This window comes from Ranitomeya variabilis, chromosome 1 (assembly GCF_051348905.1).
Source record: "Ranitomeya variabilis isolate aRanVar5 chromosome 1, aRanVar5.hap1, whole genome shotgun sequence".
NCBI classification, from domain to species: domain Eukaryota; kingdom Metazoa; phylum Chordata; class Amphibia; order Anura; family Dendrobatidae; genus Ranitomeya; species Ranitomeya variabilis.
The window spans coordinates 523,156,128-523,210,356 of record NC_135232.1 but is presented as its reverse complement, the minus strand read 5'-3'; the positions used below and the strand labels follow the sequence as shown (position 1 = coordinate 523,210,356).

General features: G+C 44.3%; 1 protein-coding gene across 2 annotated transcripts; it reads right to left on the bottom strand.

Annotated features, from left to right (window-relative positions):
- Positions 1-12,598: 12,598 nt before the first annotated feature.
- LOC143798172 (uncharacterized) lies at positions 12,599-31,923 on the bottom strand. 2 transcript variants are annotated; one of them, XM_077281105.1, is made up of 6 exons: positions 31,632-31,923; positions 29,434-29,700; positions 26,401-26,691; positions 22,261-22,521; positions 17,140-17,406; positions 12,599-15,056 (listed from the first exon to the last, which is right to left on the bottom strand). In XM_077281105.1, exons 1-6 carry the CDS (start codon positions 31,684-31,686, stop codon positions 14,845-14,847), a joined length of 1,353 nt encoding a protein of 450 aa, XP_077137220.1. In that variant the 5' UTR covers positions 31,687-31,923; the 3' UTR covers positions 12,599-14,844. The 2 variants fall into 2 exon arrangements, with proteins under 2 accessions (XP_077137220.1, XP_077137224.1); XM_077281109.1 differs by lacking the exon at positions 22,261-22,521.
- Positions 31,924-54,229: the final 22,306 nt, after the last annotated feature.

The following is a 54,229-nucleotide window of genomic DNA, read 5'->3' as shown; positions in this document are numbered from 1 at the left end:
GTTTATAATGCAGAGTAGTGAAAATAAAAAATATTTTTTTTCCCACAAAAAATATTTTTTTAGCCCCCAAATTTTTATTTTCACAAGGGTAACAAGAGAAATTGGACCCCAAAAGTTGTTGTCCAATTTGTCCTGAGTATGCTGGTACCCCATATGTGGGGGTAAACCACTGTTTGGGCGCACGGCAGAGCTCGGAAGGGAAGGAGCGCCATTTTGGAATGCAGACTTTGATAGAATTGTCTGCGGGCGTTATGTTGCGTTTGCAGACCCCTAATGTACCTAAACAGTAGAAACCCCCACAAGTGACCAAATTTTGGAAACTAGACCCCCCAAGGAACTTATCTAGATATGTGGTGAGAACTTTGAATGCCCAAGTGCTTCACAGAAGTTTATAATGCAGAGTAGTGAAAATAAAAAATATTTTTTTTCCAACAAAAAAGATTTTTAGCCCCCAAGTTTTTATTTTCACAAGGGTAACAGGAGAAATTGGACCCCAAAAGTTGTTGTCCAATTTATCCCGAGTACGCTGATGCCCCATATGTGGGGGTAAACCACTGTTTGGGCACACGGCAGAGCTCAGAAGGGAGGGAGTACCATTTGTGTTATGGTTCTCAATGGCAAGAGAACATAGCCCAGCAAACATAGGTACTAGCTCTTGGAAGGATGGAAACTAAACTGACCATGAACTAAACCTGCCGCACAACTAACAGTAGCCGGGTAGCGTAGCCTGCGTTTTATCCCTAGACGCCCAGCGCCGGCCGGAGGACTAACTAATCCTGGCAGAGGAAAATATAGTCCTGGCTCACCTCTAGAGAAATTTCCCCGATAGGCAGACAGAGGCCCCCACATATATTGGCGGTGATTTTAGAAGAAATGACAAACGTAGTATGAAAATAGGTTTAGCAAAATTGAGGTCCGCTTACTAGATAGCAGGAAGACAGAAAGGGCACTTTCATGGTCAGCTGAAAACCCTATCAAAATACCATCCTGATATTACTTTAAGACTCTAGTATTAACTCATAACATCAGAGTGGCAATTTCAGATCACAAGAGCTTTCCAGACACAGAAACGAAACTACAGCTGTGAACTGGAACAAAATGCAAAAACAAACGAGGACTAAAGTCCAACTTAGCTGGGAGTTGTCTAGCAGCAGGAACATGCACAGAAAGGCTTCTGATTACAATGTTGACCGGCATGGAAGTGACAGAGGAGCAAGGTTAAATAGCGACTCCCACATCCTGATGGAAACAGGTGAACAGAGGGGATGATGCACACCAGTTCAATTCCACCAGTGGCCACCGGGGGAGCCCAAAATCCAATTTCACAACAGTACCCCCCCCTCAAGGAGGGGGCACCGAACCCTCACCAGAACCACCAGGGCGATCAGGATGAGACCTATGAAAGGCACGGACCAGATCGGAGGCATGAACATCAGAGGCAGTCACCCAAGAATTATCCTCCTGACCGTATCCCTTCCATTTGACCAGATACTGGAGTTTCCGTCTGGAAACACGGGAGTCCAAGATTTTTTCCACAACGTACTCCAACTCGCCCTCAACCAACACCGGAGCAGGAGGCTCAACGGAAGGCACAACCGGTACCTCATACCTGCGCAACAATGACCGATGAAAAACATTATGAATAGAAAAAGATGCAGGGAGGTCCAAACGGAAGGACACAGGGTTAAGAATCTCCAATATCTTGTACGGGCCGATGAACCGAGGCTTAAACTTAGGAGAAGAAACCCTCATAGGGACAAAACGAGAAGACAACCACACCAAGTCCCCAACACAAAGCCGAGGACCAACCCGACGCCGGCGGTTGGCAAAAAGCTGAGTCTTCTCCTGGGACAACTTCAAATTGTCCACTACCTGCCCCCAAATCTGATGCAACCTCTCCACCACAGCATCCACTCCAGGACAATCCGAAGATTCCACCTGACCAGAAGAAAATTGAGGATGAAACCCCGAATTACAGAAAAAAGGAGACACCAAGGTGGCAGAGCTGGCCCGATTATTGAGGGCAAACTCCGCTAAAGGCAAAAAAGCAACCCAATCATCCTGATCTGCAGACACAAAACACCTCAAATATGTCTCCAAGGTCTGATTCGTCTCCGCTCGGTCTGGCCATTAGTCTGAGGATGGAAAGCAGACGAGAAAGACAAATCTATGCCCATCCTAGCACAGAATGCTCGCCAAAATCTAGACACGAACTGGGTTCCTCTGTCAGAAACGATATTCTCCGGAATACCATGCAAACGGACCACATTTTGAAAAAACAGAGGAACCAACTCGGAAGAAGAAGGCAACTTAGGCAGGGGAACCAAATGGACCATCTTAGAGAAACGGTCACACACCACCCAGATGACAGACATCTTCTGAGAAACAGGAAGATCCGAAATAAAATCCATCGAGATGTGCGTCCAGGGCCTCTTCGGGATAGGCAAGGGCAACAACAATCCACTAGCCCGAGAACAACAAGGCTTGGCCCGAGCACAAACGTCACAAGACTGCACAAAGCCACAAAATTAAACCGAGAGAAAAACAACGACCAGCGCGCCTGTCTAGGATTCAGGCGTCTGGCGGACTGAAGATAAATTAGATTTTTGTGGTCAGTCAATACCAACACCTGATGTCTAGCCCCCTCAAGCCAATGACGCCACTCCTCAAAAGCCCACTTCATGGCCAAAAGCTCCCGATTCCCAACATCATAATTCCGCTCGGCGGGCGAAAATTTATGCGAGAAAAAGGCACAAGGTCTCATCACGGAACAATCGGAACTTCTCTGCGACAAAACTGCCCCAGCTCCGATTTCAGAAGCGTCGACCTCAACCTGAAAAGGAAGAGCAACATCAGGCTGACGCAACACAGGGGCGGAAGAAAAGCGGCGCTTAAGCTCCCGAAAGGCCTCCACAGCAGCAGGGGACCAATCAGCAACATCAGCACCCTTCTTAGTCAAATCAGTCAATGGTTTAACAACATCAGAAAAACCAGCAATAAATCGACGATAAAAGTTAGCAAAGCCCAAAAATTTCTGAAGACTCTTAAGAGAAGAGGGTTGCGTCCAATCACAAATAGCCTGAACCTTGACAGGATCCATCTCGATGGAAGAGGGGGAAAAAATATATCCCAAAAAAGAAATCTTTTGAACCCCAAAAACGCACTTAGAACCCTTCACACACAAGGAATTAGACCGCAAAACCTGAAAAACCCTCCTGACCTGCTGGACATGAGAGTCCCAGTCATCCGAAAAAATCAAAATATCATCCAGATACACAATCATAAATTTATCCAAATAATCACGGAAAATGTCATGCATAAAGGACTGAAAGACTGAAGGGGCATTTGAAAGACCAAAAGGCATCACCAAATACTCAAAGTGGCCCTCGGGCGTATTAAATGCGGTCTTCCACTCATCCCCCTGCTTAATTCGCACCAAATTATACGCCCCACGGAGATCTATCTTAGTGAACCACTTGGCCCCCTTTATGCGAGCAAACAAATCAGTCAGCAGTGGCAACGGATATTGATATTTAACCGTGATTTTATTCAAAAGCCGATAATCAATACACGGTCTCAAAGAGCCATCTTTCTTAGCCACAAAGAAAAAACCGGCTCCTAAGGGAGATGACGAAGGACGAATATGTCCCTTTTCCAAGGACTCCTTTATATATTCTCGCATAGCAGCATGTTCAGGCACAGACAGATTAAATAAACGACCCTTAGGGTATTTACTACCCGGAATCAAATCTATGGCACAATCGCACTCCCGGTGCGGAGGTAATGAACCAAGCTTAGGTTCTTCAAAAACGTCACGAAATTCAGTCAAGAATTCAGGAATCTCAGAGGGAATAGATGATGAAATGGAAACCACAGGTACGTCCCCATGCGTCCCCTTACATCCCCAGCTTAACACAGACATAGCTTTCCAGTCAAGGACTGGGTTATGAGATTGCAGCCATGGCAATCCAAGCACCAACACATCATGTAGGTTATACAGCACAAGAAAGCGAATAATCTCCTGATGATCCGGATTAATCCGCATAGTTACTTGTGTCCAGTATTGTGGTTTATTACTAGCCAATGGGGTGGAGTCAATCCCCTTCAGGGGTATAGGAGTTTCAAGAGGCTCCAAATCATACCCACAGCGTTTGGCAAAGGACCAATCCATAAGACTCAAAGCGGCGCCAGAGTCGACATAGGCATCCGCGGTAATAGATGATAAAGAGCAAATCAGGGTCACAGATAGAATAAACTTAGATTGTAAAGTGCCAATTGAAACAGACTTATCAAGCTTCTTAGTACGCTAAGAGCATGCTGATATAACATGAGTTGAATCACCGCAATAGAAGCACAACCCATTTTTTCGTCTTAAATTCTGCCGTTCACTTCTGGACAGAATTCTATCACATTGCATATTCTCTGGCGTCTTCTCAGTAGACACCGCCAAATGGTGCACAGGTTTGCGCTCCCGCAGACGCCTATCGATCTGGATAGCCATTGTCATGGACTCATTCAGACCCGCAGGCACAGGGAACCCCACCATAACATCCTTAATGGCATCAGAGAGACCCTCTCTGAAATTCGCCGCCAGGGCGCACTCATTCCACTAAGTAAGCACAGCCCATTTACGGAATTTCTGGCAGTATATTTCAGCTTCGTCTTGCCCCTGAGATAGGGACATCAAGGCCTTTTCCGCCTGAAGCTCTAACTGAGGTTCCTCATAAAGCAACCCCAAGGCCAGAAAAAACGCATCCACATTGAGCAACGCAGGATCCCCTGGAGCCAATGCAAAAGCCCAATCCTGAGGGTCGCCCCGGAGCAAGGAAATCACAATCCTGACCTGCTGAGCAGGATCTCCAGCAGAGCGAGATTTCAGGGACAAAAACAACTTGCAATTATTTTTAAAATTTTGAAAGCAAGATCTATTCCCCGAGAAAAATTCAGGCAAAGGAATTCTAGGTTCAGATATAGGAACATGAACAACAAAATCTTGTAAATTTTGAACTTTCGTGGTGAGATTATTCAAACCTGCAGCTAAACTCTGAATATCCATTTTAAACAGGTGAACACAGAGCCATTCCAGGATTAGAAGGAGAGAGAGAGAGAGAAAGGCTGCAATATAGGCAGACTTGCAAGAGATTCAATTACAAGCACACTCAGAACTGAAGGGAAGGGGAAAGGAAAAAAAAAAAAAAAAAAAAAATCTTCAGCAGACTTCTCTTTTCTCTCCTTTCTCTGTCAATTAATTTAACCCTTTTTCGGCCGGTCAAACTGTTATGGTTCTCAATGGCAAGAGAACATAGCCCAGCAAACATAGGTACTAGCTCTTGGAAGGATGGAAACTAAACTGACCATGAACTAAACCTGCCGCACAACTAACAGTAGCCGGGTAGCGTAGCCTGCGTTTTATCCCTAGACGCCCAGCGCCGGCCGGAGGACTAACTAATCCTGGCAGAGGAAAATATAGTCCTGGCTCACCTCTAGAGAAATTTCCCCGATAGGCAGACAGAGGCCCCCACATATATTGGCGGTGATTTTAGAAGAAATGACAAACGTAGTATGAAAATAGGTTTAGCAAAATTGAGGTCCGCTTACTAGATAGCAGGAAGACAGAAAGGGCACTTTCATGGTCAGCTGAAAACCCTATCAAAATACCATCCTGAAATTACTTTAAGACTCTAGTATTAACTCATAACATCAGAGTGGCAATTTCAGATCACAAGAGCTTTCCAGACACAGAAACGAAACTACAGCTGTGAACTGGAACAAAATGCAAAAACAAACGAGGACTAAAGTCCAACTTAGCTGGGAGTTGTCTAGCAGCAGGAACATGCACAGAAAGGCTTCTGATTACAATGTTGACCGGCATGGAAGTGACAGAGGAGCAAGGTTAAATAGCGACTCCCACATCCTGATGGAAACAGGTGAACAGAGGGGATGATGCACACCAGTTCAATTCCACCAGTGGCCACCGGGGGAGCCCAAAATCCAATTTCACAACACATTTGACTTTTTTAGCGCAAAATTGGCTGTCGTGTTTGGAGACCCCCTGATGTACCTAAACAGTGGAAACCCCCCAATTCTAACTCCAACCCTAACCCCAACACAGCCCTAACCCTAATCTCAACCCGATCCATAATCCTAATCACAACCCTAACGATAATCACAACCCTAACCCCAAAACAGCCCTAATCTCAACCCTAACCATAACCCTAATCAAAACCCTAAATCCAACACACCCCTAACCCTAATCCCAACCCTAACCCTAATCCCAACCCTAATCCCAAACGTAACACTAATCCCAACCCTAATACAAAACCTAATCCCAACTCTAACCCTAACTTTAGCCCCAACCCTAACTTTAGCCCCAACCCTAACCATAACTTTAGCCCCCGTCGTCACAAAAAAAGTTCAATGTAACCTGTTTTTTGTACGTCGCGTCCGCCATTTCCGCGGATGCGTGGCCGTAACTCTGCCCCCTCCTCCCCAGGACATAGACTGGGCAGCGGATGCGTTGAAAAACTGCATCCGCTGCCCACGTTGTGCACAATTTTCACAATGTGCATCGGTACATCGGGCCGACGCATTGCGACCGCCCCGTACCGACGCAAGTGTGAAAGAAGCCTAAGGCTACTTTCACACTAGCGTCGTACTCAGCCCATCGCAGTGTGTCGGGCCGACGTACCGACGCTAGCGTTGTAAGCGCCGCACAACGGGTGCAACGGATGCTGTTTTTTCAACGCATCCGCTGCCCCATTGTGAGGTGCGGGGAGGCGGGGGCGGAGTTCCGGCCACGCATGCGCGGTCGGAAATGGCGGACACGTCGCACAAAAAAGTTACATGTAGTTTTTTTTGTGTCGACGGTCCGCCGAAGCACGACGCATCCGTCGCACGACGGATGCGACATGTGGCAATCCGTCGCAATGCGTCGCTAATGCAAGCCAATGGAGAAAAAACGCATCCTGCAAGCACTTTTGCAGGATGCGTTTTTTCTCCAACGACGCATTGCGACGGAAGCCAAAAAACGCTAGTGTGAAAGTAGCCTAACCCTAACCCTAGCCCTAACCCTAACCCTAAATTTAGCCCCAACCCTAACCCTAACTCTAACCCTAACCCTAACTCTAACCCTAACCCTAACCCTAACTCTAACCCTAACCCTAATTTTAGCCCCAACTTGTCTTCTCCTGCCGGCCGGCAGATGGCAGCAGATGGCGGGCGCACTGCGCATGCGCCCGCCATGATGAAAAAGCCGGCTGGCAGGAGAAGACAGAAGAGGACCCAGGGACCCCGGGTGAGTATGATAGGGTCCCCGAATCCCCCTATTTCTCTGTCCTCTGATGTGCGATCACATCAGAGGACAGAGAAATAACTGATCGCTTTTTTTTTTTTTTTTTTTTTTGCGGTCGCCGGTAAACTGTTAATTACCGGCGATCGCAAAGCAGGGGTCGGTGCAAACCGACCCCGATCATGTTCTTTGGGGTCTCGGCTACCCCCGGCAGCCGAGACCCCAAAGAACATCCGGGTGCCGGGCGGCGGGCGCACTGCGCGTGCGCCCGCCATTTTTTCCCGGAAAAAAGATGGCGGCGCCCATGGGAAGACACGAGGAGCACCGGGGGAGGTAGGTAAGTATTGGGGGGCTATTGGGGGCCATCGGGGACCACATTTCTCTGTCCTCCGATGTGTGATCACATCGGAGGACAGAGAAATTAAGCGGCAAATCGCGTTTTTTTTTTCTTTGTTGCGACCGCCGGTAAACGGTTAATTACCGGCGATCGCAACTCGGGGGTCGGTAAAAACCCCCCGAATCATGTTCTCTGGGGTCTCGGCTACCCTCGGCAACCGAGACCCCAGAGAAAATCCGACTCTGGGGGGCGCTATTCACTTTTTCCACAGCGCCGTTAATTAACGGCGCTGTGGATTAAGTACCCTTAGCGGCCGCCGTTAAAAGGCGTATCGGCGGTCGTTAAGGGGTTAAATGAGAAGGTGTGTCCAAACGTTTGGTGTGTACTGTATGTCACTAATTTTGCACCGCACACAATCTACATTTATTCCCAAATTATTAAACTATTAGTTACACAATTATATAATTAATAATCACACATACAATCGTACACTTATATTGGGATGTTTCATAAGACTTCCATATTTCCATTATATATATTTGTCATCACCTCCTTAATTTCACACAATTTTATATTAATTATTTATAAAAATTGATATTAATTGTAACATTTTATAAAAATTATGTATACTATCAATTTCGTCTTGTGAGATCATGCAATCATAATTATATAATTACAGTTCTATATAACTTCCAGCTTAATTCCCAACTAAATATTATTATTCCCTTTGCTTTATATATATTTATCCCTTTCTTTGCCACCATTTAGATGCAGGAACACAATCCCTAACATCGTACACCTGGCTAGTGCGCATGCCTAAGATCAGGGCATCTGGACCTTCCCAATGCGCCCACTGAGTCCGCACGTGATCACCGTTGCTAAGCGACGGTGGATCGCCTGCATTCCACGGGCGCAGGAGGAAGTGTCCTCAGCAATGTTGCAACGCCCGCGCATGCGCTGACTATTAGCAGACGTCTTCCTATAATGGATCCATCCCATTGGCCAGGCGTTACTTTATATAGTGACACAAGCGCAACCTAAGCCACGCCTCCTGATGAAGATCGGCGAAACACGCGTTGAGGCGGCTGGCTGGGGTCCAGGTCTCTCACCACATGTAAGGTATATATCTTACATACAGGTCCTTCTCAAAAAATTAGCATATAGTGTTAAATTTCATTATTTACCATAATGTAATGATTACAATTAAACTTTCATATATTATAGATTCATTATCCACCAACTGAAATTTGTCAGGTCTTTTATTGTTTTAATACTGATGATTTTGGCATACAACTCCTGAAAACCCAAAAAACCTGTCTCAATAAATTAGCATATCAAGAAAAGGTTCTCTAAACGACCTATTACCCTAATCTTCTGAATCAACTAATTAACTCTAAACACATGCAAAAGATACCTGAGGCTTTTAAAAACTCCCTGCCTGGTTCATTACTCAAAACCCCCATCATGGGTAAGACTAGCGACCTGACAGATGTCAAGAAGGCCATCATTGACACCCTCAAGCAAGAGGGTAAGACCCAGAAAGAAATTTCTCAACAAATAGGCTGTTCCCAGAGTGCTGTATCAAGGCACCTCAATGGTAAGTCTGTTGGAAGGAAACAATGTGGCAGAAAACGCTGTACAACGAGAAGAGGTGACCGGACCCTGAGGAAGATTGTGGACTGAGTCTGGTGTGGAAACATCCAGAGCCACTGTGCACAGGCGTGTGCAGGAAATGGGCTACAGGTGCCGCATTCCCCAGGTAAAGCCACTTTTGAACCATAAACAGCGGCAGAAGCGCCTGACCTGGGCTACAGAGAAGCAGCACTGGACTGTTGCTAAGTGGTCCCAAGTACTTTTTTCTGATGAAAGCAAATTTTGCATGTCATTCGGAAATCAAGGTGCCAGAGTCTGGAGGAAGACTGGGGAGAAGGAAATGCCAAAATGCCTGAAGTCCAGTGTCAAGTACCCACAGTCAGTGATGGTGTGGGGTGCCATGTCAGCTGCTGGTGTTGGTCCACTGTGTTTCATCAAGGGCAGGGTCAATGCAGCTAGCTATCAGGAGATTTTGGAGCACTTCATGCTTCCATCGGCTGAAATGCTTTATGGAGATGAAGATTTCATTTTTCAGCACGACCTGGCACCTGCTCACAGTGCCAAAACCACTGGTAAATGGTTTACTGACCATGGTATTACTGTGCTCAATTGGCCTGCCAACTCTCCTGACCTGAACCCCATAGAGAATCTGTGGGATATTGTGAAGAGAAAGTTGAGAGACGCAAGACCCAACACTCTGGATGAGCTTAAGGCCGCTATTGAAGCATCCTGGGCCTCCATAACATCTCAGCAGTGTCACAGGCTGATTGCCTCCATGCCACGCCGCATTGAAGCAGTCATTTCTGCCAAAGGATTCCCGACCAAGTATTGAGTGCATAACTGAACATTATTATTTGATGGTTTTTTTGTTTGTTATTAAAAAACACTTTTATTTGATTGGACGGGTGAAATATGCTAATTTATTGAGACAGGTTTTTTGGGTTTTCAGGAGTTGTATGCCAAAATCATCAGTATTAAAACAATAAAAGACCTGACAAATTTCAGTTGGTGGATAATGAATCTATAATATATGAAAGTTTAATTGTAATCATTACATCATGGTAAATAATGAAATTTAACACTATATGCTAATTTTTTGAGAAGGACCTGTATATAACTCTGCATCAGATATGCACTTTAGCTAAACAATGTAGCTTTGCACTCTCCACTTTCCTCTGCCCTGTATTTGGTTTTTCCCTGCATTTTGATTTTGTGGACATCCTATGCAGTAACTATTTTTCATATTGGCTATATGAGGTTACCTGTTGGCTGTTAACAGCTGTGTTGTATAATACCTCCATGCAGATGCACTTTATATACTTGTATTGAATACATTACGCAATAAGTCTTAATATGTTATAGACTACTTATAGATTGACTAATTGTTGGACTATTGCAGTACTTTGATATGGCTTCTAATAGTGAGCCTATACTCTAATTATTGGTCTGTCAATACACAGAAGTATTCTAAAGTGTGGATAAATTACCGTGATTCACGTGGTGAATGTGTACCTTTCCTATCCTGCTATACTCTGCTATTGATAATTGTATTTTAATTGTTTAATAAAATTGCTACTTTCTATACGTTACTCTGGATTGTGTCTATTTACACCTAGAGGTCTTTCTTCTTTGTGTAATATATATATATATATATATATATATATATATATATATATATATATATATATATACACACACACACAGTACAGACCAAAAGTTTGGACACATCTTCTCATTTAAAGATTTTTCTGTATTTTCAGGACTATGAAAATTGTACATTCACACTGAAGGCATCAAAACTATGAATAACACATGTGAAATTATATACCTAACAAAAAAGTGTGAAACAACTGAAAATATGGGTTATATTCTAGGTTCTTCAAAGTAGCCACCGTTTGCTTTGATGACTGCTTTGCACACTCTTGGCATTCTCTTGATGAGCTTCAAGAGGTAGTCATCGGGAATGGTTTTCACTTGACAGGTGTGCCCTGTCAGATTTAATAAGTGGGATTTATTGTCTTATAAATGGGGTTGGGACCATCAGTTGTGTTGTGCAGAAGTCTGGTGGTTACACAGCTGATTCAGTCCTACTGAATAGACAGTAAGAATTTGTATTATGGCAAGAAAAAAGCAGCTAAGTAAAGAAAAACGAGTGGCCATCATTACTTTAAGAAATGAAGGTCAGTCAGTCCGAAAAATTGGGAAAACGTTGAAAGTGTCCCCAAGTGCAGTGGCAAAAACCATCAAGCACTTCAAAGAAATTGGCTCACATTAGAACCGCCGAAGGAAAGGAAGACCAAGAGTCACCTCTGCTTCTGAGGATAAGTTTATCCGAGTCACCAGCCTCAGAAATCGCAGGTTAACAGCAGCTCAGATTAGAGACCAGGTCAATGCCACACAGAGTTCTAGCAGCAGACACATCTCTACAACAACTGTTAAGAGGAGACTTTGTGCAGCAGGCCTTCATGGTAAAACAGCTGCTAGGAAACCACTGCTAAGGATAGGCAACAAGCAGAAGAGACTTGTTTGGGCTATAGAACACAAGGAATGGACCTAAGACCAGTGGAAATCTGTGCTTTGGTCTGATGAGTCCAAATTTGAGATCTTTGGTTCCAACCACCGTGTCTTTGTGCGACGAAGAAAAGGTGAACAGATGGGCTCTACATGCCTGGTTCCCACCGTGAAGCATGGAGGAGGAGGTGTGATGGTGTGGAGGTGCTTTGCTGGTGACACTGTTGGGGATTTATTCAAAATTGAAGGCATACTGAACCAGCATGGCTACCACAGCATCTTGCAGCGGCATGCTATTCCATCCAGTTTGCGTTTAATTGGACCATCATTTATTTTTCAACAGGACAATGACCCCAAACACACCTCCAGGCTGTGTAAGGGCTATTTGACCAAGAAGGAGAGCGATGGGGTGCTACTCCAGATGACCTGGCCTCCAGAGTCACCAGACCTGAACCCAATCGAGATTGTTTCGGGTGAGCTGGACCGCAGAGTGAAGGCAAAAGGGCCAACAAGTGCTAAGCATCTCTGGGAACTCCTTCAAGATTGTTGGAAGACCATTCCCGGTGAATACCTCTTGAAGCTCATCAAGTGAATGCCAAGAGTGTGCAAAGAAGTCATCAAAGCAAAAGGTGGCTACTTTGAAGAACCTAGAATATAAGACATATTTTCAGTTGTTTCACACTTTTTTGTTAAGTATATAATTCCACACGTGTTAATTCATAGTTTTGATGCCTTCAGTGTGAATGTACAATTTTCATAGTCATGAAAATACAGAAAAATCTTTAAATGAGAAGGTGTGTCCAAACTTTTGGTCTGTACTGTATATATATATCTGAATAAATAATGCTTGATAAGTTATGGCGCTGATCAGAAGAACTGTGATACCCAATGAACACAGTAAAAGCAAAACGAACCCCCCCAAAAAATGGTGGAATTGCAATTTTTTTTACAATTACACCCCACTAGAATTTTTGCCCCATTTTTCTGTACATAATACAGTAAAATGAATGGTGACAATCAAAATTCCATAATAATAAAAAAGGTATTGCTCTTGGAAAAAGGGAAGGAAACAATGAAAGCGTAAGAATCGTCCCTCATATTTTGTGCATTCCGTGAAAAACACATCTAAACACAGGAAGAATATGCAGACTCAATATATGTGGTGTATATACTGTGGGAGTAGTCCGCCTTGTGTGCCTCTCCAATTCTCCCCATTTCTATGTGATTGTTGGCTATTTTGAACTACGCCGCGTCCTGACGTCCTCTTCCAGCGTCCATTTCATGTGGAATGGGAAATCTGTGCTAATTTACATGAACTTTCTGTCTAGAAATATATATTCTTTATTCTTTTATTACAAACATTTTCACTAAGCTGCCTGTACCTTATCTGAATGGGAGCCTGTCAGCATGACTGTATGATATCGGCACACTTGCATCAAGTCATCTGGTTACTGTAGAGCAGCTATTAGTAAACTAGGAACCTGTAAATGATTAATTGCAATGTATCCGTAAAAAAACATGGATGCGATATAAATGTTCCATGTGGGATCCAATTTTTTGCGCACCCAAAGAGTTGAATGGGCGAGTGTAACCCGACACACGGAGGAAACTAGCGCAATTCACATTTTTTCACACGCAGATTCACCCAGTGAGAAAGAACTTGAAGTGCCCCTTAAATAACATTGCTCCTAGTGCGATTTTTTCATGGACAGCACTAGGATGTGTGAATGTACTCCTAAAAACAGTATTTACCTGCAGCCATGGTGGGAGTTTGTAGGTAAATACTGTTTTACATATGTGCAAGTGGCTATGGGTAGGTTCACATGAGCTGAATTTTTGGTCAGTGCTGACTGTGAAAGAAAGAACAGACCAATGTTACTCAACTGGGCTGTTCAGATGAGCCTTTTTTATTTTTCATTGACTTGCATGTGAAAAAAAAAAAATCGAAAAATACACTAATTTCTTCTGTATATCGGGTCAGACGTGCCCATTCAAGTCTATGAGTGTGCAGAAAAAAATGGATCCCATATGGGACAGCACCCTTTTTTATGGATGCATTGCAATTCTTTAACATAGGTAACTAACTGCTGTAGCTGGTCTTGCTAATTAATAGCCGCTGCTATAAAAAGAAAAAATGGATTGCTTACAGACTTTATACTGATGACAAGTGAGAATAAAGTCGTCCCAGTTTTCTGGATGACAATTTTTTTATGCTTGTGTGAACCTGGCCTAACTTTAAGGCTACTTTCACACTAGCGTCGGGCCGAGGTTACCGACACTAGCGTTCTCTGCACCGCACAACGGGGGCAGCGGATGCATTTTTCCAGCGCATCCGCTGCCCCATTGTGAGGTGCGGGGAGGTGGGGGCGGAGTTCCGGCCGCGCATGCGCGGTCGGAAAAAGCGGACCGTCGGGAGCAAAAAACGTTACATGTAACGTTTTTTGCTCCAGACGGTCCGCCACAACACGGCGCAACCGTCGCACGACGGTTGCGACGTGTGTCAATGCGTCGCAAATGCGTCGCTAATGTTAATCAATGCAGAAAAAATGCATCCTGCAAGCACTTTTGCAGGATGCGTTTTTTAGGCAAAACGACGCATTGCGACATATTGCAGTTAACGCTAGTGTGAAAGTAGCCTCAGAGTGGCTTCAGGGAGAAAATGAAGTTTTATCCTCCCTGCAGCCGTGTGCTTCCAGTCATCGGGGTGGTGCAGTGGGCCGTTCCAGTCATCATTCAGTACACATTGAGTGCCCTGTGATCACTCCCCGGCAAATTGATTGACAGCCTGGTCTGCAGTGTGTGTGCAGAACAGACTGGCAGCCAAGGTGCAGGGGGAAAGATTTTCTGTAATCACTTGTGTAATAAGTGGTCACTTCTATAGCCCCCTGCAGCCTTCTGATGACTGGAAGTAAGCAGCTGCAGGGAGAATATATCTTAATTTTCTCCCTCTTCCAGTTAAACAACCTTACATGTTTAAAATTGTATTTACCTGCAGATTACCACTATGGCTGCAGGTAAATACCATCTTTTCACTGGATCACAGGATCCCTTTAATCACTTATTGGATCAGTCATTCTCCTTAGGTTATTGCTCTCCATAAGTTTGCCACATCAAATTAGTACATGGAAAACTCATTCTTGGTTGAAGAAGAAAATACTGCCTGCAAGCCTCCTTGGGATTTTGAGTCTTTCTTGATTGTTGGAATTTCAGTATGATTGGGTTGAAAGAATCCTTTCTTGCTGAGATGTCTATAGATTTGCAGAAAAAGTAGAAAGCTCCCAACCAGACCGGCAGCTGGGACAATTGACCACATAAGGTAAAATCCATCTGAAAAATAAATGAAAGCGCCTTTAGTTACCTTTGCATTTGATCTCATTACTTAAAGGGTTATTCCCAACTGTAACATTCTTGAACTGTCCTTAGGATCTAGTATATAATTGTCTAAGGGTCACTTCCGTCTGTCTGTCCTTCTGTCTGTCTGTCACGGATATTCATTGGTCGCGGCCTTTGTCTGTCATGGAATCCAAGTCGCTGATTGGTCGTGGCAAAACAGCCACGATCAATCAGCGACGGCCACAGTCCGGCAGAAAAATGGCTGCTTCTTCCTCCCCGCAGTCAGGGCCCGCTCCGTACTCCCCTACAGTCTGCCCTCACACAGGGTTAATGGCAGCGGTAACGGACCGCGTTATGCCGCGGGTAACGCACTCCGTTACCGCTGCTATTAACCCTGTGTGACCAACTTTTTACTATTCATGCTGCCTATGCGGCATGAATAGTAAAAGGATCTAATGTTACAAATAATAAAAAACATAAAAAATCGTTATATACTCACCGTCCGTCGGCCCCTGGATCGACAACAGGCCTTTCCCGCTCGCGACGCTCCGGTAACCGGTCCATGCTGTGATCTCGCGAGATGACGTAGCGGTCTCACGAGACCACTACGTCATCATCTCGCAAGACCGCGATGCACTCTTGGGACCGGAGCGCACGAGCAGCGTCGGTAACCGCTTCGCTTGGATCCGAAAGGTGAGTATATAACTATTTTTTTATTTTATTTATTTTTATTTTTTTAACAGGGATATGATGCCCACATTGCTATATACTACGTGGGCTGGGCAATATACTACATGGGCTGGGCAATACACTACATTAGCTGGGCAATATACTACATGGGCTGGGCAATATACTACATGGGCTGGGCAATATACTACATGAGCTGGGCAATATACTACATGAGCTGGGCAATATACTACATGAGCTGGGCAATATACTACATGAGCTGGGCAATATACTACGTGGGCTGGGCAATATACTACGTGGACTGTGCTATATACTACGTGGCTGGGCCATATACTACGTGACTATACAATGTGGGCTGCGCAATATACAACGTGGGCTGCGCAATATACAACGTGGGCTGCGCAATATACAACGTGGGCTGCGCTATATACAACGTGGGCTGCGCAATATACTACGTAGGCTGCGCAATGTACTACGTGGGCTGCGCAATGTACTACGTGGGCTGCGCAATATACGTGGGCTGCGTAATGTACTACGTAGGCTGCGCAATATACTACGTGGGCTGCACAAAATACGTGGGCTGCGTAATGTAATACGTGGGCTGCGCAATGTACTACGTGGGCTGCGCAATATACGTGGGCTGTGCAATGTACTACGTAGGCTGCGCAATATACGTGGGCTGTGCTATATACAAGGTGGGCTGCGCAATATACTACGTAGGCTGCGCAATATACTATGTGGGCTGCACAATATACTACGTGGGCTGCGCAATATACTATGTGTGCTGCGCAATTTACTACGTGGGCTGCGCAATATACTACGTGGACTGCGCAATTTACTACATGGACTGCGCAATATACTACATGGGCTGCGCAATATACTATGAGGGCTGGGCAATATACTACGTGGACTGCGCAATATACTACGTGGGCTGCGCAATATACTACGTGGGCTGCGCAATGTACTACGTGGGCTGCGCAATATACTACGTGGGCTGCGCAATATACTACGTGGACTGCGCAATATACTACGTGGGCTGCGCAATGTACTATGTGGGCTGCGCAATTTACTACGTGGGCTGCGCAATGTACTACTGCTGGAACCCCCTCGTATCGCTAAAATGGGAGGTGTTCCACCTGCTGCATTAACGATATCTCAGAGCCCCAGTCTCAGAATCCATACCAGCAGTTGGACCCTCACTGAATATTCTCTGAATAGATGGTCATTTATAGTGTTGGGAATAACTTTTTAATATGTCACATTCAAATTACACACCAGAAGTCATTGCCATGGTCAGTCTGGGATACAATGGACATCCCAGACCTAAAGTGCTTGTCGTGGACTTCAGTATTAAGGTGTAATATATACTGTATTTTGTCTGTGTACATACCAATGTTATTAGGTTTGGTAGGACTGCTGGTCGTAGTAAGCTGTGTGCTGTGTGCGGAGACTGTATGGGTTGTCGCATTCTTTCTTTGTTCTCCTGTGATGGTCGATTGGTGACTTTTTCTTGTAGCGTGCATTTCCTTCCCCGAGGTGGTTTCAGGATTTTGAGAAGTGGTAATTGTGGTGGTCACGTAAGGTTCTTCTGATGTCTGTGTTTGGGTAGATGTGGTTTGAGAGGTGGAAAAAACTGGCGCTGAAGTGGTGGTTTTGTCTGTAAATGAAAACATTCTGTAAGGAAGGTAATCCGGCAGTGATTTCCCAATAAAAAGTAATCATAATTGACAAAAACAGTTTGATATCAAACCGCATTACAAAAAAATATATTAACCCGAGTCATTAAAGAGGTTGTCCAATCCAAATCGATAGGTGAGCACTCACTCTGTGTGACTCATGAATCCCCCCCAGTGCATGGACTGTGCGCTGTGGGGATTCGCCGGTTCCTGACCCGGGATCGGAGGGTATGTGCGCGTTATGGGCACAGCCTCGCTCCATAAACTTGTATTGACATCTAGTGACGCGGGCAGCCAGTGGACGTGGCTGACTAGAAGGTACATTCTCCCTTCATACAAGTATATGGAGAGCGAGGCCACGCTCACTGGCCGGGAGTATGTATAAGGCTGCCGTCACACTAGCAGGATTTGGTCAGTATTTTACCTCAGTATGTGTAAGCCAAAACCAGGAGTGGGTGATAAATCCAGAAGTGGTGCATATGTTTCTATTATACTTTTCCTCTAATTGTTCCACTCCTGGTTTTGGCTTACAAATACTGATGTAAAATACGGACCAAATACTGCTAGTGTGACGGCAGCCTAACACATACATATCCTACAGTCACTGGTTTGAAAGGGGCGAATTCCCACAGTGCTCAATGTGTGCACTTGGGGGATTTATAAGTCTGCAGTTGGACTGAACAACCCTTTAACCTTTTTATGCCCTGGAAAATAAAAGATGAGCAGTCTTTCATAATAATTATAATAATAATAATAATACAACAATGCACTGAAACTGCACAGAAATTACTAACATTTTTATCCTCTTAATATACTCCAATCATCATATTATACATCACTGTGTAGTTACAATTGCTCATTTTGCCTTTCTACACAGGTAATTATTCTCTTTTCTCTGCTTTATGAGGAAACAGGAAGTCTCTTGTCCCTGCAGAATTCATTCCCCTCTTCAACTCCCGACCCAGCTGCTCTGCTGCTCCCCCCAATATAGACTTTTGCAGTGACTCATGAGTCATACAGGCATAATTGACCTCCAGTTTCTACATAAAGTTTAGACGAATTCAGCTAGTTTTTAATCATGTGATGTCATAGACCTAATGGAAAATAGAACAATTAGCTGGGTAGAAAGGCAAAATGAGCAATTGAAATTACACAGTGCTAAATAATATGATGATTGCAATATATTAAGAGTATAAAAATGTTGACGGGGTAGTGCTTCTATAACCTCTTTCTGCCATCGGACGGAATAGTACGTTCGATGGCAAATCCCCTACTTTGATGCGGGCTCTAGCGGTGAGCCCTGTTATGATCTGGTGGCCTAGGAGCAGCATAAGACGTACTCTGGAGAAGGTGGTATCTGTACTGACCTCGGACCCTGAACTTAACACCGCAACTAGAAGTAGCCGTGGGATGTACCTACTGATCCTAGACACCTCGACACAGCCGGAGGACTAATTAACCCTATAGATAGAAAAGGGAAAACTATCTCGCCTCAGAGAAAATTCCCAAAGGATAGGCAGCCCCCCACAAATATTGACTATGAGAGGAGAGGAAAAAACATACACAGGCTGAAAACAGGATTTAGCAAAGGAGGCCAATCTAGCTAAATAGGAAAGATAGGACAGAGAACTATGCGGTCAGTATTAAAATACTAGGAAATATCCACCACAGAAAATACTAAAACTCCACATCTAACTAAATACATGGAGGGTATATCTGCCTCTCCAGAGATTCCAGCTTGACTGCATAAATCCTTACACAGATTAAGCTGGACAAGAAAAAACATGAAATGCACTGAACAATGAGACCCACAAAATGTGGGCTGCAAAACAAGCAGGACTTATCTTGGTGAAAAGACCTGGAAGCAGGAGAAACCATGAAGGGATGTGAATCCTCCAGAAACAATGGACAACTGGCACTGACTAAAGGGTGAGGCCAGACTAAATAGCCCAGTCCAGAGTGGACACACCTGATAACTGCTGTGAAGGACAGACAGCAGCGCTACCACTTATAACCACCAGAGGGAGCCCAAGAACAGAATTCACAACAGAGCCCGCATCAAAGCCGGGACATGTCAGCTGTTTTTTTCCCATGACAGGTTCCCTTTAAAGCTACTTTTTTTGCGGGGGGTGGTGCTCTCCTGATGACTGACAGCTTGGACCAGCAGCATGGTTGAAACACTAGTTCAAACTGTCTGCTCTCCAATGCTGGTAGGATGGGATGAACACAGTGGCACTGATGCTGGCCAGCAAAGAGAGCTTGTGATCGCTGTGCTCCTTGCCTAGGAAATACACCACCTCAGACTGCAGAGGTGGCCGGCAACCTAGGTCACAAGCAGTAAACTGCAGTATAAATGTTAAATTGCACTGTTCTTGAGAACATTGAGGATTGTTAGTAACAAGCACATCGCAGTCTCTTACTTTTACAAGCATTTTAACAATTTACAAAAATGAGACAACTATTTAATTCTGAAGACCATACCAAAATCCCAAGCGAGCTCCAGTGCTGTCAGGTGTCTGATATTTGGGGGTATGGCCGTCAGAGAATGCATGGACACAATTCTGATGAAGTATATTCTTAGTATGTATGCTCCAGTGGCGTAACTACAAAGTTATGGGCCCCGGTGCGAACTTCCAAATGGGCCCCACCCACCCCCGCCCCCCACGTCATCGCGCACCCGCAGTGTACTGTCAGAGGCAGAGCGGGGAATGATGGGAGAGGGGGCGTCAGCAGACGCTCTCTCCTCCATCATTGCATTGAACTATACCGGTGTCATAGACGCCGGTATAGTTAAATGCGGCGGCGGCACTGGCGGGGGGCGGGGGGGAACAGTGCAGCGGCCCACTACTGCCACCGGCTCTTCTGGCATTTGCCAGAAGTGCCCGATGGCCAGTCCGGCCCTGCACTGACCTGCCAACCCGGGGCCCCTGACCTGCGGGGCCCGGTCGCAATGGCGACCGCTGCGACCGCGGTAGTTACGCCCCTGGTATGCTCCCTCATAGTATAGTTCAGTTCAAAATACTGGTATTGCTAGGACCAAGCTAAGGATGGTTGTGTAGTACCCTTGGTGTTGGAGAAAGCAAGTGCCATCATGGCTCAGGACCAAGACATGCAATCACTGTCAGTTCTGGCGTTCTTATTGCCTTTAGCTGGCCAGACTGAGTTTCGCTTGTTCACTCCCAACGCCCCGGCAGACTGTACAGTGTGAGAAGGAAATAGGCCGACAGCGCATCAGAGTGATTAAGCATGCCTCTGCCTTAGTGGCTTCCTAACTGGTGTGGGAATCACATGTTCTGCAAAGGGAAGGGCTGTAAGAATCTTTTTTTGTTTTGACCATCCGCCATCTTGTTGTGGTTTTCTGGCTGCTGGTCTTTTTCCCCTGGGTGCCTTAGGTCAGGTGATTGTATCACCCTTTATTACCCAGCACCTGCTCCCATTCCTTGCTGGAAACAGTGTTAGGCTGCCGTCACACTAGCAGTATTTGGTCAGTATTTTACCTCAGTATGTGTAAGCCAAAACCAGGAGTGGAACAATTAGAGGAAAAGTATAATAGAAACATATGCACCACTTCTGTATTTATCACCCACTCCTGGTTTTGGCTTACAAATACTGATGTAAAATACTGACCAAATGCTGCTAGTGTGACGGCAGCCTTAATCCGCTAGAGTTCTGGCTAGGTGCTTTGATAGCTTTCTGTGTTTGATATTGTGCAGTTCTGGGATCTCTGGTTCTGCTATCTTTTGTTTCTGTTTTCAGTTTGTTCCTGCAGCCTTCTCTGTGTTTCCTATTAGGAGGTGACCTGTTTTTTATACCCAGTACTTAGTTCTTTTAAGGACCCCCCTCCCCTTATCTATAGGTCTTCGCTGAGTTTAGACCAAGATCGTCGGTGGGTCTATTCGCAAGGAATGGGTCGCCCACTCCATCGTAGGGTTTCAGCCTAGTCTTAGTGCAGGGTCAGCTTTCCCCCATCTCTCCTAGTTCTGTGCTGCAGTTTCGTAACAAGGGCGTTGTTGGGGAGCGCAAGGGTGCGCCATATACTGTAAACAGTGATGTGCTAAGAGATTTTGGGGGAGCGTATTCAGCTAAAAGGGTGTGGCTGTAAAGTTGAGGGTTTGTCATTGTTTCCTATGTGCACGAGTATGCTAGCTATCCTCTAATGGTAGATTGCGTGAAATAAAAAAAAAATCTACAACCCTACAAATTATCATCAAAGTCCCAGAAATTCTCATTATTCTAATCAAGTTCATATTCACAGTTTCTCGCACTGTAAATTACGCTGTTTCTGTTGGACACATAGTTTTTCCTAGTGATTTGACCTAACAGCTTATTTGTAAAATAACTAAAAAATGTGGTTGCCCTTCTGGATGTCATTGTTGAGTCTCATATTGTGGCCCCATAATTGTATGATCCTTCTATGGATCAGTCCAGCCCTGCATGGTTTGTATAAAAAGATGGCAAAATAATTGGGGTTCAGCGAAGAAGTGTAACCATTGTATGATGTGAGACTCTAGTGTTTAATGATTTTAAGGCCAACAGAGTAGTTGGATGCATGTGTGACCACCGCTCCATTCACTTTCTATGGGGAGGACTATCGCTGTCAATCCATCTCCTTCCGGTCCATATACAGCAAATGGAACTGTATTCCTTCATGTGCAGCATTGCTCCATTCAAGCAGAGAACTTTGGGACCTTAATTATTGCTTAGTTGGGGTCCCAGCATTCAAATCTTATATACGGTATATTTATTGTATCACCTATCCGGTGGGTAAGTAACAAATATATTTAGGTGGTAAACCCCTTTAAAGTTTATTGCACTGTTTTTGTCTGCATACATACCAATATTATTAGATTCGGTAGGACCCCTTGTCATAAGTTGTGTACTCTGTGTGGTGATGGTATCGATTGTCACATTTCTTGTATTTTCCCCTGTAATGGCTGATGGGTGACTTTTTATTGCAGAGCTCTTTCGCATCCATTGCGTGGTTTCAGGATATTGAGAAGTGATGGTGGTTGTCCGGTAATAGGCTTCCAGCTTCTGTGATAGGATATATGCGATTTGGGAGGGTGGAGAAGCTGGGACTACAGTGGTGGTCTGGTCTATAAATGAAGATATTCTGTATGAGATTGCTGCTACAATTCTCTTCTAGCACAAGATAATATTTATAGCAAAACCATAGTGGAAGAATCATGTCCTCTCCATGTGCAGTGAGATAAGAGTTAATAATAATAATATTCAAAAATGGCTCTAAAAGTGAACCTGGAAATGAAAGGCCAGTAAGTCTAACCTCTATTGGTGGTAAAATATTTGAGGGGTTTCTGAGGGATGTTATTCTGGATTATCTCAATGAGAATAACTGTTAAACTCCATATCCGCATGGGTTTATGAAGAATTGCTCATGTCAAACCAATCTAATCAGTTTTTTATAAAGAGGTAAGCAATAGACTGGACCAAGGTGAGTCATTGGACGTGGAGAGTAGCAAAATTAGGATTATTTAGTCTAGAAAAAAGAAGACTGAGGGGCGATGTAATAACCATGTATAAGTATATGTCACGTCTGCGAATACTCACCCGTCCGCCGCCTGCCTCCGGCGCACCTCGCCGCTCCCCGCCTGTCTTCTCAGGCTCGCTTCGCGCATGCGCGGTCGCGCTTTTCCCGCCGCTAAGCCCTCTGGGAGGTCGTGACCCGCTGGCGGCGCCCATCGGATATTTATACTCAGGGTCTGCACAGGTAAGACACCTGGTTATCTTTTGCTGTTACGCTAGCCTTCCTGACGGTGTACCCCCTTGGTCCCTGGCTCCCCTTCCCTGTTCACTCTGCTCCGTGTCTCAGCCGTACCTGCCCTATGTCTCACCCGTGTCTGCCCTGTGTATCACCCGGGTCTGCCCCGTGTCTCAGCTGTACCTGCCCTGTGTCTCTCCTGTACCTGGCCCTGTGTCTCTGTCGTACCTGCTCAGTGTCTTAGCCATACCTGCCCAGTGTCCACTCGTGCCTTCCAGTTCCGTTTATTCCTGCAAGTTATTACCTTTTTCATTCCTCTCTTCCAGCATCGTGCCACCGCTCCGTCTCTGGTCCTCCTGGTCCCATCTACCACCCATATTCCATAGTGTCTGCTTGTTCTCTGTTCTCATCCACCGCCTTCATACCCCAGTCTCTTCCCTCTCTTTATTTACCCTTAGTCGCCCCTTTGGCTCCAGCCATTGTGGTTCCATCCCCCTTGGGCCTGTCCCTAATGCTCCCTGTATAGGGGGTGGTCCCATCAGGTCCGCTCGCCCTTGGGGTCTCCAGAACTATAACTCAGAGGGTCCACTTTCGGGTCTTTCCTTCGAGCCTTGATAGTATATAAGGGGACAATACAAATATCTCTCCGAGGATCTGTTTATACCAAGGAAGGTGACGGTCACAGTGGGGCATTCTCTGCGTCTGGAGGAGAGAAGGTTTTTACACCAACATAGAAGAGGATTCTTTACTGCTAGGGCAGTAAGAATCTGGAATTCCTTGCCTGAGGAGGTAGTGATGGCGAACTCAGTCGAGGGGTTCAAGAGAGGCCTGGATGTCTTCCTGGAGCGTAACAATATTGTATCTTACAGTTAGGTTCTTTAGAAGGACGTAGATCTGGGGATTTATTCTGATGGAATATAGGCTGAACTGGATGGATAAATGTCTTTTTTCGGCTTTGCTAACTATGTTACTATGTAATAGCATAGAAATCCAAGGCACTTCTCTGGTAAGGAGAATGTATTAATGATCATCTCCATTCGCCGCCGCATTGATGCAGTAATTGATGCAAAAGGAGCCCCGACCAAGTATTGAGTGCATTTACTGAATATACATTTCAGTAGGCCAACATTTTGGATTTTAAAATCATTTTTCAAGCTGGTGTTATAAAGTATTCTAATTTACTGAGATAATGACTTTGGGTTTTCATTGGCTGTAAGCCATAATCATCAACATTACCAGAAATAAACACTTGAAATAGATCACTCTGTTTGTAATGACTCTATATATGAGTTTCACTTTTTATATTGAAGAACTGAAATAAAAATAACTTTTTGATGATATTCTAATTTTGTGAGAAGCACCTGTATTTTGGTATTTCTGTCTTATGTAGGTTTTCATTTTCTTATTGCATTTAGCCTACAAATCTGAGCACTGGTGGACACAGTTAATATAGGGCCTCTGTGCAAGAATAAAATATATGGCCCTTCCCAGTCAAATGCCACTGTAATGCAAAATTCCACGTGCTTTGGAGACAGAAATGGGCCCCCTTACCTGTTGGGCCCCTGTGCGGTTGCATCAATGTTATGTCCGCCCCCAAATCCGGAAAAAGTGTATTCACTCTGACAAGCATGACTCCTACTGACTGCTGCTTTAACTGGAGTGTGAATGATATATATTCTGCATAAAGGAGGGTTGCAGGGGACGGTTGTAAAGCATAGAACGAGAAGCAAGGAAGAGAAGAACTGTAATGTGTGGACAATGTGCTAACACTTGTTTGTGGGTGTATATAGTGCTCTTCTGTTAAAGAAAAAAAAACAACACAATCTCCCCCCCCAAGAAGCTCATGCGAAACGCACGTTGGGGCTGCTGGGACATACACTGACAGGCCACATGGGAAGCAAGATGCTGTTTGATAATCTGCCTTTGGCCCCAGGGGTAGTGACATTGGGCCAGTGAGTGTACTAGGAGCGGTGCATGCTGTTTTGGACTTAGTCCTTCACTTTTGGACATTTATTACGACTTTTTGCACCTTTATTGCAATTTTTTGCACCTTCATTGCACTATGCACCTTGTATGCTTTTGTAACCTACTCAGGGGGTACATGACCCATTATGATAGCCTGCCCAGCCTGTATGACATCAGTGTATTCATTCTCCTTGTGTGGTTTCACAAACACTAGCCCTCCTTGTGCCTTGTCTTTGATTAGCTGTTTTTAACATGTTTTGTGTTATGTCAAGTTATATGTTGTATTTTGTTTAATAACATTTATATTTTCACATTTTGGACTTGTGCTCCGTGGTTCTATGTAGGAGTTTTATATGCTGGAGTGTCCGTGATCACATTGAGCCAGTCCTTGTAAAAAGGCATTGAACTATTACTGGTATGATTATGTATCAGTGGTTTGTGTTTTCAGTTCTTCTGTCTCATTTATTATGGAGTCGGTTAAGGCATGACTTTGCTTCACTCACCCTATGGTGGTCTCCCATGTGAATTAGTATTCTAGATACCTACTGACTGCAGATTATAATGAAGCATAAGAAGTGTGCTTGCTAATCCTTCTTGACCTACTTACTGCTCCACTTGCTACATGCCCTTTTTCTGTTGGTGTACCACATTACGTTACGGCTTTCTTTTCTTCGCAACACTTAATAGCCTTAACCAACTCCAACTCTTTTCATACACCCAATCTTCTACATTCATCAAGATACGTATGTACATGAACACACCACATGGCACTCTCTGCTCCCAAACTAGACCCATTTCTGTCTACTGAATACTACACCCTCTACCTCTCCTCTCACTGCTATTGAAAATTGTAGAAAACATCCTAAACAATCCAAGACAGTATCCTAAAAAAAACTCACCCATTTCTGCACCGTCCTACATTTCTTACCTAATCACTTCTCACCTAACAACCTTGCCCCTACCGATTGATATTTACAGCTGCTTACTCCTTTCCCCGACCCCTCGCCTGTATTTCCTGCACCCTGTACATTTTAGGCTTGTACCAAAACGGCTTAGAAAAAATATATTTTGTGCTATTTCATTTGTTTGTAACATCCAGTCCTAATGTTACAATATGAAACACTATAATAATAATAATATTAGTTTTTATTTTTATAGTGCTTCCAATTGTAACAATACAACTGTGTTACAAACAAATGAAACAGTACAAAATACATTTTTGGACAATCACTATAAAAATAATAACAATAAGACTAAAACATTGTGTTTTTACCCATTTAAGTATGTGTACCTTCTGATATGTACAAGGTTCCTTCTCTTTTAAACACTTGGCCATTCACATGCACTTGTGCCTCACACCGGTAGGACGTGTCTGATAGCCAGTCCTCCTCAGGGACAACCCAGCTCCAAGTTACATTGAATAGGTCCCCATCGAGAATCTCATTGTCAGTGCCCTCATCCAGCAGTTTAGATCCTTTGTAGCAGCTGATTTCAGGCAGAGGATAAACCAGCTCCATTGAGCAGTTCAGATAATGGATGCCGTTTTTCATATCACTGCTTAGGAGCAAAGTGTTTGGTAAAGCTGCAAAATAGAGAAAAATAGATATAAGTTCCTAATTTAGGTTGGTCCCAATTTCCTTCAAATTTTCCATGAGGACAGTGTTTTGGAAGGGTCTCTAAATATTATATCCGTTTAGTAACACTACATCTGCAACATTCGGGGCGCAGGGCCGCACACCTAACAGCGCTCCATATCATTGCTGCAACATTCGGGGCGCAGGGCCGCACACCTAACAGGGCTCCATATTATTGCTGCAACATTCGGGGCGCAGGGCCGCACACCTAACAGCGCTCCATATCATTGCTGCAACATTCGGGGCGCAGGGCCGCACACCTAACAGCGCTCCATATCATTGCTGCTACATTCGGGGCGCAGGGCCGCACACCTAACAGCGCTCCATATCATTGCTGCAACATTCGGGGCGCAGGGCCGCACACCTAACAGCGCTCCATATCATTGCTGCTACATTCGGGGCGCAGGGCCGCACACCTAACAGCGCCCCATATCATTGCTGCAACATTCGGGGCGCAGGGCCGCACACCTAACAGCGCTCCATATCATTGCTGCAACATTCGGGGCGCAGGGCCGCACACCTAACAGCGCTCCATATCATTGCTGCTACATTCGGGGCGCAGGGCCGCACACCTAACAGCGCTCCATATCATTGCTGCAACATTCGGGGCGCAGGGCCGCACACCTAACAGCGCTCCATATCATTGCTGCAACATTCGGGGCGCAGGGCCGCACACCTAACAGCGCTCCATATCATTGCTGCTACATTCGGGGCGCAGGGCCGCACACCTAACAGCGCTCCATATCATTGCTGCTACATTCGGGGCGCAGGGCCGCACACCTAACAGCGCTCCATATCATTGCTGCAACATTCGGGGCGCAGGGCCGCACACCTAACAGCGCTCCATATAATTGCTGCAACATTCGGGGCGCAGGGCCGCACACCTAACAGCGCTCCATATCATTGCTGCAACATTCGGGGCGCAGGGCCGCACACCTAACAGCGCTCCATATAATTGCTGCAACATTCGGGGCGCAGGGCCGCACACCTAACAGCGCTCCATATAATTGCTGCAACATTCGGGGCGCAGGGCCGCACACCTAACAGCGCTCCATATCATTGCTGCAACATTCGGGGCGCAGGGCCGCACACCTAACAGCGCTCCATATCATTGCTGCAACATTCGGGGCGCAGGGCCGCACACCTAACAGCGCTCCATATCATTGCTGCAACATTCGGGGCGCAGGGCCGCACACCTAACAGCGCTCCATATCATTGCTGCAACATTCGGGGCGCAGGGCCGCACACCTAACAGCGCTCCTTATCATTGCTGCAACATTCGGGGCGCAGGGCCGCACACCTAACAGCGCTCCATATCATTGCTGCAACATTTGGGGCGCAGGGGCGCACACCTAACAGCGCTCCATATCATTGCTGCAACATTCGGGGCGCAGGGCCGCACACCTAACAGCGCTCCTTATCATTGCTGCAACATTCGGGGCGCAGGGCCGCACACCTAACAGGGCTCCATATCATTGCTGCAACATTCGGGACGCAGGGCCGCACACCTAACAGCGCTCCATATCATTGCTGCAATATTCGGGGCGCAGGGCCGCACACCTAACAGCGCTCCATATCATTGCTGCTACATTCGGGGCGCAGGGCCGCACACCTAACAGCGCTCCATATCATTGCTGCAACATTCGGGGCGCAGGGCCGCACACCTAACAGCGCTCCATATCATTGCTGCAACATTCAGGGCGCAGGACCGCACACCTAACAGCGCTCCATATCATTGCTGCAACATTCGGGGCGCAGGGCCGCACACCTAACAGCGCTCCATATCATTGCTGCAACATTCGGGGCGCAGGGCCGCACACCTAACAGCGCTCCATATCATTGCTGCAACATTCGGGGCGCAGGGCCGCACACCTAACAGCGCTCCATATCATTGCTGCAACATTCGGGGCGCAGGGCCGCACACCTAACAGCACCCCATATCATTGCTGCAACATTCGGGGCGCAGGGCCGCACACCTAACAGCGCTCCATATCATTGCTGCAACATTCGGGGCGCAGGGCCGCACACCTAACAGGGCTCCATATCATTGCTGCAACATTCGGGGCGCAGGGCCGCACACCTAACAGCGCTCCATATCATTGCTGCAACATTCAGGGCGCAGGACCGCACACCTAACAGCGCTCCATATCATTGCTGCAACATTCAGGGCGCAGGGCCGCACACCTAACAGCGCTCCATATCATTGCTGCAACATTCAGGGCGCAGGGCCGCACACCTAACAGCGCTCCATATCATTGCTGCAACATTCGGGGCGCAGGGCCGCACACCTAACAGCGCTCCATATCATTGCTGCAACATTCAGGGCGCAGGACCGCACACCTAACAGCGCTCCATATCATTGCTGCAACATTCAGGGCGCAGGGCCGCACACCTAACAGCGCTCCATATCATTGCTATATGTTTGCTTTTAAATATTTTTTTTATTTGATGTATATGCAATCCACTAGTGAATGTACTGAAATGGGCACATGGTCATACTGTTTATATGCTATGTATGGCCTTGGGTGGTATTGTGTTACTCTACTTTTATCTTCACAAAAAAATTGTTGTGAAATTTTATATTTAATAAAGTTTTAAATATTTGTGAGATATTCTGTAGCACCATTTTTCCTTGGCTTATAATCTTTTTATAGTGCATGTGCTGGTGTACATTACATAATAGCACTTACCATATACATGGAGCTGCAGTGATTTCTGGTAAGCTTTGCGATGGCCTGGACATGTCCCCTCACAGTGTTTTGTGCCATCCATGGAGATACTTATATTTTCTAAGGTTTGGACGCTGTACCCAGGAACAATATATTGCTTATCAACAAAAATGTCAAGCCCTTTCCAAGCTACAGTACCCAAAGGACAATTGATAGAGCAGTTCAGTTGTATGGATTCCCCAGTAGACACCACTGGATCCACAGGATGCACAGTTAAGTAGTGTTGAGCTGTAAAAGAAGGAAAGATGACTTTTACCTACATACACTAGGTATTTATACAGGTAGTAGATACATTTCTATTTATTCTCATCTTTCAATTAATTCCTAAGGTTAGACTTTTTCCATAACCCGCCTGAAAAAGCGCTAAACACTAAAAAGAATGAACTTATGTATCACAATGTGAAAACGGCTTGCTATACGTAATGTTCAGTCTTTGGACTTTCTTACAAGCTGCTTTCTATTTTAAGCAGCCCAAGTTAGATGACAAAAAGTTGCAAAAAATGACCAAAAGACACTGCAAAACTCTCGGTACACATACATCTATAAGACTTCAGAGGCGAAACAGAGTTCTGGAGAAACAAGCTTTGAAAAGTCGCATTTTTTTCTCAAAGAAAGGTGACTTTTGGCGTGTTCACACCATCAAATTCATGACAAGCGGTAAGATTTGTGGTGAGGCACAGATAGCGGCGCACACCATTGCGGGCCTTGCCTGATTCATTAAGAGGCCTAAGTCTCTTAATGAGTCAGGAGCGTCTGCTCCAAAGTGCCCCCTCAAGACCAGCGAAAAGATCGGTGGTCTTAATGAATTGCCCTCTTCATGTGCACATACCTTTAGAAGGAAACCCTTATCAATACATAGGAAATTATAGATTAGGTGAAATATAAAAGTGTCAGAAGCCAAAGTAGAAAAAAAAAAAAAACAAAACAGTGCAATTCTGCAATTTTTGTGGCTTGTTTCACTTATTTTCAGTGTTACAGTTGCAAAAATAATATTTATCTTTATCCTACAGGTCAGTACGATTAAGGCGACATAAAATTTACCTATTTTCTTTCACTAGTTTCATAAGAAAAAAAAACTTTAAAAAATTGGTGTCATAGTTGGAGATATTCTTTTAGGAACAGATACTTTTTTTTTATTGGTACCATATTCTGAGGTAAATACATATTTTTTGGAAAGGCAAGTTAATGAAAAAACAAACAAACAACATTTGTCATTTTTATGAGATTGTGCAGGATGAATGTTATTTTATATAGTTTGGATCATTAGGGACCAAACTATACTATTTATGTTTAATTTTTATTGTTTCAATTCTTTTTTTACATACATTACATGTACATGGACTGTTTCTGACAAGTATGATTGGTTGGGATAAAAATCCTAACATAATGTGATGAACATTTCTGTAGGACAACTTGGCATATGTTTGACAGTTTTGTCTGGATACTGGATATTAAGTGTACTGAAAAGCATAATCCACCACAATAGATTTTAAAAAGTCCCATTGCACACCAAGAAAACTGGCTCCAGCTTCCACCCACCTGAAAAAACAATGTCCAAGGGTCCAAGACTTCATCTTTTATTCATTCCATTAGGTTAAAAGACAAAAATAGTAGCAAAATGAAGCAGGTGTAATGTAAACTTGGTGATAACGTACCACTACATTTATTGCAGAGAACAATCCTTTTATATACTGAAAGTCAATGGCACATGTATTCACCTGAATTTCGTGTATTTTTTCTTCCACATAGAGCGTTTTGGTAAGGTTTTCATTGGCTGGAATGGGCGAATTGAAGTAGCCTACATTTACCTCAAGTTCTCAAGGCTTGTATGCAGTTTTGTGCATAGATATTTCTTACTTGGCTCTGGAATACCGCATTCTTCAGACCACGTACAGAAAAAATACACCCTACTCATAGTCCCAGGGGCAAGCGTTTTTTTAATACGGTTGTTTGGATGGCACTTCTCTACATTGAGCCTCCTCTGAGCCCTAGTATTAAGTGCAATAAGCAGAACATTTCTAGGACAAGCCTTCCTCACAATACTTTAACTGTTGATAAGGAAGATCATAACAATAAAACAATGCCTATAAAAAATAAGAACTTTAACAAATGTATGTGAGGTAAAGAAGAGAGAAACAAAGATTTGTCATTGGTCTCACCATTGCTTAGAAGGAATAGTTGCAGGACAATGCAACGGAGTAAGCCAGGAGCCATGGCTATGCTTCAGACTTCTTTCTTGAGTAGTTCCTTCCTTTGTCTAATTTCTGTTCTTGTGCGGCCAATATATATCCCTCCACAGAAACTTTAGTGATGATGGGAACTCTTTGGGATGCAGGGAAATTGAAAATGAAGGGGTGGAGAAAATGAAGGAATTTTTAGGGGGAATCCCAGTTATGGAGGCTATTATTGGAAAAGGAGGAGGTTTGGTTATGTACAAGACTTATTAAAATTTTTCAGATACCTATTAATATAAATGCAAGAAGTTACATTCTCTACTAAATCTTTTTTTTTTTTTTACTAATTTTTGTAAAATTTCAAATAAAGTTTACTGCTTTACATCCTTATATATTAAAATGTACACTATATAGACAAAGGTATTGGTATACACCTCTTAGTCATTGACTAGAACCATAGGAGTATAAAATCCAACCTCTAGCCATGCAGTCATTCTAAATGGCTCATTGAATATGTGTGTTGTAATGTAACAGGATGCCACCATTGCGACATGACAGTTTGAAAATATTTTTTTCATGGTAAGTGGTATTATTGATAAGTGGAAGAGCTAAGGGACCTCAGAAACTAAGCCATCAAGTAGCAGACCTTGTAAAGTTACATCTAATATATAAAGGTGTGTGTGTGTGTGTGTGTGTGTGTGTGTGTGTGTGTGTGTGTGTGTGTGTGTGTCCCCGGGATTGGAATCTGCACCGCCGCAGCTACAGCCACAAAATTTTGCACAGTCACACGTCTGGACCCTGAGAGCGTCATAGGCTATGTTGTGAGGTGAAATTTTAACCCAGTGCGTTCCAATTCACCAAACAATTTTGCCCCTATCTACATAATGGGGAAAAAGTAAAAGTAAAAGTGTTGGAGGCAAATTGACAGCTGCCAGATGTGAACAAGGGGACTTAAAGAATGAGAGCGATGGTGCCAAAGAGTATATACCGTACAGTTGCTAAGATGGGGCCCTGACATGGGATATTCACCACACACGGGGATATGAACACACACACAAAATGCGCCACACACTACCACATGCTGGAACACATATATCACCCTCAGCACACATTTCACCACACATACACCAACCTCGCCACATAAAAGTCAAAACACAAAAGTTGCCACTCAAAACTCACCATGCGAAAAATTCGCCACATGGAAATCATGCACACGTGGAAAAATTGCCACATGCACAAAAGTTGCAACACATGCAAAAGTTGCCTTACACAAAACTTGCAACTACTCAAAGCGCACGACACATAAAACTCGCTTTGCGCAAAACTCGCCATGCGCAAAACTTGTTTCACACAACTTGCTATACTAACCTGTCACATGCATCTCGACACACAAAGTTGCTACACACGTCGCCACACAAAACAAATCTCACAAAAGTCGCTACATGCATGTCGCCACACGCAACTCTACACACACAACTTGACACATGAAACTCGCCCTAAAACACACACAAGTCTGGTATTATCCTTCAAAAATAAAAATCTGATTAATAAGCAGACAAACTACAAGAGCAACAAATGTACCATATAGGAAATACGGCAGCTGTCAGTCACATGACCTGTCTATTATGTGTATGTGTGAGCTAATATATACTGCCAGCGGGGAGGGCTTCCTGTTGGCTGGGGATTTATCAGGCTGCCAATTTAGCTTACAAATACTGAGGTAAAAATACTGAGCAAATAACGTGTGAACGTGGTCTAATACCGGAGGAGAGGACATACTGATATATACTGTATACAGGGGAGATGAGACACAGATATATACTATATACAGGAGAGATGACACACAGATATATACTATATACAGGAGGAGATGACACACAGATATATACTATATACAGGAGGAGATGACAGATATATACTATATACAGGAGGAGATGACATGCAGGTACATACTATTTACAGGGGAGATGACACACGTATATACTATATACAGGAGCAGATGACACACAGATATATACTATATACAGGAGGAGATGACTTACAGTTATATGCTATATATAGGAGATGACATACAGTTATATACTATATATAGGAGATGACATACAGGTATATACTATATACAGGAGCAGATGACACACAGGTACATACTATATACAGGAGATGACACAGGTATATACTATATACAGGAGATGACACACAGGTATATACTATATACAGGAGATGACATACAGGTATATACTATATACAGGAGGAGATGACATACAGGTATATATATATATATATATATATATATATAGATGACAGGTATATACTATATACAGGAGATGACACAGGTATATACTATATATGAGATGACACAGGTATATACTATATACAGGGGAGATGACATACAGGTATATACCATATACAGGAGATGACATACAGGTGTATACTATATATAAGGGAGATGACAAACATGTATATACCGAGGGGAAAATGACAGGTGCGAGGTGAAAATGAGAGGTGTGAGGTGAAAATGAGAGGTGTGAGGTGAAAATGAGAGGTGTGAGGTGAAAATGAAAAGTGTGAGTGCAAAATGAGAGGAATGAGGGAAAATAGTGGAGTGATCGGAAAATGACAGATGTGGTTATATATTGGGTTCGTTTGTTTAGTCTCATGCTGAAGTCTAAGAGCACCGTTTGTGCTTGAAACGCGTCCAGCAACTACATGGTAGCTTCCATCCAAATGATGTAATTTTTTGCTTGTCAGCAGTTTTCCAAATTTTAATATGTTTAAATAAATTTTTGATACTGTTTATTCCTGGAGCTGGATTTTTCTTTCCATGTGCACAGTGATCGGAAAATGAGAGATGTGAGATCGAAATGACAAGTGTTAGGGGGGAATGAGAGGAGTGAGGGGGGAATGAGAGGAGGGGGGAAAATAAGAGGAGTGAGGGGGAAAATGAGAGGTGTGAGGGGAAAATGAGAGAAGTGAGGTGCTAAATGAGAAGCATGATGAGAAGATAAGAGAAGTGAGGCGCTATAACTAACCACAGATATTTACTATGCCCAGGCAACGCCGGGCTCTTCAGCTAGTTATATATAAAAGTTGACTGTCTATGCCATGGGTTTCCAGAGCTGAGCGGCTGCATATAAGTCTTACATCTTCAAGCACAATGCTTAGCATTGGATGGAGTGGTGTAATACACACAGCTACTATCTCTGGCAGTCTGATGGACGAGTCTGAGTTTGGCATTTTCCAGGAATATATTACCTGCTAACTGTAAAGTTTGGTGGAGGACAGATAATGCTATGGGGGTGTTAACAATTCATTGCTTGGCTTAGGCTCCTTATTTCCAGTAGAGGGAAATCTTAATGCTTCAGTATACCGAGACAATTTGGATAATTGTATGCTTTTAACTTTGCAGTAACAGTTTGGGGAAGGCCCTTTTCTTTTCAGACTTTGCCTCAATGTACAAATCAAGGTTAATAAAGGCATGATTTTGTGAGTTTGGCATGGAGACCTTGACTGGCCTGCACAGACCCATTTACCTTAAACCCATTGAACTAGAACAGAGATTGTGTCAGGCACCATTGTTCCAGGCCAGGAAGGAGAGGAAAGACTCATGGATCAGCATTGGGCAATAACAGTGCTACCCACTGAGCCGCAGTGCTACCTTATCATTTCTGTACATTTACACTTCAACTACAGTTCCATAGATGTAGCAGTTTTTAACCCCTTAGTGACAGAGCCAATTTGGTACTTAATGACCGAGCCAATTTTTACAATTCTGACCACTGTCACTTTATGAGGTTATAACTCTGGAACGCTTTAACGGATCCCGCTGATTCTGAGATAGTTTTTTCGTGACATATTGTACTTCATGTTAGTGGTAACATTTCTTCGATATTACTTGCGATTATTTATGAAAAAAACGGAAATATGGCGAAAATGTTTAAAATTTTACAATTTTCAAAATTTGTATTTTTATGCCCTTAAATCACAGAGATTTGTCACGAAAAATAGTTAATAAATAACATTTCCCACATGTCTACTTTACATCAGCACAATTTTGGAAACAAAATTTATTTTTGTTAAGGAGTTATAAGGGTTAAAAGTTGACCAGCAATTTCTCATTTTTACAACACCATTTTTTTTTAGGGACCACATCACATTTGAAGTCATTTTGAGGGGTCTATATGATAGAAAATAACCAAGTGTGACACCATTCTAAAAACTGCACCCCTCAAGGTGCTCAAAACCACATTCAAGAAGTTTATTAACCCTTTACGTGCTTCACAGGAACTGAAACAATGTGGAAGGAAAAAATGAACATTTAACTTTTTTTTGCAAACATTTTACTTCAGAACCATTTTTTTTTTTATTTTCACAAGTGTAAAAACAGAAATTTAACCATAAATTTTGTTGTGCAATTTCTCCTGAATACGCCGATACCCCATATGTGGGGGTAAACCACTGTTTGGGCGCACCACAGAGCTTGGAAGTGAAGGAGCGCCATTTGACTTTTTCAATGCAGAATTGGCTGGAATTGAGATCGGACGCCATGTCACGTTTAAAGAGCCCCTGATGTGCCTAAACAGTGGAAACCCCCCACAAGTGACACCATTTTGGAAACTAGACCCCTTAAGGAACTTATCTAGATGTGTGGTGAGCACTTTGAACTCCCAAGTACTTCACAGAAGTTTATAACGTAGAGCCGTGAAAATAAAAAATCGCATTTGTTTACACAAAAATGATTTTTCGCCCACAAATTCTTATTTTCACAAGGGTAGAAGGAGAAATTAGACCACAAAAGTTGTTGTCCAATTTGTCCTGAATACGTCGATACCCCATATGTGGGGGTAAACCACTGTTTGGGCGCACCACAGAGCTTTGAAGAGAAGGAGTACCGTTTTACTTTTTCAATGTAGAATTGTCTGGAATTGAGATCGGACGCCATGTCGCGTTTGGAGAGCCCCTGATGTGCCTAAACAGTAGAAACACCCAAGTGACCCCATTTTGGAAACTAGATCCCCCCAAGGAACTTATCTAGATATGTGGTGAGAACTTTGAATGCCCAAGTGCGTCACAGAAGTTTATAATGCAGAGTCGTTAAAATAAAATTTTTTTTTTTTTCCACAAAAAAGATTTTTTAGCCCCCAAGTTTTTATTTTCACAAGGGTAACAGGAGAAATTGGACCCCAAAAGTTGTTATCCAATTTATCCCGAGTACGCTGATGCCCCATATGTGGGGGTAAACCACTGTTTGGGCGCACGGCAGAGCTCAGAAGTGAGGGAGCACCATTTGACTTTTTGAGCTCAAAATTGGCTGTCGTGTTTGGAGACCCCCTGATGTACCTAAACAGTGGAAACCCCCCAACTCTAACTCCAACCCTAACCCCCAACACACCCCTTACCCTAATCCCAACCCGATCCATAATCCTAATTACAAGCCTAACCCCAAAACAACCCTAATCTCAACCCTAGCCATAACCCTAATCAAAACCCTAAATCCAACACACCCCTAATCCTAATCTCAACCCTAACCTCAACCCTAACCCTAATCCCAATACACCCCTAATCCCAAACCTAACCCTAATCCCAAACGTAACCCTAATGCCAACCCTAATCCAAACCCTAACCCTAATCCCAACTCTAACCCTAACTTTAGCCCCAACCCTAGCCCCAACCCTAACCCTAGCCCTAATTTTAGCCCCAACCCTAGCCCTAACCCTAAATTTAGCCCCAACCCTAAATTTAACCCTAACCCTAGCCCTAACTTTAGCCCCAACCCTAACCCTAGCCCTAAGGCTACTTTCACACTTGCGTAATGTGGCATCCATCGCAATCCGTCGTTTTGGACCAAAAACGGATCCCGCAGAATGCCTTTTTTGCCCATAGACTTGTATTGCCGACGGATGGCCACACGTCGCGTGTTGTGGATTCTGTTTGTGGGCTCCCTCTGGTGGTTACTGCTGGTACTGGGTGACTTTGGTGGGTTGCGGCCTTTGGTTTCCACCTGTCCATCAGTGGCTGGGTGTTTCCTATTTTACCTGGCCTTTCTGTCATTTCCCTTGCCGGCTATCAATGTATTCAGATGTGCTCTGTTTGGTTCCTGCTTACCTGCTCCCAGATCTTTCAGGATAAGCTAAGTGCTGATTTTCAGTTGTTTGGTTTTTTGTCCAGCTTGCTTATTATGTCTCTATGCTAGCTGGTAGCTCTAGTGGACTGAGGTTCTCCCCATGTGCCATGAGTTGGCACATGGGTTCTTGTAATCTCAGGATGGTTTTTTGATTAGGGTTTTTTGCTGACCGCTCAGTCCCCTTTTGTATCGTTCTGCTTTCTAGTTTACAGCGGGCCTCAATTTGCTAAAACTATATATATCATCTCTATGTGTGTGCCTTCCTCTCATTTCACCGTCAATACATGTGGGGGGCAACTATATCTTTTGGGGTTCATTCCGCTGGAGGCAAGTGAGGTCTTTATTTTCTCTGCAGTGCTAGTTAGCTCTTAGGCTGGTGCGTGGCGTCTAGAACCAACGTAGGCACGCTCCCTGGCTATCTCTAGTTGCGTTTGTCAGGCGTAGGGCAGCGGTCAGCCCAGGTTCCATCACCCTAGAGCTCGTCCGTAATATATTTGTACTTTGCTTGTCCTGTGCTATCCCTAGCCATTGGGATTCATGACAGTATAGCCGGCCCACAAAGTGTTAATTGTTTGGGCTGAAGCAGGAGAAAGAGAAGTGTTTAAGGGAAATTTTTATTTTTTTTTTTCCCTTCAGAGTTTTGCTGCCTAGCCCTTAATTGCTGTCTAGCTGCTTCTTACCTCCTCTTAACCCTTGAATGGCTCTGATCTTAGCTGTTTAACATGGATGTCCAGAGTTTGGCTTCCAGCCTGAGTAATCTCGCGGCAAAAGTTCAAAACATACAGGATTTTGTTGTTCACACTCCCATGTCTGAACCTAGAATTCCTATTCCAGAGTTCTTTTCTGGAGATAGATCTACCTTCCTGAATTTCAGGAACAATTGTAAATTGTTTCTTTCTTTAAAATCTTGCTCCTCTGGAGACCCTGCTCAACAGGTCAAGATTGTAATATCTTTCCTGCGGGGCGACCCTCAGAATTGGGCATTTGCATTGGCACCAGGGGATCCTGCATTGCTCAGTGTGGATGCGTTTTTTCTGGCATTGGGATTGCTCTATGAGGAACCTAACCTGGAGATTCAGGCTGAAAAGGCTTTATTAGCCCTCTCTCAGGGGCATGATGAAGCGGAGATATATTGTCAGAAGTTTCGGAAATGGTCGGTGCTTACTCAGTGGAATGAGTGTGCCCTGGCTGCAAACTTCAGAAATGGTCTTTCTGAGGCCATTAAGGATATTATGGTGGGGTTCCCTACGCCTACAGGTCTGAATGAGTCTATGGCTATGGCCATTCAGATTGATCGGCGTTTACGGGAGCGCAAACCCGTGCACCAGTTGGCGGTGTCTTCTGAACAGGCACCTGAGACTATGCAATGTGATAGAATTCAGTCCAGAAGTGAACAGCAAAATTATAGGCGGAAAAATGGATTGTGTTTCTATTGTGGTGATTCAGCTCATGTTATATCAGCATGCTCTAAACGCACAAAAAGGGTTGATAAATCTTTTGCCATTGGTACTCTGCAGCCTAAGTTCATTTTGTCTGTGACTCTGATTTTTTCACTGTCTTCCATTTCCGTCGATGCCTATGTGGATTCGGGCGCTGCCCTGAGTCTTATGGATTGGTCATTTGCTAAACGCTGCGGTTTTAGTCTGGAACCTCTGGAAGTTCCTATTCCTCTGAAGGGAATTGACTCTACACCATTGGCTATGAATAAACCGCAGTATTGGACACAAGTGACCATGCGCATGACTCCCGTTCATCAGGAGGTGATTCGCTTCCTTGTACTTTATAATTTACATGATGTACTAGTGCTTGGTCTGCCATGGTTACAAACTCAGACATCGTTTTCCAGTCCAGGACAGGATTATGTGTTAAGCTGGGGATGTCAGGGGGTTCATGATGATGCACCTCCGATTTCAATCGCTTCATCTACTCCTTCTGAGATCCCTGCGTTTTTGTCTGACTATAGGGATGTTTTTGAGGAGCCTAAGCTCAATTCGCTCCCTCCGCATAGAGATTGTGACTGTGCTATAGAATTGATTCCTGGCAGTAAGTTCCCTAAGGGTCATTTATTTAATCTGTCACTGCCAGAGCATACTGCTATGCGGAATTATATTAAGGAGTCCTTGGAAAAGGGACATATTCGTCCATCTTCGTCCCCTCTGGGAGCAGGTTTTTTTTTTGTGGCAAAAAAAGATGGTTCCCTGAGGCCTTGTATAGATTATCGCCTTCTGAATAAGATTACAGTCAAGTATCAGTATCCATTGCCATTATTGACTGATTTGTTTGCTCGCATTAAGGGGGCTAGGTGGTTCACTAAGATAGATCTTCGCGGTGCGTATAATCTGGTGCGGATAAAACAGGGTGATGAGTGGAAAACCGCATTTAATACGCCTGAGGGCCATTTTGAGTATTTGGTAATGCCTTTTGGACTCTCCAATGCTCCGTCAGTCTTTCAGTCCTTTATGCACAATATTTTCCGTGAATATCTGGATAAGTTTATGATTGTGTATTTGGATGATATTTTGGTGTTTTCTGATGACTGGGAGTCTCATGTTCTACAGGTCAGGAAGGTGTTTCAGGTTCTGCGGGCCAATTCTCTGTTTGTGAAGGGCTCAAAGTGTCTCTTCGGAGTCCAGAAGATTTCTTTTTTGGGGTACATTTTTTCTCCTTCTACTATTGAGATGGATCCCGTCAAGGTTCAGGCGATTTGTGACTGGACACAACCTACATCTGTTAAGAGCCTTCAGAAGTTCTTGGGGTTTGCTAATTTTTATCGTCGGTTCATTGCTAATTTTTCCAGTATTGTTAAACCTTTGACTTATTTGACTAAAAAGGGTGCTGATGTTGCTGATTGGTCTCCTGCGGCCGTGGAGGCCTTTCAGGAACTTAAGCGCCGGTTTTCTTCTGCTCCTGTGTTGTCAACCAGATGTTTCACTTCCTTTTCAGGTTGAGGTTGATGCTTCCGAGATTGGAGCGGGGGCGGTTTTGTCACAGAGAAGTTCTAATGGCTCGGTGATGAAGCCATGTGCATTCTTCTCTAGAAAATTCTCGCCCGCCGAGCGCAATTATGATTTGGGTAATCGGGAGCTTTTGGCCATGAAGTGGGCATTTGAGGAGTGGCGTCATTGGCTTGAGAGTGCTAAACATCGTGTGGTGGTCTTGACTGATCACAAGAATCTCATTTACCTTGAGTCTGCCAGGCGTTTGAATCCTAGACAGGCTCGTTGGTCGTTTTTTTTTTCTCGTTTCAATTTCGTGGTTTCATACCTGCCAGGTTCAAAGAATGTGAAGGCAGATGCTCTTTCCAGGAGTTTTGTGCCTGACTCTCCTGGAGACTCTGGGCCTACTGGTATCCTTAGGGATGGGGTAATATTGTCCGCCGTATCCCCAGACTTGCGACGTGCATTGCAGGAGTTTCAGGTGGATAAACCGGATCGTTGTCCACCAGAAAGACTGTTTGTTCCGGATGATTGGACCAGTAGAGTCATCTCCGAGGTCCATTCTTCTGTGTTGGCTGGTCATCCTGGAATATTTGGTACTAGAGACTTGGTGGCCAGGTCTTTTTGGTGGCCTTCCTTGTCTAGGGATGTGCGTACCTTTGTGCAGTCTTGTGAAGTGTGTGCTCGAGCTAAGCCTTGCTGTTCTCGGGCCAGTGGGTTGTTGTTATCCTTGCCCATCCCGAAGAGGCCTTGGACGCACATTTCCATGGATTTTATTTCTGATCTCCCGGTTTCACAGAAAATGTCCGTTATCTGGGTTGTGTGTGACCGCTTTTCTAAGATGGTTCATTTGGTGCCCTTGCCTAAGTTGCCTTCCTCCTCTGAGTTGGTCCCTTTATTTTTTCAGAACGTGGTTCGTTTGCATGGGATTCCGGAGAATATCGTTTCTGACAGGGGATCCCAGTTTGTGTCTAGATTTTGGCGGACGTTTTGTGCCAAGATGGGCATTGATTTGTCTTTCTCGTCTGCATTCCATCCTCAGACGAATGGCCAGACGGAGCGAACTAATCAGACCTTGGAAACTTATTTGAGGTGTTTTGTTTCTGCTGATCAAGATGACTGGGTTGCTTTTTTGCCACTGGCCGAATTTGCTCTTAATAATCGGGCTAGTTCGGCCACGTTGGTCTCTCCTTTTTTTTGTAATTCGGGGTTTCATCCTCGTTTTTCCTCTGGTCAGGTGGAGCCTTCGGATTGTCCTGGAGTGGACGTGGTGGTGGACAGGCTACATCAGATTTGGAATCAGGTGGTGGACAATTTGAAGTTATCTCAGGAGAAGACTCAGCAGTTTGCTAATCGCCGTCGCCGCGTGGGTCCCCGACTTCTTGTTGGGGATTTGGTGTGGTTGTCTTCTCGTTTTGTCCCTATGAAGGTCTCTTCTCCTAAGTTCAAGCCTCGGTTCATCGGTCCTTATAGGATCTCGGAGATTCTTAACCCTGTATCTTTTCGTTTGCATCTCCCAGCATCGTTTGCTATTCATAATGTGTTCCATCGGTCGTTGTTGCGGAGGTATGAGGTGCCCGTTGTTCCTTCGGTTGAGCCTCCTGCTCCGGTGCTGGTGGAGGGAGAATTGGAGTATGTTGTTGAGAAGATCTTGGATTCTCGTGTTTCCAGACGCAAACTCCAGTATTTGGTTAAGTGGAAGGGTTATGGTCAGGAGGATAATTCCTGGGTGGTCGCCTCCGATGTTCATGCGACTGATTTGGTCCGCGCCTTCCATAGAGCTCACCCTGATCATCCTGGGGGTTCTCGTGAGGGTTCGGTGACCCCTCCTCAAGGGGGGGGTACTGTTGTGGATTCTGTTTGTGGGCTCCCTCTGGTGGTTACTGCTGGTACTGGGTGACTTTGGTGGGTTGCGGCCTTTGGTTTCCACCTGTCCATCAGTGGCTGGGTGTTTCCTATTTTACCTGGCCTTTCTGTCATTTCCCTTGCCGGCTATCAATGTATTCAGATGTGCTCTGTTTGGTTCCTGCCTACCTGCTCCCAGATCTTTCAGGATAAGCTAAGTGCTGATTTTCAGTTGTTTGGTTTTTTGTCCAGCTTGCTTATTATGTCTCTATGCTAGCTGGTAGCTCTAGTGGACTGAGGTTCTCCCCATGTGCCATGAGTTGGCACATGGGTTCTTGTAATCTCAGGATGGTTTTTTGATTAGGGTTTTTTGCTGACCGCTCAGTCCCCTTTTGTATCGTTCTGCTTTCTAGTTTACAGCGGGCCTCAATTTGCTAAAACTATATATATCATCTCTATGTGTGTGCCTTCCTCTCATTTCACCGTCAATACATGTGGGGGGCAACTATATCTTTTGGGGTTCATTCCGCTGGAGGCAAGTGAGGTCTTTATTTTCTCTGCAGTGCTAGTTAGCTCTTAGGCTGGTGCGTGGCGTCTAGAACCAACGTAGGCACGATCCCTGGCTATCTCTAGTTGCGTTTGTCAGGCGTAGGGCAGCGGTCAGCCCAGGTTCCATCACCCTAGAGCTCGTCCGTAATATATTTGTACTTTGCTTGTCCTGTGCTATCCCTAGCCATTGGGATTCATGACAGTCGCGTCTGTCGTGCACTGGATCCGTTGTGTTTTGGCGGACCGTCGTCACAAAAAAAAAGTTCAATGTAACCTTTTTTTTGTACGTCGCGTCCGCCATTTCCGCTCATGCGTGATCGTAACTCTGCCCCCTCCTCCCCAGGACATAGGCTGGGCAGCGGATGCGTTGAAAAACTGCATCCGCTGCCCATGTTGTGCACAATTTTCACAACGTGCGTCGGGCCGACGGATTGCGACGGCCCCGTACCGACGCAAGTGTGAAAGAAGCCTAACCCTAGCCCTAACCCTAAATTTAGCCCCAACCCTAACCCTAAATTAGCCCCAACCCTAACCCTAATTTTAGCCCCAACTCCTCTCTCCTGCCAGCCGGCAGATGGCAGCAGAGAGCGGGCGCACTGCGCATGTGCCCACCATTTTCTTTCCATAGGAAGAAGCCGGCGGGCAGGAGGGGACGCAGGAGGACCCAGGGACACCGGTAAGTATAGCAGGGTCCCCAAATCCCCCTATTTCTCTGTCCTCTGATGTGCGATCACATCAGAGGACAGAGAATGACCGATCGCTTTTACTTTTTTTTTTTGCGACCGCCTGTAAACCATTAATTACCGGCGATCGCAAAACAGGGGTCGGTAAGAACCGACCCCAATCATGTTCTTTGGGGTCTCTGCTACCCCCGGCAGCCGAGACCCCAAAGATCCTCCGGGTACCGGCCGGCGGGCGCACTGCGCATGCGCCCGCCATTTTTTCCCCGGAAAAAGATGGCGGCGCCCATCGGGAGCCACGAGGAGCACCGGGGGAGACAGGTGAGTATCGGGGGGCTATCGGGGACCCCATTTCTCTGTCCTCTGATGTGCGATCACATCGGAGGACAGAGAAATTAAAAGGGAGATCGCATTTTTTTTTTGCGATCGCCGGTAAACGGTTAATTACCGGCGATCGCAACTCGGGGGTCGGTAAAAAAACCCCGAATCATGTTCTCTGGGGTCTCGGCTACCCCCGGCAACCGAGACCCCAGAGAAAATCCGACTCTGGGGGGCGCTATTCACTTTTTCCACAGCGCCGTTAATTAACGGCGCTGTGGTTTAAGTACCCTTAGCGGCCACCGTTAAAAGGCGTATCGACGGTCGTTAAGGGGTTAAGGCTGAGTGTTGTTGACAAGAATAATGCTTTGAGTCTTTACTAGGTCCACATAGACTGGGTTTGTAATAGCCTTGAATATATACAAAAAGAAATATAAATAAAGCATTTATCTTTATTTAAAATGTTAGATCATCGGGAATCCCACAAATGACTAATAAAAGGGTCTCAAGAGTCCCTTCCTCATAAGCAGCACTTACGTCGCTCTGCATCTGACTATAGAAGGTCTCAGCAGTTTGCTTTGCAGACTTCTTCCTGGTCCTTCTGACACTAGGACCCAGTGGCAACCTTCCCCCTACTCTAATGGACACACCTTAACAAATGTAAAACACTTGGAAAACCCTTGAAAATAAAGTGTATGAACAACACCTAAGAACTGAAGTTTAAATGATAATCACTAGATCCACTGCAACAACAGCGAACTCTATACTGTGAAAAATTATTAAGCAATTTGTATGTTTGATGATTCATTTTATTATTGAAGAACTACAGTGATGTCGGCAAATCCAGTAGGTTAATAACCTAAATATTTAAGAAGGTAAAAGATTCTGTATTCCTTATGAGAATATCTGTGAGTGTAATTATTGGGCAACTATTAGCGTAAAAAATTATTATGGACCGACATGAAAAAAAGTAAATTATCCTATCTCAATTGTTTATTTCAATCTGTTAAAGTGAGAACAAAACCCAAACAACTCAAAAAGGACAAAATACAGTTCTGACACTTCAAAAAAGCATCAGTGACCAATATAGCCATCTTATTTTCTATAACAGCCATAAGTCGTCCATCCATGCAGTCTGTCAGTTTCTTATCCTGTTGACGATCACCGTTTTTGTCAGCACTAACCACAGCCTCCCAGGCACTGTTCAGAGAGGTGTAGTGTTTTCCTCCACTGCACATCTCCCATTAAAGAAGTCCCCACAAGTTCTCAGTAGGGATGAGGGACAGAGAGGAAAGGGCCATATCATTATTCCTTCATCTTGAAGGCCCTTACTGGGGAGCCAAGCAGTGAAGAACTTCAATACATGAGATGGAGCACCATCCTACATAAAAATAATGGTTTTATTGAAAGATGCAAACTTTTTCCAGACACCTATAGGAAAAAAATGTGTGCTTTGAGCTCACCTTTCAAATGCATAGTTAGATCCACAAGAAGTGCTTGGATGAAAAATCCTGATGGAGAAGGAAAGGGTTCAATTTGGAAGGTTAGTGAAAATCTAGCACTTAATTTCCAATGTGAATAAAAGCAAAAACGTTTAGTTAAATGTCCAAGTTATAACTGGAAAAACCTAGGTCTTTGCTACTATCTCCATGGGTTTAATGTTCCTATGATTTTAATTGCCATAAACTTTCAACTACTGCTTGAAGAAAGTGTCTCGCAAAAACTGAGCCTTGATTTTGATACCATCTTCAACCCGAAAAGGTCCAACTACTAGCTCATCCTTAATAACATCAGCCCATGGTAGTACTATTTCTGGCCATTATGTGATTGTATATCATTCCCTAGTTGTTCACTCTGCAGGCCTGTGCCTCTCACTCACTCTGCTGCTTCTTTCTCACCTTCAAAGACTTTAACCCCTTCATGACAGAAGAGGTATTTTCAGTTTTGCGTTTTCGTTTTTTGCTCCCCTTTTTTCCCAGTTTAATGCAATGTCGCGGTGACCAAAAAAATGTTATTCTGGCGTTTTGGCTTTTCTCTCGCTAAGCCGTTTAGCGATCAGGTTAATCCTTTTTTTTTTTTTATGATAGATTGGGCGATTCTGAACCAGTCGATACAAAATGTGTGTATTTTGATTTTTTTTCATTGTTTTATTTTGAATGGGGCGAAAAGGAGGTGATTTGAACTTTTATATTTTTAAAACCAATTTTTTTTTTTACTTTTGGCATGTTTCAATAGTCTCCATGGGAGACTAGAAGCTGCCATAACCTGATCGGCTCTGCTACATACAGGCGATTATCAGATTGCCTGCATGTAGCAGAATTACTCACTTACTATGAGCGCCGACCACCGGGCGGCACTCATAGCAATCACGCAGGGACAACAACCATAGAGATCTGCAGGAGACCTCTGGTTGTCATGCCAACCCATCGGTGACCCGCGATCATGTGACGGGGTCACCAATGGGTGGATTTCCAACACGATTGCCGGAAGTGCATATTAAATGCCACTGTCAGCGTTTGACAGCAGCATTAAATGGGTTAACAGCCGCTGGTGCATCGCGATTCCACCCTTGGCTGTTCCAGGCTGACATGTGCCGGGAAAGATGTGGCCTTTGGCAGTGAGGCGTTAATCCTATCATGAGCTGGTAGTCCATTTTATCAGGATTAAGAGAGATTTTAGAAGTTTGCCAGAGTGAATGTTGATTTTAGGAGGTAGGCAAGAGAAGTGGCTCATAAGTGAAGAAAGAAGCATATTTCTCTAAAAAAAAAAAAGTGTAGCTCACAAATTTCTTCCAATTTTTATTTTAACCAGTTAATATATTTTATATAACCAGTTAATGTGGTTGGAAAAAGCCAAGGTTGTTGACCGGTAAGATACAAGTCAGTAACAATGCAAGGAAATAACAGGAAGAACAGCACAGGACTGAACTGAGTGGGTCAAGAACTGTGATCCAGATAAGGCTGGTTTCACACTTGCGTTTTTGTCTGCAGCGTTTTTTCCCCTATATTTAACATTGAAAACACATGCGTTTTTTTTGTACGCGTTTGGTCGCGTCTGTAAACGCATGCGTTTTTTTTCTGCATGCGTTCATTTTCAAAAATGCAACCTGTAGCATTTTCTTGCGCGTTTTTTTGCCGCGAAAAAACGCATGCGTTTTTTCGTGGCAAAAAAATGCATTGCTGTCTATGTAAACGCATGCGTTTTTAAGCACATGCGTTTGTTTGCGTTAAAAACACATGCGTTTTTATAGAAAAAAAACAGAAAACACACTGAAAAGCCACCCACCACCATCAAGGTGATAAAGGGATCCAAACCCTAACTCTACCCCTAACCTCACCCCTAACCGTTTAATGAACATTTTCTGACAGTCATAGTGCCACGTATTTAAGTGCCACGTATCACGTATTTCAGTGCCACGTATTTCAGTGCCACATATTTAAGTGCCATGTATTTCAGTGCCATGTATTTCACTGCCACGATATTTCAGTGCCACGTATTTAAGTGCCACGTCTTTCAGTGCCACGATATTTCAGTGCCACATATTTAAGAGCCACGTACTGTAAATACTATAACTACGTGGTTATACGTGGCACTGAAATATCGTGGCACGTAAATACGTGGCACTTAAATGCGTGGCACTGAAATATGTGGCACTTATATACGTGGCACTTATATACGTGGCACTTAAATACGTGGCACTTATATACGTGGCACTTAAATACGTGGCACTGAAATATAGTGGCATTTACGTGAAATACGTGACACTTAAATACGTGGCACTTAAATACGTGGCCACTGAAATATCGTGGCACTTATATACGTATATAAACGTATTTCAGTGCCACGCATTTCAGGTTAGGGTTAGGGTTAGGGTTAGGGGTAGGGTTTTTTGTTTTTTTCTTGTTTTCTTGTGTTTTTCTATAAAAACGCATGCGTCTAAAAAACGCATGCGTTTTACCGCGTTTACATGCGTTTTTTCACACATGCGTTTTTTAAAAAACGCATGCAGATAAAAACGCAAGTGTGAAACCAGCCTAATACAATTGCTCTAAACTTGTGCAATATTCAGCTTTATGCATCAGAGTGATGCAGTTGTCTAATTGAAGACAGTGTACAAGTACAAACACAGCAAGAAAAAAAAAGCAGCTCACCCTGATGTTACTGCTGTACGCTCTGTGCATCCAATTGACAGAATAGATTGACAAGTATTGGTTGCCATCTTTTAGCATTCATCTCTATACATATGTGTATATAAGGGATCGTAGCTCAGAAGGTGGTTAGGTGCCTCCACACAGATTGAATCACCTCTCATGCCAGAATTGTATGATACTCAGATCTAGAAAAGGCTGGATTGATAAACAAAACTGTACATTTTCCATTTAAATTTTAATTTGTCCTAAAGCATCACTCAAGCAGTTTTTATTTTATTGCTGCGCTGGAGTGGTGTCACTAATCTAAGTTCCCTGCCCCTAGTAGTATATTTACCAGCCGCCGTCGTCTACTAATGTTATCGGCGCCACTTTGGTCTGTCTGCTGCAGGTTGTGACCAGCCGAATCGCTCCAGTGTTTGCTGGGCAATCCGGAGGTCATAATTCAATACAAGTCTATGAGAACCAGAACAAGGCTCGCACTGACTTACACAGAGCTTGTGACCGTTATCTTCAACTTACGGGCAGTCACAAGATGGCAGTGCCGGCCTGTAGCAGCACCAACAAGAGCTGAAGATGGCTGCTGGTATGTACAGTGGGGAAAAAAAAGTATTTAGTAAATAAATAAATCCTGCCAAAATCAGACAAGGTGATGTTCTGGATTTGTTTTCTCATTTTGACTCTCATAGTTGTGGTCTACCTATGATGTCAATTCCAGGCCTCTCTCATCTTTTGAAGTGGGAGAACTTGCACAATTGGTGGCTGGCTAAATCCTTTTTCCCACACCCTATAATACTAGGGTCAGGAAACAGATTAGTAGAACCACTCCAGTGTTGAAATAAAAACAATGGAGTGCTGCTTTAAGGGTTATAGAAATGAATAAAGGGGATGTCCCTAGTTACCCCTGGTCAACCTATCAACCAGCACCAACAGCCAATTGCTAGGGTGAAAGAAACAGAACTTACGGTGCTCAACTGTGGTGCTGGAGAGATTTTGAAAAGTTATTGCCATGGACAACCGAGGCAGTATTTGTCAAGGACTGCAACAACTTGAATTTTTTTTTTGTTATTCCCATCTACTTTCCATAATCGCGTTGCTGCAGCACCGCACGGAACACACTGGAGCAGCAACTGGGAGAAAGTAAAAGCTCTGGAGAGCCAAAAATATAATGTGCTTTTACTGTAGAATGGGTGGGGCAGGATTATAGTGTGAGGGCACAATATGGAAAGGGGGCAGCAATGAGGTGGGGGGGACAATGTGGCAAGGAAGGGGCAGTATGGGTGGGGAGACAGTGTGAAGAAAGGGCAGCATGAGGGGCAGAGTGTGAAGAGGGAGGCTTCTTATAGAGATGGGGCAGTAGGTAGGGACACTGAAGAGTTCAATGTGGAGAAGGGCTCAGTGTAGAGAGAGGGCAGCATGAGGAAGCTCAGTATGAAGAGGGAGCAGAGTGGGGGGGACAGTATGAAGAGGGCACGCAGGATAGAGGGGGAAGCATGAAGGGTCATTGTGAAGAGAGAAATCAGTAAGGCTGGGAGGCAGCGTGAGGGGACAGTGCAAAATGCATAGTTCAAATAGGAGGGAGGTAAGGTGAATATAATTGACTAGATGGTGGCCCGATTCTAACGCATCCGGTATTCTAGAATATGTATGTAGTTTATTTATGACGTTAACGTGAGTGAACTACGTTACACTGTGAGTGACAGAACTTGTTCAGTAAACGTGACTGAACTACATGGTAATGTGACTGACAGAACTTGTTCAGTACACGTGAGTGAACTACATCGCGCTGTGAGTGGGGATTAAATTCCACGCCAATATCGCTGATTGGAGTGACCAGGGCCTGCTAATAACCTCCCCTGACCCCCATCACGCGCAGCACCGGCCAATCGCAATGGCGCCAACGGCGCATGCGCATTTCGGCAGGGAAGTCCGTAGTGAAGGCCAGGCGTCAACCCCATTGCGATTGGCCAGTGTTGCACATGTGATGGGGGTCAGGGGAGGTTATTAGCAGGCCCTGGTCACTCCTTTTTACATCCCCTTGAGGAAGTGGCGGTTTAAACGCCACGAAACGCGCGTCGGGGACTTTCCACCGGTGGGACCCCCTCCTTCTTACACCGGTAAGCCCCCATGTTGTCTAAAGTTGTTGCCACGGTATGAGCTATTTATTGATCTGGCATGGCATGACTGCTGGCAGTCACTTTACTCATCAGGCGCATCAGTGACTATTGTAGCTTGCCGTTTAACTAACATTAGGTATTTGGAGCTGTGTCTCTTGGCTCCTCACACAAACTTTGAGTACTAGGATGGTGCAGGGAGGGTTGGTGTTCCCCTTTATGTGACTTTTTCGTGTTACACGTGCATTTTACACTGTTGTCCATTTTTTAACATTTATATAAAGATTTTTGCTCATATGTACTCTTACTATGTGCTCCTTGTCCTCCTCCTCGTGTGCTGATCGTATGGAGCTAATAAAAAGTTTTCTGGGCATCGTCTACTATAGATATTGATCTCTTTACCCAGAACCTTTAATATGACTTCGGAATTCTTGTTATTATATATACTAGATGGTGGCCCAATTCTAACGCACGGGTATTCTAGAATATGCATGTCCACATAGTATATAGCCCAGCCACGTAGTATATTGCCTAGTGACGTAGTATATTGCCCAGCGACGTAGTATATTGCCCAGCGACGTAGTATACAGCAGAGCCACGTAGTATATTGCACAGCAACGTAGTATACAGCACAGAGCCACGTAGTATATTGCCCAGTGACGTAGTATACAGCACAGAGCCACGTAGTATATTGCACAGCGATGTAGTATACAGCACAGAGCCACGTAGTATATTGCCCAGTGATGTAGTATACAGCACAGAGCCACGTAGTATATTGCACAGCGATGTAGTATAGAGCACAGAGCCACGTAGTATATTGCCCAGTGACGTAGTATACAGCACAGAGCCACGTAGTATATTGTACAGCGATGTAGTATAGAGCACAGAGCCACGTAGTATATTGCCCAGCCACGTATGTCACAGGTTAAAAAATAAACACTCACCTTCCGATCCGAGGGCCCCTTGTAGTTCTGTCGCCTGTGCGCGGTACAGGCGGCAGCTTCCGGTCCCAGGGTGTGAAGACGTTGCGGTCACATGACCGTGACGTCATGGCAGGTCCTTCTGCCATACGATCCTTGATACTGGAACCTGCCGCTTGCACACAGCGGTTACCGGCGGGTGGTGAGGAACGGGAAAGGCGGCGGAAGGTGAGTATATAATGATTATTATTTTTTTAAAATTATTTTTAACATTAGATCCTTTTACTATTGGTGCTGCATAGGCTGCATCAATAGTAAAAACGTGGTCACACAGGGTTAATACCGGCGGTAACGGAGTAAGTTACCCGCGGCATAACGCAGTCCGTTACCGCTGGCATTAACCCTGTGTGAGCCGCGACTGTGGGGAGTATGGAGCGGGCGCTGAGCACTGACTGCAGGGGAGTAGGGAGGGACTAATTGTACTGTGCCCGTCGCTGATTGGTAGCGGCAGCCATGACAGGCAGCTGGCGAGACCAATCAGCGAATGAATAACCGTTACGGAAGTTGAGGACAGACAGACGGAAGTACCCCTTAGACAATTATATATATAGATAGATAAGGGGACAGTGTGGTGGTTGTAATTTATAAAGGCAGACAATGTGGCAGTCAGTACATAAAGGGAATGATGCGATCAGTGTATAAAGGAGGATGACGCGGAGGGAATGTTACATAGGAGAAGAGAGTGGAAATCATTTTTTGTGCATAGTGCAGTGAGGTGCAATCATATATTCAGGTGCACTGAGTAGGGGTTATTAAGGGCACTGCCTGTGTGTGGTTATTTTTTATTATATTATATAGGGATATTATATTACAAGGACATTGTTGGTTTTGAGGGCACGCTGTCGGGATGTAGTGCAAAAGGCAGAAGAGGGAAGTCTGCTGAGCTGTGGATGGCAAAAGTCATTATGGCATCTTGACCAGATGAAAAAGAAGGGGATGAGAACTACAAAAACAGATGTCACCTATAAAAATGTACTTGGATCTAAAGGTTAATTTAAACTAGAAAATTGAGGCGTTTAAACGACTGCTGATCTGCTACATGAAGCCGATCAACACTCGATAGCTAATTTAAACAGGTAGCCTGCATTTTCAGTGGCACAGACCGATCACTAACAATCGTTCTGTTCTCAAAGAATAGCATTGTTCTCGGCAGCATGTTTACACAGGTCGATCGACCCTCGAGATGGGTGGGGGGACTTGGGCTCAAAACACATCTTATAACTGCGCAGCTCAGGACACCAAAGCCTACGACTTTCTACTGCATCTTTCCGCAGTGTGTGCACTCCTGCCTTCTAAGCTGTGAACTACTAAGAGGAGCAATTAGTGGAAATCTCAGGTCCCAGAACCATACCAATCTACTCATAATTAATGGGGCATAAATTTATAAGATAACCCCCAAAAGTTCCGCTACACTTTAAATGTTTAATAGTGCTACTACCAGAGTATAATAAGTACTTAGTTTCAGTCTGATGATGGTTGCAGGTTCATGCGATAAAATTGCATGTGGTTGGTGATGTATTCATGCACTGAACATGGTCCTGATGCTGTATTCATGTCCTGATGGTGGTTGTAGTAATGTATGAATGTTCTGTTTTGGGTCTGACACTCTATAAATGGAAATGTATTCTTTCATTTATTAGCCTTGACAATAGATTATTATATGGTTACAGATTTTTATATGGTTACTGTGTTGTCTGTTGTACACAGACAATACAGATTGAAAATACAGCTGTCTGAATGAGGCCATGTGAGCCACACAAGTGTTTGACTAATGCCTCCCATACACTTTAAATAGCTGTCTGATCATTTAGCCAGCAGCTATTGTGCCCGACTCTCAGACACAGAACAGCTTGGTCTGCCAGCGCTCCTGTGAGCAGTAACCAGATATGTCTGTCAGGACAAAAAGGTTCTGCTGTCTGAATGTGGACATGCAAAATTTTTATTTCCCCAACAATTCGTAAGGGGCCCCAATAAGGCTATGTACCCACGTTGCAGAATGTAAGCTGAATTTTCCTCATCAAATCCGGACTCCCTTGCCAGAAAATCCGCTCTCGTTTTTCTAGCATTTTTTTCACGTATTTGTCATGTTTTTCTCCCTTTTTTTTCCCATGCGTCCTAATACAATTATATAGCGGCAAAATTGCTGCGATTCCACAAAATGAATGAACATGCTGTGTTTTTTTCCGCTGTGGAAAAAAAACGCAGCATGGGCACAACAATGCGGAATTCCATTAAAAATAATGTGATGCATTTTGTAAGCATTTCAGCAGCGGAAAAAAGCTTTAAAAATGCAACATGGGCACATAGCCTGAACATTAGACTGTCTGCTGAAGCAGTTGATATAATTTTCATTCACAGACATAGGAGGACTTCTTTTTTATGGGAAAAGCTGTAATTTTACATGACAATTCATTTTACCATATAATGTACAGCCACGTGAAATGGCTTAAATTTGGTACAGCAGTGACATTACCTAGGACTGGAAGAAAATTGGTTCAGCAGGCTGCCAAAACAGCGTATAGCAATATTAAATGAGAAACAGAAAATTCTGGCAATAACAGATTGTGTGCTGCATGTGACAATAAATGTTCCATATTCTTCATACAGTGGGGGAAATAAGTATTTGATCCTTTGCTGATTTTGTAAGTTTGCCCACTGACAAAGAAATGAATAGTCTATAATTTTAAGGGTAGGTTAATTTTAACATTGAGAGAGAGAATATAAAAAATAATATCCAGAAAATCACATTGTATAAATTATATAAATGTATTTGCATTTTGCAGTGAGAAATAAGTATTTGATCTCCTACCAACCATTAGAGTTCTGCCTCCTACAAACTAGTTAGACACTCCTAATCTACTCGTTACCTTCATTAAAGACAGCTGTCTTACA

Coding starts and splice junctions, on each gene's coding strand:
- LOC143798172 (XM_077281105.1), bottom strand. CDS start 31,686: ATGGCTCCTGGCTTACTCCGTTGCATTGTCCTGCAACTATTCCTTCTA. Junction 26,692..29,433: donor ACTGCAGCTCCATGTATATG/GTAAGTGCTATT, acceptor TCTATTTTGCAG/CTTTACCAAACACTTTGCTC. Junction 22,522..26,400: donor AACCTTGTACATATCAGAAG/GTACACATACTT, acceptor CTTCATTTATAG/ACCAGACCACCACTGTAGTC.